Source organism: Gastrolobium bilobum, unplaced genomic scaffold (genome assembly GCF_033153095.1).
Source record: "Gastrolobium bilobum isolate Gb01-03AN ecotype WA unplaced genomic scaffold, APGP_CSIRO_Gbil_v1 utg14708, whole genome shotgun sequence".
Classification (NCBI taxonomy): domain Eukaryota; kingdom Viridiplantae; phylum Streptophyta; class Magnoliopsida; order Fabales; family Fabaceae; genus Gastrolobium; species Gastrolobium bilobum.
Window position 1 is genome coordinate 357,662 of NW_026898255.1, and position 72,089 is coordinate 429,750.

General features: G+C 34.0%; 3 protein-coding genes across 3 annotated transcripts; 2 read left to right on the forward strand and 1 right to left on the reverse strand.

Annotated features, from left to right (window-relative positions):
- The first annotated feature begins 3,120 nt into the window (after window positions 1-3,120).
- LOC133314251 (protein RRP6-like 2) lies at window positions 3,121-16,148 on the forward strand. Its single transcript, XM_061515688.1, has 15 exons — window positions 3,121-4,004; window positions 5,630-5,785; window positions 7,110-7,268; window positions 7,347-7,430; window positions 8,884-8,963; window positions 9,114-9,164; window positions 11,534-11,642; window positions 12,419-12,501; window positions 12,698-12,743; window positions 13,550-13,637; window positions 13,741-13,910; window positions 14,733-14,798; window positions 14,890-15,027; window positions 15,101-15,199; window positions 15,369-16,148. Exons 1-15 carry the CDS (start codon window positions 3,318-3,320, stop codon window positions 16,011-16,013), a joined length of 2,661 nt encoding a protein of 886 aa, XP_061371672.1. The 5' UTR covers window positions 3,121-3,317; the 3' UTR covers window positions 16,014-16,148.
- Window positions 16,149-42,489: 26,341 nt separating this feature from the next.
- LOC133314265 (plant cysteine oxidase 2-like) lies at window positions 42,490-45,542 on the forward strand. Its single transcript, XM_061515713.1, has 5 exons — window positions 42,490-42,792; window positions 43,764-43,885; window positions 43,988-44,147; window positions 44,243-44,446; window positions 45,286-45,542. Exons 1-5 carry the CDS (start codon window positions 42,540-42,542, stop codon window positions 45,414-45,416), a joined length of 870 nt encoding a protein of 289 aa, XP_061371697.1. The 5' UTR covers window positions 42,490-42,539; the 3' UTR covers window positions 45,417-45,542.
- A 6,062-nt stretch (window positions 45,543-51,604) lies between these two features.
- LOC133314249 (zinc finger BED domain-containing protein RICESLEEPER 2-like) lies at window positions 51,605-66,449 on the reverse strand. The gene is made up of 6 exons (XM_061515685.1): window positions 66,306-66,449; window positions 55,822-55,885; window positions 53,924-54,041; window positions 52,224-53,835; window positions 51,778-52,102; window positions 51,605-51,681 (listed from the first exon to the last, which is right to left on the reverse strand). Exons 1-6 carry the CDS (start codon window positions 66,447-66,449, stop codon window positions 51,605-51,607), a joined length of 2,340 nt encoding a protein of 779 aa, XP_061371669.1.
- Between the last annotated feature and the right edge of the window lie 5,640 nt (window positions 66,450-72,089).

Consider the following 72,089-nt stretch of genomic DNA (forward strand, 5'->3'; position numbering starts at 1 on the left):
CAAATATTTATACGACCATTTAATATAAATTGATGATGTATCATGCATTTATTGACTTAGTTTACAAAGAATTTTTCTTAGTCAAGCAGATCACACAAAAAGTAATAAAAAAAATTTATTTTTAATATTATAAGAGAAAATATTTGTCATTTTAAAATACATTTTATGTCTTATATATATATATATATATATATATATATATGTATATATTAATACTTGGGAAAACTTCAAAAAATCCCTTGAAAGTTTCGTCAGAATTACTTACCCCCTCCCCGAAATTTTTAATCATTTATACCCCTACTTAAATTTTTTTTGTTACTTACCCCCTAACTTGATTTTCCATCCAAAATTAAGGTTAACAGAGTTAATTTTTAAAAAAATACCAAAACTATCCTTAAAAAAAAGAGAATTAACCCTTACATTACCCCCACTATTTGGTGTTTACTGCATATACGAGGAATCTTAAGATTAAATGCTTCACTGATTAAATATTTCAATTCCCTTTCTTGTTTGCTATTCCAAAATGATGATCCATATATTCATTTGCTTATTTATAGAGCCATGCAAGAATGTGCTTTTTTTTTCTTATCCAAGGATTAATTTTTCTTTTTTTCTTTTAAGGATAGTTTTAGTATTTTTTTAAGAAATTAACTCTGTTAACCTTAATTTTGGATGAAAAATCAAGTTATGGGATAAGTAATAATTTTTTTTTAAGTAGGGGTGTAAATGATTAAAAATTTCGGAGAGGGAATAAGTGATTCTGACGAAACTTTCAGGAGTTTTTTGAAGTTTTCCCTTAATACTTTACATTATTTCTTCTCCAAAAAATTAAAGGAGAGAAAGAGAAAATAATATTGTAGATGAGAAATAATATAAAAATTTAACAAATATGCATAAAAACAAAACTATTTCACTTAAAATGACAAAAAATTGTATTTTTAAAATACTAAATATTTTTATGGAAAAATAAATATTTCCCCCTTATTATACTTATAATTTAAAACATATTAATACTTTATTTATGTATTTCATCTATTTTCCGCTTTGAAAATGTTATTTGTTCAATTTATCTTTTGCTTTATAAAGTTTAAAAAGTATTAATTATTTTTTCAATTTTTTTTTTGTTTCTTAAATATTTTTATTAAATAATTGTTAAAATACGAATAAAATAATTTAGTTGTTGTTTTCCCCTAAAGAATCTATCTAGTTGTTTTCTTAAGCATTGTGGTGTGGGAGTAACTAAAAAGCAATCTATTATACGAGTATCTATAAATATTAAAAAAATGTTAAAAAATTATTTTACTAGCAGTAAAAAATATTAGAGTATTAAAAAAATACAGAAAAATTGAAACTTTAAAATAGTTAAAAATCTCAAACATTAGTAGTTTAAGGGAAATAGTTTTATCATTTTATATGAGAAAATTTTCTCATCTTACACTCACAATTAAAAAGTGAAACCCATGATTTTTTTGTGAACCCCACTCATATATTGTGTGTGTAACATGAGAAAATTTATCCCCTTAATTTAATTGATAGAACATTATTTCACTATTAATATGTAAACATATCATCATATTTAACATTAATTGAAGAAATTTAAAAAAAAGTTATACTTACAACCACTGGCGGACCTATTCACACGCACATGTCCGCAAGTGCGTGCATGAACTTTTGAAAAAAGAATAAAAAATTATTTTCATAGGAAGACATAGAGTTAGCGCGAGACGTGACAGTGGGAAGAGTCTTCTGTGGACATGCCTTCTCCGAACAAGGCTTTTATTAGTCTCAAACCCAATACATAAAAAAGACCTCTGTCTCTGTATCTTTACTCTGCCGCTGCCCAAGTAAAATGGAATAGTTCCCCTCCCCTATCTTTCCTAAAAAAACAAACATATAAAAGTAGAGGAGAGTTATATTTACAAATTTTTTGTTTACAAACTATACTGTGTTCTCTCGGAAGAGGTTACATTATGTTCTCCCGGGAGTACATAGTGTAATTTGCAAAAATTTATATTTTCTTTTTTGTAAACAGAGTGTTCCCCATAAAAGTATATTAAACTTAAATTTTATTTTTCTTTCATCTTTTCACATAATCTTATACGGGCCTCATATATTTTCATATGTATAAAAGATAATTGTTCTATTATAATAATTTAGTTACTCTTGATTACTATTTTTTTATGTTAAATTGAAGTTTTTTTTATATATTCTTTTGTTTTTTAATGTATTTCTTTCAAGGACGAACTCCGTCACTGAGTGTGCGGACAGAAATAAAATTTTCTGGGTCCGCCACTGCTTACAACCTATTTTCATTTACAACCTCTTATAATTATTTCTTAACCTTTAATTTTTGTGAATCAAAGATTATTATTTTGACAAATTAAACTAATTAATTAATTATTAATTTATAAAAAATTATAACCGTTGATCGACGAAAATCAACAGTTAAAATACGATCATAAGAAATCATAAATAACAATAAATTATAAGGGTAAAGATTTCTCCGGTCAACAGGGGTGTGCATAACAACCCGAAATTAATTTTTTTTTAATTTCTGTTCCCGGAAACAGAAATGGATAGGAAACTCGTTTGGTAGAATCGGTTTATTTTTTTGTTAGAACTAACCGGTTTAATTTTTGTGCTGGGGAACATAAAAAAGAATTAGAAAATTTCTAAGAAACAGTGCTATCAAACATATTATCAAACACAATTTTTTTCTCATAAACTATTCCAAGGTATAGACATAGAAAAGAATTGTTTCTTTTCAGAAACAGTGCTAGGGAATAGAATGGTTGTCATGCACACCCGAGAGATAAGTTATCTCCAGTGAACCCAAAACAACGTCATTTTGAGGCGAAAGTCAAGGTATTTTTGTAATTACAATATATTGCAGGATTATATTAGTTTTTATCATTTAAATTTTTTAATTTTATAGCTTCAAAACTACGTCGTTTTAAACTTACTGGAGATAATTTTATTTTCGGTGACCGGAGAAATATTTTTTCCAAATTATAAATATAACATTCCTAAAAAAATAAAAAAAGAGTGAATCCTCGGATTTGTAATTTGTAATTTTAAATCAAAATTTCAGATACACTCTGTTGCCAAGTGCAGTATCGCCATAAAGCGTGACATAAACGTATATAAATAGAACAGCTACGGTTCTGCACTTTCTCACTTTCTTTTTTCAGTTAAAAACAAAACGCAGGGTCCTCAACAATGGTGGCGACGCTTCTAAAATCCTAAAACCCTAACCCTAAAACCCCTTTATCCCCAATCTTCAACACAATCGATCGATCTCTACGAGCCACGACGCCATGAACATCGATCACGATCAACCTCACACAACAACGAAGGCCCAGGCGCTTCAGACCCTAACTGCGGGACCTCTCTCCTCGTCGGTGGCAAAGCTCGCCGCGTCTTCGCGGTGCATCCCTTCCGATAAGGACTTCCATTTCTACCGCAACTTCGAGGAATTCAAGGTCCCTCTCGATGAAATCGCGCGTGAATCTCAGTCGATGCTGGAAGCCATCGGCGCCTCCGCGCATGTCTGGGGCGGAAGGGAATCGGCGGCGGGGGAAGCATTCCCTTCCGATGTTGATGATGCGTATGACTGGCTGGTGAACGTGAACGACGACGTTTTGGAGCGGTTCGACTCGTCTGTGGACGAGTTCCGGAGGGTTCGGGCGGAGGAAGAGGAAACGGGTCGTCCGGCGAAGTCTTCAATGGAGGAAGATGGGTTTCAGTTGGTTTGTGGGAGGAAGAAGAAAGGGGGAAGAGGGAAAGTGACAATGGATTCGGAGACAAGTTCACCGGCACCTGGAGTTAAGGTGGCAATGAAGGATAAGAAGACGATGGGGCCGAAGCCGAAGGTGCCGTTTCATATACCAACGATTAGGAGGCCGCAGGATGAGTATAACATACTTGTTAATAATGCGAACCTACCTTTTGAGCATGTTTGGTTGCAGAGGAGTGATGATGGTCTGAGATTTATTCATCCACTGGTTAGTTCACTCTCTGGCTTTGTTAATATAAATTGATAGTATATATATTTTTTAAGCTTAAATTTGAATTATGTATTGACTCATCACTAAAATATTTAGACTCGAAGGGTAATGGTTGTGATACATTGACAGTACATGATTAGAATAAGCATCAAAATTCAACATTTGTTTTTTTTTCTCCCTTTTGTTTTGTGTTTTTGACAAATTTACGTAAAAGGAAAAAATTTCAACTTTGCGTAGAAAAAGATGGTGATTACAGTAAGTCATCGTTTATTATGATTATTATTTGTAACTCATATTTTGCTAATGCGAAAAGCGCTAGTTTTCAGAGATGGGTAGGCTTTTTTATTTTTATTTTTGAATCTAATTCATGGCTTAGGCTGAGTATGTATCAATCTCATCAGGCAAGTAACTTGCATGCTGTTGCTCTGTGGTCTTATTGTTGTTTTATCTCGGGATGTATGTTATTGTTATGTAATATTTGTTTCTCTCCCCCGACTCTCCCTTAAACAGCTATACTAAATCAGAATGTTAGAAATTTTGGAGCAATAACAAGTCTATTGCCTTTACATGGAGTACTCTAAATCTGTGTGCATGCACACACAAAACATGTGTACGCACATGCACATGCATGACAGTAATATTTGTTATCCAATATCCTCAATGTTGTAAGAACCTAAGAATTTTTTGAAATATTTGTTTCTTATATAATATTCAAGAGGTGTTAAGACTTATGTTGCATTTATGTGTACACTATACCTGCTTGAATATACTTATCTAATCTGCATGTGTGGCCTTATATCAATTGGGCTATGGTCATGTGGTTTTGTTATTTATTTGGTTCTTCACGCGGCATAACATTTGGCTAAAGTTGTTCCACGAGTTAAGAAGCTCTTCTTTCATCTAAAAAATTGGAATTCACATTTGAGAATGGCATTAGTTAAACTTGAATGCTCCTTCCCCCTTGATTCTAAATTTCTAATATCTAGCGTGGCCTCTTCAACCAAGAGGAGATAACAATGCAAGTTTCATGCGGGTGTTTTTTAGTGTCCTCTAGAGCAATTATGCAGACTGTATTTATATGTTGGTATAGTATTACTTGATAAGATGAAAGCAATAGCCTAGGTGAAATGATGTTTTCTTTATTACTTCATACCCTTTCATCCTCGTAATATTGCATGAACCTAGGATTCAGGATATAGTTACTAGGAATGTGGTACGGGTACACGGTTCTTTACATTTTACATTATTATCACAAGACTTTTTTTTAAATTGGTCCTGGTATGTGGGTACGCGGGATGGTAAATTAGTTATGTGGTACGCAGGGTTGTTGAGTGAAGCCGGTAAATATGGTTATGGATTTAATGAGCCTGATTGAAAGTCTTTTGATGCAAGAAAGAATAAATCCTTTTTAAAGAGTAATGCTTATTTGGCATTTAAATCTTGGTGGAAATAAATTTTGGTTGTCCAATCTTGTTTTGCCTTAGCAATCTTCATCACCTCTGTGTATGCTTATGGAAACCTTTCATCATTTTGATTATCTTTTGTTCTGTGTTAAGTTGGGTTGTCTTTATTTTGTCATCTCTGTTTGTTTGTGTTAATCAATTGATAATTTATTTTTTCAGGAAAAGCTCTCTGTTATGGATTTTGTTGATAGAGGCCTTGAAGATGTTGTGCCAGTGAAGCCTTCCTCAACAGAAAGCAGCACTTTTAAGCTTGTGGAGGAAGTCAAAGATTTGAAGGAGTTGGCTGCTAAGCTGCGTTCTGTTGATGAATTTGCGGTAAAATATGATCACTGTTCATAAAGTTTTACTCATAAATTTCCTTCATGATTAGTTATGCAACTAATCCTTGTCTCTGATATGTGCAACTACAATGATACATGATAAATAAAAATTCCCTCAGTCACTTGTAATTTTAATCTTCAGTAGCACAAATCCTGGTGCAATTTTAGAAGTCAGATATCTACATCCATTTTATTCCCTTTTCAGATTAGAGAAAGAAAATTTTACTAGTAGAATTTCAAATCTTTTGCCTTTTGAACAGTTTTTGACGACAAACTCTCAGATCTCCCTTGAAACTTCATGTTTTGAAGATCAAGTAATGATACATGATAAATAAATGTTCCCTCAGTCACTTGTAATTTTAATCTTCATTAGCACAAACCTGGTGCATTTTTAGCAGTCAGATATCTACCTTCATTTTATTCCCTTTAGAGATTAGGGAAAGAAAATTTTACTAGTAGAATTTCAAATCTTTTGCCTTTTGAACAGTTCTTGACTGCAAACTCTCAGATCTCACTTGAAACTTCATGTTTTGAAGATCAAGTGTAAATTGGATGATGGGCTGTGCTAGACTTAATATTAAATTTAATTATTTATTTACTTTGTGCATCATCCCTTGACATTTACAGGGGTCTGCTTGCATATAAATGTAGGAAGCTGATTAAGGATGAGATTTCAACATAGATTGTCTTGGACTGCTTGATTCTTGTTCAGTGCTGGGCATTGTTTAATATGGGCTTGATAAAGTGCATGTATTAGTTATATTGTCAAATATCTCATTTCATTTTCAGAAAGTGCACATATTCTATGCTGCGTATCTTAAGCTCTAGCCTTTCAAGCTTAGTGGTGTGTGTATACATGAAAGTTGTTAGGTATATAAAACAGCCATTCACGAGCCTTCACCTAATAGCTATAACTTTTAGAATAGTTGGTCATTAACAAAAGTGACCTGTCATCGTGCCTCTTTTTTGCTTTATTCTTGACCAGTGAGATATTCAGGTTAGAGTTACGCTTAACTTGGAGTATAAAAACTATGATTGCTACATCTTTTGTTCGGATTTGTGTTTCTCTTGTTGTGATAATAATCTGTGTTGGTTAGGGCGTTTTTCTGCTGATTGTAAGGATACTATTTATTATATCGTATAAATCTTACTTTTGTACTCTGAAGAATTTAGTTCTTCAACTTTTTTATTTGCCTTTGGTTGCTGTTTGTTTTATTGCATTTGATTGTTGGACTAATATTCTCCCTTGTTACATTCTCTCCCCCTTCCTTTCATCACATCCTTGTGATTTTTTTCTCTCTTGACTTGAAATAACTTAGGTTGATTTGGAACATAATCAATATCGGTCATTCCAAGGTTTAACTTGCCTGATGCAAATCTCAACACGGACTGAAGATTTTGTTGTTGACACTTTGAAGCTTCGCATTCATATTGGTCCCTATCTGAGGGAAGTGTTCAAGGACCCTGTGAAGAGGAAGGTTAGTTGCAAATGATTGTTTTTTCTTTTAATTCAACATGTTTGGATCATTCTGTTGACCCTAATTATGGTTAATTAGGTCATGCATGGTGCAGATCGAGATATTGTGTGGCTTCAACGAGACTTTGGCATTTACATTTGTAATTTGTTTGACACTGGCCAGGTTTGTTTGTAAGGATATTTCAATATTGATATTATTTCCCTTGTTACTTATCAAGGAAACAAAATTGCATAGTTGTCAATAGCAGTTAGCGGCCGGTAGCGGCCGACCCCGAAAATGGTATAGCGGTGTAGCGGGTAGCGGTATTGCCGCTACGGTGAAGTATTAATTCCACATATATTATACTAACAGTCAAGAAACGAGGCAATACCGCTTTTAGTATTAATGCTCAAACATAAGAAGTCACACAAAATCAAACACATAATTCCATAATCAATGTCAAATACAAGGAACATAAAGGAAGGATCCAAAATTAAACACAAATGAACAATAAAATTGTCAAATAGTCAAGTACAAGAAGTGAACTAATGAAGAAAATCATCATCATCTCCGGATTCTCCATCAAATTCCAACATGGGAGTGGTGTAGCGGTTTAGCGGGTAGCGGTATTGACGCTATGCTACACCGCTACCTTCCGCTACGGCCAAAGTCGAGTAGCGTCGCGGTTTGTAGCGGCCGACCGCCGCTACCCGCTACGGTAGCGGTTTAGCGGCGCTACGGGCCGCTACTGACAACCTAGCAAAATTGTATAATCAGTTTGTTGGAAATATTCCTCCTTAATTACATAGGCGGCTACACATTCTAATGTAAATAAATGCAAGTCTCCAAGCTTAGAAAATCCCTGTAATAAATTTAGAATTAGAATGGTCCATTGACCATCTATAAATATAAGTAAGGGAGAAATCAGAGTTCTGATATCAAGTTCTAGTTAGAAATCTAGAAATCCTCTTCCTAAGAAGAAAGAGTATTGCTTGTGAGAGATAAACAATTTTAATCCATTCTTAAAGTGGATGAGAAATTGAGAGTAAACCTCTAGCTCTTGTACTAGAGAAGAACAACATTTTTCAATCCTACTTTACATAGTGGACGATTTTTTGGACTAGGTCCCATAGTTTTTACTCCTCATATTGAGGGGGTTTTCCATGTTAAAAACCTTTGTGCGCGTTTTGTTAGTCTGTTCCCACTTCCGAGTTCCGAGTTCGCTTGCTCACTCTGACAGCTTTGAATAATTTCTATCATTGCTTTAGCGCTCAGACTTCCTGGATCTGACTTCGTGTGCTCAGTCCATTGATTTCAAATATATTTTCTTGCTTCCGCACTAACTAACCAAACGCTCCTTACCCATCCAGTTATATGGTTGGTATGTAAAACGTTGTCTTTGATTGGTTGATGCTGGTTCTGAATGTAGAATTTAGTCTTTAGCTTTTCATGTATTCATAATGTATTGATTTGTTCTGCAACATGAAAACATGGTGATACAATGCTTGCAAAATTCTTCTGCCTTTGGTTCTCCTTGCCATAATCTATTTTACTTGATCACGTCTTAGCTGTTTTGTTGCATCAGTCCTCTATTCTTTATCACCCAAGACTAATCTATTTTGATTGCATTGCTTAGGCTTCAAAGGTGTTAAAATTGGAAAGAAATAGTTTGGAACATCTTCTGCATCATTTTTGTGAGGTCACTGCAAACAAAGAGTATGTTGTATTTTTTCTATAATTTCAAATTTTGGAATTTGCTCTTCCTTTCATTGTCTGAATGCAGATGTATTACTATAGCGTCTGGCATGATTTTTCTTTTTTATTCTCACTTACATTCTGGAAGGTTTACAAGTAAACTCACTGCAGATACCAGAATGCAGATTGGAGACTACGTCCTCTTCCTGATGAGATGCTAAGGTACAATTGTAATTTAAACTTATCACATTTGATCTTTCCTTGTTTCTTCCTGTTGTTTTTTTCCTTTTCCATTGGATTTCAAATGTGTCTTGGTTTCCAAAAATAAACTGGAGGTAAGTAATGAGTAATCCAGCTTTGTGGGGACTGTACAGCAAACGAAGAATCTGGTAGTAATAGGTTAGATTGTTCGCTATCTCCCTTGTATTTGGGTGCAATTGACCTGAGACTAGAGAATTTGGTATATATTTTTAGAACCAGCCCTTTCTTGCTCATACAGGCATAAGTTTCACAATTCATAATGAACCTTCTATTCTGCAGTTAGCACCTTCAAAACTCTGGATGTTCAGGCTAGCTCATTATTTGAACTTGAGCATACCTGACCTGACTAGATATATTATTCCTAAGGGATTCATCAGACAAGTTATGACAAGGTTGCCTGAATTATATTAATGTTTAGGTAATTTGTTTCTGGAAATGGTATCTTACTCACTAATCACTATACATATTCTTTACAACTGCATGCTAATAATGAAAGCATCATGGTGGAGTATCGAATAGGAATAATGGGATTTGGCAATGCAACATATTTGTATTCAGAATAGTTAATAGTGTTCTATAGCGCCATTACTGTGATGCATTCCATCACTGTGTTGTCATGCCTTTCCACGATGGAAGTGGTGTCGTGCTGAGTTTTTGTGGAGAGGCGATAATGGCCTGTATTGCGGGTAGATAGTGGACAAATAATGGCCATAGTTGCCACTTAGGTTAGCACTTACCAGACCATTAAATCCTGTTTTGTTCCCATTCTTAAGGTGAATTTTGAAATTTGATACGTTTTCTCCCATTGGAACCAAAATAGGGTTCAAAGCCGCCTTCATTCTTTGAAGTATGACACACTAGGTTTCTGCAATGTTTGTTTGCACCACCCATCTCCAGCAGGCGACACATTTTTCAGTGATGCCCTTGCTTTTCCGCAGACCAATACTTTTTCTGGCAGTCCTAACATGTTTTCTGGCAGCCGCTTAACCACTCTTTAGTCTGCTGCTCCTTCTTCCACACTGTTTATAGCTCATACTTCCAGGTCTGTCCTTTATTTTATTTTTTTCCTTTAACTTCTTCCATGATTCCATCCTCTGTTCTGTCTCTTTTTTGTTGTTGATTATTAATTCCAGTCCCTCTTTGGTTCAGCCATGGCACCATATAAGTCACAATCAGCTGACCAGAGCACCCCAGCCTCTTTTTGTTATTGACTTGTTAATTATGCCTTAGATTGATGGTGATTGTGTGTATAGACTATGATATGCCTTTAATTTTGTATATTTTTATTTTTGAGCATTTATAGTGTTTTATTATAAACTGCATTTTCCCTCATGTCTTTGGTAGAGCGGTGTTACGATCCCATTTGCAAGGTATGGGACTTGGAGTCCCACATTGGTTGTATAGGCAACTAATGTGGGGTTTATAAGGTCTTGGGCACTCCCACCCTTTGAGCTAGCTTTTGGGGTGGTGCATCTCAAGGTTCTTATCAAATGGTATCAGAGCCTTCCACTATGTCTCCCGGTTGCAATCGAGCAGCACGGGTGGTGACATCGGCATTGCAGTGTTTGCCCGGGGCTAGTAAAAGACTAGCGCAAAGCCAGCCCGCGTGGGGGCCGGGGCTGCGGAGCGTGGTGAAATGTTACGATCCCATTTGCAAGGTATGGGACTTGGAGTCCCACATTGGTTGTATGGGCAACTAATGTGGGGTTTATAAGGCCTTGGACACTCCCACCCTTTGAGTTAGCTTTTGGGGTAGTGCATCTCAAGGTTCTTATCAAGCGGCCATCCCGCTGTCTATTATCCTACTATAGCATTTTTAGGGTAAGTGACTGGTGTCGTTATCAGGGACTGACAACTACGTATGGATATCAGTTGTGATTAAGGGTATTAATTTGCTGGCTTGGTGGTTATTTGGAGTTCTCCAGTAATTTGCAATTTCTATTAAATGAAATTTTCTATCTGAAATCACGATTACTTGACCATTATCAAGAGTATTGTTAGAACTAGAACGCTTTCGCTATTTTAAGGATTTGCTATTTACTTTGATTCTCACCATTTGTTTTGGAATTGAGATTACTGGCTAGTAGCTTTCGTTTTCCCTCTACTATTTCTATTTGACCCATAGCACATCTTTCAGAGAATACTTTGCAGAATTCTACCTTCAGTATAAACAAATTGAAATTGTGACAAGCATTGCTAATTTCTACTGTTATGACAAATCTTATGTGTTTAGTTCCCCCCTGTTTGGAAAAAATAAATAAGTAGGTCAAATCTTTAGTTCATGGGCAAACTAACGAATGCAATCTACTGAACTGTTTCTCTGATGACAGATATGCCAGAGAAGATACACACTATCTGCTGTATATATATGATTTAATGAGGATTAAGTTATTTTCCTTGCCTAAGGATTCTGAAAGTTCTGATACTCCTCTGGTGGAGGTAACTATTTACTAACCCAAAACATTTCTGCCCGTGGATGCTATTTCCTAGTGCATTAATAATAAAATTGATTTTGTTGATCATCAGACTTGCATGCTTTTTATAAGTTCAGAAATTTATTCTGATTGATTTAAATTCATTGGTATTTCTGTTTCCATGATAAGAGATATAATAAAGGCAATCATATGCCTTCACCCAACAATTTAACCTTTTGGGAGAGTTGGTTGCTTGACACATGGTTTTATAGAGTTCAAAAATTTATTCGGATTGGTTTAAATTTATTGGTATTTCTGTTTCTGTGATCTGGAACGATTTTTTTTCCCAAGGTTTAGTAATTTAAGATTGCTGCAAGTTCTGTACAATAGTACATTTACTAATTTAGCAAAACAGAAGCCTCTGCTACTTTTTCCTTTATGCTTATTCATTGTGGTACAGTGGTAGTTTTTAGTTGAGTCAATCTTCTTTTATTTTCTAGATGCCTAGTTGAGATCAAACTAACTAGATGAGGATATACTCTATCGAACCTTTCTGTAAGCCAATGGATGCTCCTTGGTTCCCTTAGAATGTTTTGTCTCAATCGTTTGAACCTATATGCATGTTGCAATCTTGCAATGGTTGATTAGACTTTTTGACCTTTCCTTTCTATACATATTAAGATTTTTTGGGAAGTATATTGATTCTAAATCTTTGATCAAATAGCGAAACAACATAGCTGAATGATTGGTTTAATAAACTTATATTTTGGTCTTTTAATTGGATTTTTCTCTCACTTGCAGGTCTACAAACGCAGTTATGATGTCTGCATGCAGCTATATGAGAAAGAACTTCTGACAGAGAACTCCTACCTTCATATATACGGGTTTGTTACCTTTTCAATTGCCATTCTTTCATTAATGTAGCATTCTATATAAGTAGTTAGTGGACCAAGCTTGATGTAATTTTTTTATTATTGTTCGGTTTGTTCTATGTTAAGAGAGCTTGTGTTTTAAAGTTCTGCTTTGTATATAATGCTTGCGAGAGGTGTAAAGCAAAGCTCAATTACTGTTTCTGTACAGGTTGCAAGGGGCCGGTTTTAATGCTCAGCAGCTTGCCATTGTTTCAGTAAGTTGCTCTTTAGTTTGTTATTTGTAGCATCAATCTTCAATTACTTAAATAGGGAACAAAAGCTTGCCTTGTTTTTTTTTCTCCAACACCATTTTTGTGGTGAATATGGAAAATGGTTTCCACTAAGCAATCCTTTGCAATAAATTTTGGTACTACTACATGGAATTGTAGATTACTCTCTTTTGGTAATTCTCTTTATTTTATAAAAATTCAGGTTCGCTGCTATAGCATTACTCTGACCACACCAAATTCTCAATTGTAACTATTGCAGCCATTTTTCACCACCTTCATTCCTGTCATTATTACCTTCACTCCAGTTACTTTAATAATAGTGCTGCAGTTTTCTAACTTCTAAGTACTCTGCTATCATCTCAATCACTAATAGGAACTTTTAGAATTGATGTCTTGCTGAATCATATTGATTTCTGTCATGAAACAGTTTGGGTTGGACACCAAGAAACCCAGATTTCCTTCTAAGCCTACTTATCCTGTCTACCATCCGATTTTATTCTTTGATAAAAGTGTTTTATGTTTTTCTTACACAATCGAAATTAACATCCAACACAGAAAGAACCAGATACAATGGATGTTAATAAAGCATATTTACATATACGATATTTGTATTTACATGGTTTTTACAATCCAAATTAATATAGTATACTTCTTATTCAGGATTTTATAATAAAGCAATTTCCATCTTCTAAATGTAATGAACAATGGCATATTATATATTGCATTCAGTTTGGATTTCCTTACCCTCAACATCTATTGTAGGTCATATACTATATTTACATGGCTTGCAGGGGCTTTGTGAATGGCGGGACATTGTTGCTCGTGCCGAGGATGAAAGTACTGGATATGTATTGCCCAATAAATCTGTTCTTGAAATTGGTAAGTGAAACTTGTGCAAACTTCCGTTTCATCTTTTGTCTAAATGTTAGCAGTTTATCTGTATGGTACTTGTCAACTTAATTTGTATTTACTTGTTTAAAAGCTAAGCAGATGCCTCTCACTACAAACAAGCTGCGGCGGTTGGTGAAGTCAAAGCACCCTTATGTTGAACACAATCTTGACACTGTTGTCAGCATCATTAGGCATTCAATTCAGAATGCTGCTGCCTTTGAAGAAGCTGCTCAACAATTGAAAGGAGGGCATGCCGCTACTGTAAGTAATTCGTTTAACAATTGCCATACCCTGGATTGATTGGGCGGTAGTTGGTCTCCTTTTAATGTTGCACTTTATTGTTCTTATAACTAGGCATCCTTTTTATGCTTGCACTTATTGCAGTATATCTATTATGAGCCTATCCAAATAAGACTACTGATATAACAAGACTTCTTGCACGTGTATAACCCTATTTTGTAATACTCTTAACATATAAGGCATAGTTGGAGGTTTAGTACAGGAATACACTATTCCAAGATACTGAGTTGCTTCCACTAAGAACATGGGATCATGGAGTATAACATCTGTATGAAGGAGATTTCGCCCAATCAGCTTTTGTAATGCAAATTACCTTAGTATGGCCTTCGTCTTTGTCCGAAAATCCTTGACTGACTACTCTTTTAATATACCTGAGCATCTGAGTCAGTGTCCCAATGATTGTTACATGGAGCTTGTTGACACTGTCTTACCACACTTTGAGCAAAACGGATATATGGTCCGGTGATGGTGAGATGATTTAGTTTCCTATCAAGTCTCCTATTCTGTCTCTGAACTAGGGTATGATAAATGGCTCCCCTTGTCATTTGGATTCATCAGTCTGCTATGAGTGTTCTCTTAGTAAAAGAGTAAGGTTAAAAATGATAATTGATCTAGCTTGAGAAGTCTAATTAACTGCTTTTAGAATCTTTTAAAAAATTTATTCTCCCGATTTTCTGGGAATTAATGCTGCTCAACTGGCTTAGGGGGTTGATATATATATATTTTTTGTTTTAATTTCTGATTTTTGTTTGTTGATTAAATTGTTTGATTATCTGTATCCAGGCATCAGATGTAGTACCTGTTACAGATGGAATTGAAGATCCCCTACACCATGCACAAAATTCAAAGGTTGGAAATGCAATTAGAGGAAGTATTAGAATAAAAAAAAGCCACATGTATTAATATCTCAGAAATGACCAATTTTTTGGACCTTAAACAGGAATCTTTTCAGCATCAAGATACAAATGTACTATTAAATATTAAGTCCAATAGTCTCACATCTGAGTTTCCAAGGGACATTCTCACAATTCCAGAGCAGAACAAGGATGCAAATGTTGGTGCACTCTCTACAGAAAAGGTTGTAAAGTGATTTCAATGTTTTGATCTCCTAGTGAGGAGCATCAATCTGATTATTACTCATTTGTTAATAGGGAAATGGAGCAACTGTTCAAGTTCTAAAAAAGCCTACTGGTGCTTTTGGGGCCCTACTGGGGAATTCGGCTTCAAAAAGGAAGCTTGGTTCTGGTAAGGTGAGTTTTCCTCATGAACATCTCGAAGGATGTCTGTCACATACGGGATGTAAACCTGTAATTTGCCTTTTCTTTTTGGCTGTTATTTGCTTTTCGCTATTTGTATGTTCTGACCCTTATTTTTCTGTCTCTACTTATTTCTATGCTGCAATTTTCGGATTTCTTTAAGGCCAAGGAAGAGATCAAGTTAGAGCAGATTAAATCTTCAGTCAGTCTTCCTTTCCATTATTTTTCGGGTAGCAGTGAAAAATCAAAACCTGTAGCAGAAACTCCTAGTGTAGCATCTGAAATGTCAGACCCACAGAAACCTGTTTCTCATCCAGTTTCCACCTCCACTCTAGAGGAGATTATTATGCTAGAGCCTGATACAGGTGCAGAGGATATGGAGCAGAATGACCCAGAAAACTCCAATGAGCGAAGGGACAAAAATTCTGTTGTGTCTACTTCGGGAAAAGATGATGAAAATGAGCCAATGTCTCTCTCGCAATTGTCATCAAACTTTCAGAAGTGCTTTCAGGCAAACAATCAAAGTAACAAAACCAGAGAGCCCAAGAAAACTGAACAACCCAGTGGCTTATTGCAGCTGAAACCATTTGATTATGAAGCAGCAAGGAAACACGTTAAGTTTGGAGAAAATACAAAGCATGCATCTTTGGAGAGTAATGATGGGGATGTGGAGAAAGATGGCTCAGGTAGCAAGAAGCGTTCAACAAAAGGACAGGATCAAACTAGTGATCTGACTATACAATTGCCGCAAGGTAGAAGACGTCAAGCATTTCCAGCTTCTGGGAATCGTAGTGCAACATTCCGCTGAAAATAGATGCGAAGTAGATTAAGTTTACAAAATGATTGCATTGAAAATTCTCATCAAGTAGATCAAGTTTATAAAATTTTGTAAAATTTAAAAATTAATTCATATTTCATTCTCAATTCAATTTTAACATATATATTTTGGTAAGTTATAAGTAAATATCGATTACAAGATTACATATTTATGAATATTCAGTTTACATTAAGATAATGTCATACGATTTAAAAATTATTATTAAATATTAATAAAGTATTAATTATATTTTGTAACTTTTTTTATCTTTTAATATTTCTACTAATTTAAAAGAAAGTAAGTATTGTTAAAGTCTTGGAGCCTGTTTGAATTCAGTTTTTAAAGAATAATTTTTTAATTTTCAAAAAAATAAATAAATAAATCTACTTGATAATTCTTGTTTTGTAAAATTAATTTTAAAAATTATAATTTTTTTTAGTTTTAAAAATTAAATTTAGAGAATATAATTCAGTTATTTGTGTTTTTAGATTTACTTTTAACTTTCAAAGTAAAAAATTCCTATTTCATTGACTATTATATAACTCTGTTTAAAAATAAAAAAAAAATAGAATACGATCAAATAGATTCTTAAATTCCTATTTCATTCCCACAAAAAGAGTTTTTTTTAGTGTGTGAGTACTATTGTTGAATAAAATCCTTATAATAAATTGTTCCTACCTAAAAATTTATCCATGTAGAAAGATTTGAGGATAATATTAACATAAATAAGAAATAGTAAGATTTGAATTTATAATGTTATGTAAATTATCAAACTTGTTATAATGGTTTACAACTTTACATGGCTTTTGATTAGCACGAAGAAGCTGCTTTAAACTGTTTTTTTTTTATTTATTTATTGAAATCAAAAAATTGGTACCATTGTTAGTATACAATTATAACGGGGTGATTGAGTATTGTGTCCCCATTTTTTAAACAATTTATCACTTTGCTCACTTTTTTTTATTTTTTTATACCAATCCTAATTATCTTTTATAGGCGAATCAATTCCAGTATTCCGATAAATTTCATTTCTTTGAGCTTGCTATATGATTAATCCTGAATTGGGACTTAGTCACACTTAAAATTTCTTACCCTTCTCAAAGATATATTTAAGGAGAATCGAACACAGATTCTCTCCCACACCTTAGCCAGTTTTTTCAAAATTATGTATTAATATTATTTTTCTAAAAAATCTATGATAATTATTGTCTTATATTACATAAGATAAAAATAACTTTCATACACTCACATATAAAGAAACGAGACCCGTTTATGAATTTTCTATCTTTTATATTCTCTCTTTTCTATATGTGTGTGCAAGAAACTTATTTTTTGTTATGTAACGTAAGAAAACAATTTCCCATAATTTATGCTCATTTGGTCGAGTAACACGCATAAAAGCACAACGTGCTATCTAAGGTTGAGCGTAAATGATATTCCATTAGGTTTTGAACTTCTCAATCTATAACCAAATCGAATTTACATTATCAAACACGTTGATAACTGGTAGTTTTTTTTTTTTTTTTTTTCGTTCTCGAGTATGCAAATTGCAATTCATTTCTTCCTTTTTCTTTTATATTAATTATGTCGGTGCTTGAGCTCCCTTTTAAGGTCAAACTTCCGAGCAAGAGATCCGTATGAGATCGGGGAAGTTGATATATATATATATATATATATATATATATATATATATGGAAAATATTTTCTCATGTCGTACGAGAGTTGTTTTCTCCTACTAGTGATCTTTCGATTTTCATGTAATATTTTTATTTTTATTTTTATTTTTTTACTAGATGTGACCTCACATAAGATGTGTCTACAACATGAGAAATTTTTTTCCTACCGCATAAGAAAATCGATATATATATATATATATATATATATATATATATATATATATATATATATATATATAAGGTTCGCTTTTTGTCATGTGATATGACTAAAGCACTTTCCTGCACACACAAATCAAGTGTGGGTCCCACGCAAAAAAAAAAGTCAAACCAAATTAGGATACGACGCCGTATCCTCAAGATACGGACGCCGTATCCTTGTTGCAGGAATGAACAGTGCCATTCCTGCAACATGATTCTTATATTTCCCATATATATATATATATATATATATATATATATATATATATATATATATATATATATATATATATATAACGATCTGTTTATAAATTTTTTTTTACAAATTTTTACAAATTACACTGTATTTCTATAAATAATACTATGTACTTTCAGAAGTACATAGTGTTAAGAACCTTGAGGTCACCACCCCAAAAGCTAGCTCAAGGAGTGAGAGTGCCCAAGGCCTTACAAATTACACATAGTTTGCTTCCAGGAGTACACTATATATATATATATATATATATATATATATATATATATATATATATATATATATGATATTGTAACAATCAATTTCACCGTTAGATCGATTATGTTGATGCAACGATTATATTTATTTTCATCTTTATATTGTTATGATTTCCCATATTGTAACTCTGATTTGTAAGCATGTGACAACATTGATCTTTTTTGATCTAACGGCTATCAGATAAGGTGTCAAACTTCAAATTTGACATTGGTATCAAAGGATCTTAGACACTGTACATGTGAACAATTGAAACTATGATAAAAAACAAAAGCAGCGAGAACATTAGGATCTATGAATTAATTAACAACTAATTCCAATAAACCGATCCGGCGACGAGGCGGTAGAGTGCGGCGGCGCAACGAAGGCTATGGGCAGCGGCGGCGGCGTGACAGAGGCTATAAGCGGCGGCGGCGACTGCGTTAGAGAGTATAGTGAGAGAGAAGGGGGGAGAGGGGGAGAGAGAGAAGCGAAGAAATGGGCTATTTAGGGATTAAACGAGGACCGTCGGATCGTTACTACCAATTTAACGGTGAGATTAATTGGTAGTAACATTGGTAGTAACTTGACTTGATTGTTACAATATCCTTCCCCTATGTACATATATATAATTTGGGCTCCTTTGTTCTCTCATATAGAATTTCTATTTCAATTAAAAAAAAGAATTAAAGTGTGATTTCTTCGTGTTCTGCACATGTGCATGTCGGAGTATGCATAGTTGGTTTCTTTATCTAAATTATTGATTTAGGGAACCTAGTATAAGTATGCCTCTTGAATTCGATTTATAGTTGTCAAAAGATTTGATTGGGGGACTGTGAGTAATTTGAAGACCTGTAAGTGTTATAGAATACATATTTTTCTATTCATTTTTTCTCTAGGTGTTTCTTAGCATACTCATGTAAAGAAGTCATTCGCCCGACATAATTGAGTAATATCAGTTTACTTAGATTTTCTTTGATGTCAGTTGAGTTGATCTGCTGTTACAGAACTCCCTTTATACCAAGCACTCACAATTATCTTTGGAGCCTTACTTTGTAGCAGAGACTACAAGGCTTGGGAATAGTGGGTTTGATACTTTGATATCAACTGTGCTTCTCAGTCTTTTAATGTCCTAGCTGAGTAGATATTTTTCTATTTTAAGAGAAGAGAGAAGTTATTGATGTGGGCTTTTGTCTTTGATGGTAGAATGCAATGAAGGAGAATCCTATTTTTACAAGTAAGAATCAATCTGATGGGGTTAAAATGGCTACATTAGTTTGTGGCTAAATAGTCAAAGCTAAAAGCCCTGTACACATAATATTCTCTTAAATATTCTTTCATTAAGGGAAGCTAATATGTGATTTCAAGCTCTAAATGTCAGAGGATTGTTTGTAATTTGCATAAGTTGATACTTTTCTTCACTTTCTCTTTTCAAAGTATGGTGCTAACTTGCCACAGCCTACAGATTCTTCAGTGAGGATTAAAGAGATTACAGGTCTGTTTCATTCTATTATGTTTTTTTTGTTCTTTAAACTATTCTGAAGAATGGTTAACAAAATAGATATTTTTTGTGATTTTAATAAGAGTTAAAACACAAAACAAAAATCACTTAGATATATTTTCTAAGTTTAATTCTAAAAACTAAAAAATAATTATAATTTTAAAATTATTTTTACAAAATCAGCCTTATCGAATGATGTATTTTTGTTTTTGTGTTCTGTAAATCAACAAAATTATTTTTGAAAACAGATTTCAAACAGACCATTGCGGTAGTTTCCTTTGCAGATAATTTGTCCACAAATTTCATTTTGTTGATGAGAAAGTCATTACTACGGAAAATATTTAACTATTGGAGGAAACATAAATATTACACAATTTGGTTTAATACGAAATGTATATTTATATGAGTTCATCTAAATATATTCCAATTTTTTATTTTTGGTGCATGGATGAGTTTCATGTCTCTTTCAATACAATGTTAGTATATTGATACAATACGTAGAACCTCTACTCGCGTACGTGGAGCACCAGCCTGGGCACGTGACTTCACATGAAGTCACAATGTGGCAACTTGAGCAACGTGGCAACTAAAGTTGTTCCTTGGTGTTAGTTGGTTGTTAGTTAGTTAGGATACTCATTAGTATAGATAATGAGATGTATAAATACACATAAACTGAGATGTAATCCATATAAAGAAATGAAATAAACGATTCCTCTTCTTTTTCTTTGATAAGAGTTCTCTCTGTGATTTTTCTTTGCAACCCTAGGTTGTAACATTGGTGCTTTCATTCTTATTCTTAAGCCTAACACAATGCGGGTCCAAGAGGTAGTTGATGAATTGACATCCACAAAGGCGGAGTGGAACCAGCGAAATATGGAATTGAGTCAGAGAATTGATCAAATCTCTGAGTCTTTGGAGCTTCGTTTGACGAATTACTTTGAAAATCGGTTCAATACTTTGGAAGCTACGATGCATGAGTTTGTGCACCATGATAGAACACACCATGTGTCTCCAACAAGTTCTCACAGCCATGCGCGTACCGATTCCTAAATTGGGGGAAATGCCGTTTATGACCAGGGTCAAGCGTTGAAGTTTATCAAGATGGAAATTCCATTATTTGATGGCCAAAATCCTCATGTTTGGCTTTTCAAATCTGAACTATTCTTCAACATGCAAGTCATTCCTGAAGAATTTAAGATTCGTTTGGCAGGGCTCAAAATGAAGGGTGCTGCAGCGTCTTGGTTCCAGTGGGTGCATTCTAGTGGAACAGTGCGCTCTTGGGAGGAATTTGCCCAAGCTGTTCGTTGGAGATTTGGGGGTACTGCTTATAGGGATCTTCGCGGTGTCCTTTCTAAGCTTTCCCAATCCGGTTCCCTACATGATTATGTGAAGGAGTTTGAGGCACTCATGAATCAGGTACCTGGTTTAGATGATAGCATGCTTTTGAGTTTCTTTGTGTCTGGGTTAACTATGGAGCTTCGTAGTGTGATTCAAGTTCAGTGGCCAGCCACACTTCACCAGGCCATGCAGTTGGCTTTTGCTTATGATGCTCATCATCAAGAGCTTCGTTCATCTTTTTCTGGCCCATATAAGAAACAAGGTTGGAAGAATACTACCCAACCAACTACTACAACCTCTACCATGTCACAGCACACTGTCAATCCAAGTGTGCCTTTGTTACCAACTCCTCCTCCTTTACCAATTAAACGGCTATCCCAAGAGGAACTTAAGAAGAAACGTGAGCTAGGCATATGTTACACATGTGAAGAAAAGTGGAACATTGGTCATAGGTGTAAATCAAGGATGTTACTGCTGATTACTGAACCAGATGATGAGGATGGGGAAGGGGAAGAACAAATTGTTTGGTGTCCCGAACCAACTAATGTCATCCCATAGGAGGGTCTTTTGAAATCCATGTCTATGTCCAGCAATAACCAGATCATGCAGTTTGAAACAATGATCAGGAGCTAGGGGGTAGGTGTTCTGGTCGATTCTGGCAGTTCCCATAACTTCGTACAAAAGGACTTGGCATTGGAGCTTGGTATTCCTTTAGTGCAGACCAAATGCATGAATGTGGTGTTAGGTAATGGTCAATTCTTGTTGTGTAATACAAAATGCTATAGTGTATCCTTAATCATTCAAGGTCACGAATTTGTGGTTGATCTGTGGACACTGGACCTGAAACACCTTCAAGTCATTTTAGGCATGCCATGGTTGGAGTCATTAGGGAGAGTCACCCATGACTACAGAAGTATGACTATGGAATTTGTTCTGAACAAGGAACGCATGATGTTACATAGTTGCCAGGCACTAGCAATTAAGCCAACCTCTTGTTTCTTGCTACAGCAAGATACCATTCCACCTCAATCACTCAATGCTGAATTGTGCACACTGAAAGCTAAGGTTCCTATAGAATTATGGGAGATTTTATTGCGATATCAGAGGATGTTCGAAGTTCCCAGGAGTCTGCCATCCTCAAGGGAAATTTATCATTCCATTCACCTCATCGAAGGGTCCAATCCAGTCAATGTGAGACCTTATCGTTACCCACACTTCCAGAAGGCAGAAATAGAGAAGCAAGTCAAGGAATTGATGTCAACCGGATTCATCCAAGAGAGTAAGAGTCCATACTCTTCTCCTGTTCTGTTAGTGAAGAAGCATGACAATTCCTGGCGTATGTGCATTGACTATAGAGCATTAAATGCAATCACGGCAAGAGATTGCTTTCATATTCCCACTATAGATGAACTCTTAGATGAACTCTGTCATGCATCTGTCTTTTCTAAATTGGATTTGCGTGTTGGCTATCATCAAATTCGATTGAACACAACTGATATCCCAAAGACGGCGTTTAGAACACATGATGGTCATTATGAATACATTGTAATGCCATTTGGATTAACAAATGCCCCATCTACCTTCCAGTCAACTATGAATGATATTTTCAGGTCAATTTTAAGGAAATTTATCATTGTTTTTTTCGATGATATTCTCATTTACAGTAACTCCTTACCCAAACATTTACATCATTTAGAAATTGCTTTAGAATGTTTACATAGCCATGATTTTTTTGTAAAACTAAGCAAATGTTCTTTTGCTGTTGATGAAATTGACTATTTGGGTCATTTGGTATCCGGTTTGGGAGTGAAAGCTGATCCTACTAAAGTGGCTGCAATGGTTCAATGGCCACGTCCTCAAACAGTGAAGCAGCTTCGTGCCTTCCTTGGCCTGACAGGCTACTACAGGCATTTTGTGAAAGGTTATGCCTCTATAGCTATTTCTCTCACCAATTTGCTGTCACAAGACGCATGGCGGTGGTCACCCGAAGCAGAGGTTGCTTTTGTCACTCTCAAGCAGGCTATGGTTTCAACACCGGTGCTAGCCTTACCTGATTTTTCATTGCCATTTTTTGTGGAGACTAATGCATCGAATTCTGGAATTGGAGCAGTTTTGATTCAAAAAGGGAAGCCAGTCTCTTTTTTCAACAAAAAGCTTGGTCCTCGGTTAGTAGCTGCTTCCACTTACATTAAAGAATTCACAGCTATTGTTGAAGCAGTAAAAAAATGGAGACCATACCTTTTAGGGTCTCATTTTATTTTGCGTACAGATCACAAGAGCATCAAAGAAATTTTGTCACAGGTCATCAACACTCCAGAGCAGCAAAAATTTGTCTCCAAATTGATGGGCTACTCATTTTCCATTGAGTATAAACCTGGCAATTTAAACTCAGTAGCGGATGGGCTGTCTAGACAGCATGAAGGTGAGGCCACTTGCAATGTGTGTTTGTCTGAAATCTCATGCAACTTGGTCGATCAAATAAAGAAAGAAAATGAGACAGCATTGGATTTGGTGGCAATACATGCAAAATTGGTTAAGGGTGACTTAGTGGATACTAATATTTCTCAAAAGAATGGCATTTTATTTCATAAACAGCGATACCTTTTGAGCTCAACTTCATCTTTAAAGCAACCCTTAATGGAAGAGGCTCATTCTTCTTTAGTGGGAGGTCATGCTGGTTTCTTGCGCACATTCTTAAGGCTCTCAGCTTCTTTTTACTGGCCTAAAATTCGACTGGATGTTAAGACTTTTGTCCAACAATGTGCTATATGTCAATCAGTGAAGGCTACCACATCCCCACCAGCTGGTCTTCTTCAACCATTGCCTATACCTGAAGCTTATTTTGATGATTTAATCCTTGACTTCATCATAGGTTTGCCATTGTCAAAAAAAATTTCTGCCGTTCTAGTGGTGGTAGATAGACTAACCAAGTATGCACACTTTGGAGCTTTGCCATCCTCCTTCACAGCAGCTATGGTTGCTCAATTGTTTGTTGAGATCATTGTTAAATCTCATGGCTTTCCCAGGTCCTTGGTTTCTGACCGTGACAACATCTTCTTGAGTCAATTTTGGCAAAGCCTTTTCGTTTCAGTGGCACAAAGTTGCACATGAGTACAACTTATCATCCCCAATCCGATGACCAAACTGAGGTCACCAATCGCTATTTGGAGCAATATCTTCGTGCTTACTGTTCTGAGCAACATGCTTCGTGGTCTTCTATTCTTCCATGGGCTGAGTTTCATTATAACTCCGTAGTACATTCCTCCATTGGAATGTCCCCATTCCAAGCATTATATGGTCGTCTTCCTCCGTCCATTCCTCATTACCCACGTGGTCTACTGAAGTTGGAAGCTTTTGATACTATACTTTCGGATCGTTCCACCTTGTTGATTCGTCTCAAGCAAAATTTGATGAGGGCCCAGAACAGAATGAAGACCTTGCAGATAGACATCGCCAGGATCGGTCATTCAGTATAGGTGACTATGTGTTAGTGAAGTTGCAGCCTTATCGTCAAATATCAGTGGCCAAACGTTCCAGCCACAAATTGGCAAAACATTTTTTTGGCCCATTTCCAATCATAGCAATTGTGGGTCCTGTAGCTTACAAGGTTCAATTGCCCGAAGGATCTCGTATCCATCCTGTTTTTCATATTTCGGTGCTGAAGAAATTCTGTGGTGACCCCTTAGCCTCTACTCTTTCGTTGCCTTTGGAGTTCATAGACAATCGTCCTGTTCAACAGCCCAAAGTTGTCCTTGACAGCAGAGTGGATCAAGGCAAACACAAGAATCAACGTAAATTTTTGGTTCAATGGTCGCAATCTGTCCCTGAGGATGCAACGTGGGAATTTGAAGGTGATCTGCGCAGGACTTATCCTCATATAGACCTTGAGGACAAGGTCTCTGTCGTTGGGGAAGGCAATGATACAATACGTAGAACCTCTACTCGCGTACATGGAGCACCAGCCTGGGCACGTGACTTCACATGAAGTCACAATGTGGCAACTTGAGCAACGTGGCAACTAAAGCTGTTCCTTGGTGTTAGTCGGTTGTTAGTTAGTTAGGATACTCATTAGTATAGATAATGAGATGTATAAATACACATAAACTGAGATGTAATCCATATAAAGAAATGAAATAAACAATTCCTCTTCTTTTTCTTTGATCAGAGTTCTCTCTGTGATTCTTCTTTTGCAACCCTAGGTTGTAACATATATCATCTGTAGATAATGTTAGTATGTTTGAGCAGAAATCTTGGTTGACTTACTGTAAAGTTATAATTGAGTAAATCACACTCCTTTAAACATTTGTATGCAGCATAAATGTATAAAACATTTGTTCGAATTTCATTTGAGATCCTCTATCAAATATAAAATTTGTCTTATGAAAAGAACTTTGGATGCACCGTCTAAAAGGTAGCTCTGAGAGTGTTGAAAGCCTTATAAACCGTATATTAGTTGCACATACAATTAATATGTACCTTTAAGTCCCATACGTAAAAATGAGATCGTAATATTTCACCATGCTCCATAGCCCCGGTGCTTACACAAGTTGGCTCTGCGTTAGTCTTTTACTAACCACGAGCAAACACTGCAATAATGATGTCATCACCTGCGCCACTTGATTACAACCGGGAGATATAGTGAAAGACTTTAATACCATTTGATAAGAACTTTGAGATGCACCACCCTAAAAATTAATTTCAAGGTATGAAATTTGAAGACTCACATTACTTGTATGGATAACTAATACAGGGTTTATAAAATTTTGAACATTTCTATTTTTTTAGCTAACTTTTGGGGTGAACGTTTTTATCACCTTCCTTTGTATGGAATCGGGTTTTATGAATGATGAAGTTAAGCAGTGCGAACTGAAACTACGAGAACCTTTGAAAAGTGACGGACAATTTAAAATTAAGGAGGGAGCTTTAATAGAAGTTGCACAGGTGAGATTTCTTAATGCAATCTTAGGGTTAAGGTCGCTGAGGCTTACCCGTCACAAGAGAAACGCCACAAGAGAAAGTGGGGGGCAGCGAGGCTCTGATACCATGTAAAGAACTTTGGGATACACCACCCCAAAAGCTAGCTCAAAGGGTGAGAGTGCCCAAGACCTTATAAACTCCACATTAGTTGCACATACAACCAATGTGGGACTATATATCTCAACAGTTTACTCGACTAAATGAAGATAAACGACGGGTCAAACAAAGACATTAATATAAGGAGTTTGCATTCATCATGTAACATGATACAAACAGGTTTTCTATGCACACAATATTTTATAGGACCCGCATTTTTTGAAGCAAAAAAAAAATTTAAGGCACGGAAAATGAATCTCTACAACGTTTTCCTACAACATAACTCTTATAAAACCCTTAATATAAAAGAGATTTGAATTTTCTCTTGTATATTTCCTATACAATAATAAATTATATAGAGTTATAAAGAAAAAATGGAGAGAAAAAATATGCACTAATTTATACATTTTTATATGGGATAAGTTATTCTACTTATCATTTTTTCTACCTATCTTTGTCTACCATTTTCTAACATCATTAGATCATAATCTCAAGAAGAGAGAGAAAGATAAATGTTAGTTAAAATTATGATATAATAGTGTTTTAGAGTGGTAGACAAAGGTAAGCCGAAAAAATGATAGGTAAAATAACTTATCCCTTTTTATATATGTGTAAAAGATAATTTTATCTCTTATAACATGAGAAATATTAAATCCTTTTAAAAAACAGCAAAATAGTAATCTTTTATAAAAATAAGGCACAATCGTCAATCACCCATTATAACGTGTTGCTTAGTCCAAATCGTGAGTTTATTCTTATTTAACAATTTTTTTTTTTTTGGTAAACTATTTAAGAAGCTTTTATTACTAGCATAATATGTTTGGTAAATTTTTATTTGTAACATTTTTTTACGGTGATTTTTTCCCCCCAAAATCAAGATTTGCACCAAAGCAATTATTTTTTGCTCTTACGTTGATCTAGTGCGATTTTGCTTTTGTGTTCAACTATTTCTTGCTTTTATAACAGAATGAATCATCTAGTACTTTATTCTCTCATTTTATTTTATTTTTTACCTTTTTTGTTAACTTCAAAAGCAGCTTGTATATTAAATTATATATTTAAAAGTCTTTTAATTAAAATTATGTAAATAACATTAATTATGTCAAAAATCACTTTTTGAATAAAAGAATCTAAACATAAATTATTTTTACTTCAAATTTGCTTTCAAATGAAATGTATTTTGGAAAATTAAGATAATCTAATATTAAATTTATAAAGACATATTCAAACACAAACTTACCTTTTTCCGGATTTATGACTGCGGAATACACATTTTAAAATAGAATAAAATAATATTATTATATAGCTTAGCCATTATTTAAAAATATAATCAAATATTAATATTCATTCAATTATTATAATATATTATTTAAATTAATATAATCTTTTTATTATCAAGAATGTCTAACAATATCTTGCTGAAGTATTCGTTCAAACTCCTAATTTGGACCCTTTTTTTGTTGGAATTCTTTGAAATTAAGTGGTGGTGAAAATTCTTAGTTAATCTTTTGAAGCAACCGCGAAAAAACTTAATGAACACGCGCCGGGCCGTGGCTTCATGCTGTGGTCCTATGGCTAAACTGGGGCCCCCACGTGTCTACCACGTGAAAGATGTCTTCCAATTAAATTAATTAATTCCTAGAGCTATGAAGCGAGAGTTCAAGCGCATGTTTTATTGTATTCTTCTTCTTAATTTTTTAAACTGTTTAGTAAAATAGTAATGAAAATAAGTATTTTTTAAGTTTTTGTTTGTTTCGAAAGTTAAAAAAAAAAAAACTAAGAAACGTTTTTTAAATTTGATTCTAAAAATAAAAAAATAGTTATAGTTTTTAATTTTTTTTTTACAAAATAGACCTTACTAAACATGTTTGGCTTTTTGACCCCTTTATCCTTCATTAATTAATTAATAATTATTTTGTCCTTGATCCAAAACGATATACTAATCTGCACCTCTTTAATTGATTAACTTGAAAATTTAATCGATTAATGGTCAAAACTGGCAAAAATGGTTGACTTGAAGATTTAATCGATTAAATATCCCTTTTAATCGATTAAATATCCCAAATGAGTGTGAAAGCATTGATTGAATGACACAAACACGATATTGGAGGTTATTTGAATTTTAAATTTTGAATTTAATGTAATAGGAGTTGATTGCGATTTGTATTTAATAGAGTTGATTGCATTTTGTATTTAATAGGAGCTGATTGCGTTTTGTATTTGAATTTAATCAGCTCCTATTAAATACAAATCGCAATCAACTCCTATTACATTAAATTCAAATTCAAAAAACCTCCAATACATAGAAAATTGATTGAAGATTCTGCTAAGTATTTTTATGATGAATATGCAAGACGGGAAGGGTTCGTTGTTCGCTTTGATCGTTGTCATCGTTCCGAGGTTGACAATAGGATCACTTCGCGCCGTTTTTCATGTAATAAGCAAGGTTTTCATGTGAGAGGTAGAAATGGAGTCAGACCTGTTCATGTAAATTAATCCAGTTTTCAAGAATCGTTTTTCTTTTCGTGCTTATCTATGCAAAAAAGAAAGAAAAAAACAATACATTGGAACTCAAATTCTCTCAAAGAACTGAACCTATTTTATATTAAAAAAAAATAATTCTCAATTTCCAATAATGGTTTTTCTTTTGTTGGTTTCTTTGTTTGTTTGGTTATCTATGTTTAGTGATTTGCTTCATATGCATGGAATCTGCTTTTGTTTATGGACGAGATTTGACCTTTGTTGCCTGTTGGAAGACTTAATTGATTAACTTGAAGATTTAATTGATTAAATCTTCAAGTCAACTATTTTTGCCAGTTTTGACCATTTAATCGATTAAATCTTCAAGTTAATCGATTAAAGAGGGACAAATTGATAGATAGTTTTGAATAAGGGGCAAAATAGTTATTAATTAATAAATGAAGGGTAAAATGGCCAAAAAGCCAACCTTCGTCGATACATTTGTGTTTGTCTCGTTAAAATAAATATATGGCTGATTTGGGTCACATTTTTTTTTCAAAAAAATTATTTATTATTTATTTATAATATTTTTACAATATTATTTAATTGTGTTGTTATATGTTAACAAAAAAAATTGGATTATTATACCGTAAATAATTTACTATATTAATAAAACAAGAAAATCCAAATTATCTAAATAATATACTAATGTATAATTAATGACAAAGTGTCTCCCAAAAAAAATGACAAAGCAAATTTTTTGAATTTTTTTGGGCTCGATGGAAATCGCCTCTCCTTTGATGGGGAATTATTCTTATTTAGGAGTGTAAATGAGTAAGGTCAAGCAAAGCTTTAGCCTTTGATTCCCGCTGAATGCATTCTTGGGGAGGGGGCTGAACCTTTAGCCATCACTGTTCCCCTGCACTCCGGATTAGTCCCATAGCCGGCTCAAAGAGTCGAAGCTCGTGGGGATACCGGAGGGAGCCAACTCGTCTCAAAGAGATAATTAGGGTTGGGTAACTCCAAAAAAAAAAAAAAAAAAAGCAAAGCTTTAGCCTAAATGAGCTAGACTTGTATAGATTATTTTAAGACTGGCTTGGCTTATTAGTCTTGTACAAGCCAAATTATAATCTTGGCCTAACTTATTTTTCAAAAATACAAGGCTTGGTCTTGCTTGTCAAGCCTACCAAGCCATTCAGAAATGGCATATTGCACTTCGTAAAATATAGGTTATGATTATTCAATACTTCATTTAATCAAAAATCCAAATAAAGCCCCATTGATTCATTCAATGCTTGATTTCTCAACTCTTGTCCACTTCACTCAATCCTATTAATCAAATGAACACATTCACCATCAGTAACCCATCACACCTTACTTGAAACACAAGTAATTCAACCCTCTACGTAGAGCCATCAAAACGGGCCAACCCAGTCCCTTAGGCCCTAGCTCGTGCGGGCTAGGGCCAAAAAGCCCGCACGAGCCAAAATAATCATATAATCCCTCAGGTTGGGGCTAGTTCGCGGGCCAATTTTTTTTTCTAGATTATAGTTGCTGTAAATTAACATATACCTGTCAATTAAGTATTCCATAACATAATATAATTTATATATTCCACTTAGATTATTTCCAAAATCGCTTAATAACTAATATAAACTTTTTACTCTGCTCAAATGGTATGCACCCCACAAACATTTTATAAATGTAGAAAATACCATGAAATTGCTAAGAGACAAATCAAAGTTTTTATGAGAATAATAAACCCCAAAAGTAGGAACTGCGTGCCACAGTAAAGGGTAAAATCAAAATAGACCATCACCCTAATTGTAACAGCTCGTTGTACACCGGTATTGTTAACATTGATTATGATATTAAGCGCAGTTACAATCACAACAATTTATTTATAAAAATACGAGTAAACGTTTTCCTTTTCAATACGCGAGCATTTAAAACAATAATAAAACGTAATAAATAAACGTTGTGACTGTAACTGAAACTAATTGCGAAATAATTAAAACAAATGTCTAAATATCTTATACTACTTCTCTCAAGTCACTAAGGGGTTCCCATAATTTTACCTATCCGAACATGATTCAGTATTTTAATTATTGCAGAAAATATGCGTGTCGCAAACCTCCCATATTTTAGTATGCTATTATAGACTTAATTATATTTCCAACAAGCTATCACACGCTCCATAAAGTTCTCGTTCGCTCCAGATATCACCGTTTGAAGTTGGACAAGCAAATCTGCCTGCCAACCTCAAACAGGGCTCAAAACAGCCCTCACTCTTTGCAAGGTTCCAGACAAATCACTCCACTAATTGCTCTCAAATTTTTATACAAAAAATTAGACACCTCAAGCTTCAATTTGACATATCATGCCCCTAATTTGACCAAGAATTGCAGTGGAAATAATTTTCCCAAAAACAGACAGTGACAGCCCCCAAGTGCAGGGGATTTTGGACAGTCTGTGTTCCACGGCTTCTACAGGGAAGCGTGCTACTCTTATGGTTCTCAAATTTTGACAAGAGGTAGTTGACATCTCAAGCTTTACAATGGTGTATGGCACGTCCCATTGGACTTTTGTGGAGGGAGATATTCTCTCCCAAAGTTCACTCAAAATCTGCCATTTTATGGAAATTTTACCAGAGTCTCATTTGTTTTTTCAACATATCCCACTTTTAAAAATGTGTTATCTATCCTCAAATGGTACCTAATAAACATGGGTGGCACTCAAGGACCAGCAATGCCTTGATGCTCTTACAATCCTTCACAATTTATATCAAGTAGCTTACTTTACAACTCATCGAGTAAATTATCAAATCTTAAACCATTTCAATCATATTAATTCCTTTGCATGCATTCTTTTGACATAAAATATAAATCATATCCTAGAATAGGCCTAGTGCCCTTTCATTATATAGCATGCTTCAATATTACACAAGGTCTCAATATTATAATTTACAATACTTCATTACAAACATTACAATAACCTCAAATAAAGCATAACCAATATACAACATAATAACCTCCAAAATAAATATGGTAATTCATCAACTAAACTTAGACAAAATGCAACATAAACAAAGATGGCAATATGAATCCTAGATCACATACAATATTCATGTCCTAAGTCTAGCCTAGGCCCAATGGCCACAAAATGAAAAATAGACTCAAGCTCTCATGCTCATCCCATGGGCCTCTTGCCCGCCGCTCCAGCGCCACTGCCACTACCTGAAATAAAGTCCCCAAAACGGGGTGAGGTATACGGATATATCTCAGTAACCTAGAGGTTCTGGAGATTATTCCGCCCAATAGCTCACTTCGATGCATATCAATAATATAATACAACATTCAAAACGAGATAAAGCAATGGGTTTAGTAAAGTAGGGAAGTATAGTGAGTAAAAATACGATGAAGCTGGAATGGTCGATGCCAAAGCCACGCAACATCCGGCCTATTGGCCTCGGCATATAGCCTACGGGTTCCAATCCAAGAAAGTGTTCCCAGAACATCAACCAAGGCACCCTCCATCCATATACACCCGAGACTTTCTTAGTGTGCTCCTCAACGGATAACACACCATGACCCCAGGTCAATTGGAACTCCCTCATGGAGACCTATCTAGTGGAAGTCCGTAACTCCCGAAGGGAACAGTCTACTGACTAGAGACACGGTACATCCTATGTACCACTAAACATACAATAATGCATGAACATGTTATACTATATTATCCACATACACCTTCAACCACTACCCTCAAGGGGCATGGTGGAGCACACACGGGGATTAAACCCCAGTACCAAGGGATTATTTGATTAATCTCCTTCACTTACTAGCTCCAAATCACAGTACCACTGAGCTTGGTTCACAAGAAATGCCTACACATAGGTCATTCTCAATCCAATTATAGTCAACCAAAAGCATACACATGATTATTCAAGTACTCATGCATATTTTCATAACAACTTACCAAAATCCCTTTGGTCAAGAACCAAAGGCAACCCACCAAGCTCAAAGCTCCAAGTTTACGTCCGTGGGAGGCAACCTACAATGATCACACAAGGATCATCAATACAAGGTGCAATTAAACAAGGTTACAAGCACCAAAAACATCCCCCCCCCACATTGCACAGGTTCGGCCAATATGGCCCAAATTACCAAACATTTTCTTAATTATTTTTCAAGGTTCCCATTGTTTCCTAAGTTCACCACAACACCACTTTAAGTTCTTAATTCCATAGGAAACCATCATAGCACCAATTTTCCTTAGTTTTTCTCTAATGGCCAAATCATACCCACACACATCACTTAATTATTTTTCTTCCAATTCAATGCTTCAACTCAACACACCACCCATCTAAATACCATTTCCAATTAAACAATTTTTGCATCATCAAGCCCTACATACCCTACATTGGCCGAATTCTAGGGGCATGCATACCAAGGGTTTTCCATTCCAATTCAACACTTCCACACACCATACAATCCTATAATTAACTCATACAAACACTCCACAACTCAATTACACCATCATCCAACATATCAATTTCACAAAGTGATGACATTCCAACTCAAATTTTCCTAAGTTATCAACCAAATTCATCAATAATTTTTATGCTTTCTATCACTATAAAACATCATTCTAAGCCACTTTTATCTAATACATAATTTCAATTTGAGCTTTCTAACTACATCCCTCAAGCAATTTAGCTCTAGGGTTCATAAATTTTGATCCATCAATCCAACCAATCAAAAGTGTGGAAACTTACCCACAAGCTTGGCCTAAGACTCCTCCAAGTGATATCCAAGCAATGACTTGAACACACAACTCAAGAACACCAAATCTCCTTCAATGGCCGCGGTGAATATGGGGAATTTAATTTAGAGAGTTTCAAGGCTAACCAATGGGTGGGTTGTGTTTGGATGATGATTTCCTTCAACTTTGGTGACAAACTTTGTTGGATTTGAATGAGTTTGGAGGGATTGAAGTTTTGAAACAAAACTTGGTCTTCAATGGTGGGGGGTGCAGGTTTTGGAGAGAGAAAAGGGAAAAGGATGAGTGAATAGTGCCATGGAGGTGTTGTCATATTGTCACTTAAGTGGGGTGGGTCCCACCGCCACCTCAAGCGATTCGAATTAATTCAAATCTCCCGCTTATTCCGCTAAACGTCCATAATTTCATAAACTATTTAGAAACTCTAATTTTTAACAATAACCATTGTCCTTGATCAGATGGATCCAGAGTTTTCCAGTCGTTCGGAGAAATCGCAGTTTTAAGCTATTATGCGCGTTGTGGGCACGCTTCCCGAAACTCTCTAATTTTCATCAATTTTGACCAGAAATCATATTTCCTAGTCTTATATATCATTTATAACTTATATATCATTTATAACTTATATCCAAACCTAAAGCTCAAAATTCATTCGACGCGCTTTACGGTGCAACTGTACTGCGGTATTTTTACCTGGTGCAACTACTCGTGTAAATCGCGAAGGCTTACTTGAGTAAATTGTTCATCAACATTTACTCGAGTAAATCACTAACTATAACACAAACAAAACATTTACTCATGTAATGTCCTGTTTTACTTGGTTAAGTTACATAACTGAACCACTAATTAATGCAATGCTTGATCCAATTCAATTCTAAATGGTTCAAAGAATGTTCTAACATATGAATGAATATGTCTAGCCTCTGTATAACAAATTTTCATGTGTGTGTAATAATGTATGCATGATTGGACTATGCTAGTTCATATAATGCATGTGTTTGTGAACTAAGTAAGCATATTTTGACTTCTAAGATGATCTTGATATTTTGAGTTTCTTCAAGCTTTTTTAATGTTGCTTTAGTCTTTTTTTATCAATTAGGACATCTTGAACTGTCTTCCATAATATGCTTGCATGTTGAGCTTCCTTGTGTTTTATTATCGTCAAAACTTAAGTTTTTACACTTTGTAACCTTTAGGGTTCAACATAGTCCACTATAAATAGAGAGCACGGTAAATAAAGTCTACATCTCATTTAATAACTCTCGAAGAGTGTCAATATATTTTTGAGAGGTTGAATTTTATTTATTGAAAAATAAACATTGCAATAAAATTTAATGATAAATATTATTAAAATGAAACACGATTACCTCCATTGTAAATTAAGAGCATAATAAATAAAGTTTACCTCTCATTTAATAATTCTTAAAATAGTGTGACATATATTTCAGGAAGTTGAATATTATTTATTAAAAAAGAACTTGATAATAAAATCAATGACAAATATTATTTAAAACTAGCACTGTTAATTCCACTGTAAATTAAAAAATAAATAAGATCTACCTCTCATTTGATAAATCTCAATGAATGTGAAGTATATTCCGAAATGTTGAATTCTATTTATTGAATATAGAACCTGGGTATAAAATTTAATAACAAAAATTATTAAAAGGAAACATGGTTACCTCTATAGTAAAATAAGAGCGAAGCAAATAAGGTCTACCTCTCATTTAATAATTCTGAAAGAGTGTGATATATATTTCGGGAGGTTGAATTTTATTTACAAAAAAAACTTAATAATAAAAGTCAATGACAAATATCATTTAAAAATTAGCTCAGTTACATCCATAGTAAATTAAAAACACAGTAAATTAGGTCTACCTCTCATTTAATAATTCTCAGAGTGTGACGTTTATTCCAGAATTAGGGGTGACAATACAGGTATTGACCTGTGGGTTGACCCGTGACACGATCCGTCAAAACGCGTGTCGTGTCAACCCACGGGTCACTAACGGGTCGTGTACGGGTTATAAAAATGTGACACATTTTTTTGTGACGGGTCACGGGTTAACACACGAGTTTGTGTGTCAACTCGTACAAGGTTATTTTTGTAATTTCCCATGAGTGATATAAAAGCTTTCTTTAGGATAGGATTATCCGTCTTTGTCTCTCTCTTGCCCACAGAGCCACACACGGTTCAATCTCATTCTTGTACGGGTGAAGAGAATAATGGGCATAACAAATGCCGTAAGGACACGGAGTCAAAAATTCGATAGCTTAGAGATATGTCATTATATTATTATTTTTATTCCTTTTTATTTTTCCATCTGCATTGTTGTGCTCATGTTCTAAATTTGATTGTTCAGGATGGTTTGAAAGAGGTTGACACTTCAATTCCAAAAGTGAGGGAAAGTATTAAATATGTGAGGGGTTCACAAGGTAGGCAAGAAAAATTTTTGACTGTGTCACTCAAAGTTCAATTGTTTCTAAGAAGGGTTTGAGGCAAGATGTTCCTACTAGGTGGAATTCAACATTTATCATGCTTAATAGTGCTTTGTCTTATAGACGTGCTTTTATGCATCTTAGATTGACTGATTCTAACTATAAGCCTTATCCATCTATAAAAGAATGGGAAAGGATTGAAAAGATCAACAAGTTTCTTCAGGTTTTTAATGATATTACTTGTATATTCTCTGGCACTAAGTATGCAACAATGAATCTGTATTTTCCCTTGGTATTTAAAGCAAACTTGACATTACACATTGCTTTGCAAAGTGATGATGATTATATTAGGGAGATGGCTTCAAAGATGTTCAATAAATTCAACAAGTATTGGTCCCAATATAGTACGATTTTGGCCATAGCATGCGTTTTGGACCCTAGGTATAAGATGAATTTTATTGAATTCTGTTATGGAAAGTTGTTTGATGAAATTTCTGCAATCCAAGAAACTGGAAAGGTGAATAGGCAGTTGTTTAACTTGTTTAATGAGTATGCAAGACATGGACCTGACCATTCTTCAATATCTTCCTCAACACAACACACACGAGGTTCAAGTGCAACCACTGATCCTAGCTTAGCTTCATTCTCAGAGGTTGCTGATGATGTCTTGAGTGTAAGTTGACATATTGTTATATCACCTTATATTTATTTGTTGCTTTATTTCTTTTTTTACTTTAACCTAGCTTCATTTGTGTTTTGTTTTTTTTTGTTTAATTTTATTAGGAATTTATGTCTTTTAATGATGTTACTGGGCCCCTAAAGTCACAACTTGAGCTATACCTAGTGGAGTCAAAGGTTGATGCAAAGCTCAAATTAGATGTATTAGCATATTGGAAGAGTAATCAATTCAGGTATCCACAAGTTGCTTCAATTGCCAGAGATATCTTTGGCATACCCATCTCTAGTGTTGTTTATGAAAGTGCTTTCAGTGTTAGGGGAAGAGTTTTAGACCAATATAGAAGTTCTCTCTCACATGATGAAGTGGATGCTTTAATTTGCACTAGAGATTCGCTTTATGGAGCCATTGGTAATATTTTTATCTTATTTATGGTTGTGATGATATTTTTGGCTATATAATTTTTTGCTCTAATTATTTTTATTACTTGTTTATAATAGATGGTGAAATTGTACCTGTGGAAGATTTTACTGAAGACTTGATGAAGGACTTGATGGTGGAGGAGCCTTAAAATGAACTTGATTCATAAACTAGTGTTTAATGGAGTTTGTGTTTAATTTAGAATATTTATTATATAATTTTATTTTGATGAGTTTGTACATTGCACTAGCTATGAGATATTTAGATTGATGATGGTAGGATGAAATTGTGAGGTTGATGATATTTGTTATATTCTCATTTGGATTATTTAAGGTTGTTGATTTGTTTTAGGTAGATGACAATTCATGAAATAGAACCCATCATGTTTTTTCTTTTCTTTTTATTTGTTTTAGTTTATTCTGTATGTTATTATTATTATTATTTACTTTAGGTGCATATTTGTGTCACAATAAATAGATAATAAGAGAATATGGTTATTGAGAAATTTGTTGACTTCATTTACATAGAAGGAACAAAAAATCTAAAAAAAACGGAAGCTAGTCTATTTTTGATTTTTTTAATTTTCAAAAAATCTCAATTTTTTTTAAAATTTCAAATTTTGCCGGTCTGGTCATGTTGACCCGTGACCCGCAGCGGGCCGTGTCCAGGTTCGTGTTTTTTGTTCCTTTTACAAAACGTGTCGTGTACGGGTCATGTCGAGTTGTGTACGTGTGGAGCGCGTGTCGTGTCGGGTTGACCCGTAATGCCACCCCTATCCAGGATGTTCAACTCTATTTATTGAATATAGAACACAATAAAAGTTAGTAATAGATATTATTAAGTTGGGTGTAGCTCAGTTGACAACACAAGTAAGCTGAGTACAGTCAAAATGAATTTAGGTTCAATTTTCATCACATATATTTTTGGGAAGAGACAAGGAGCTTTAACTATGACTAAGCCCCGACTCAGGATTAGTCGGGGCCGACTCATCTCAAATAGATAATTAGGGTTGATAATTTTTTTTAATAAATATTATTAAAGAGAAACACCATTACTCCATAGTAAAATAAGAGCATAGTAAATAAGGTTTATCTCTCGTGTAATAATTTTCAAAGAGTATGATGTATATTCCGAGAGGTTGATTATTATTTATTAAAGAAGGAATCTCACAATAAAAGTCAATGACAAATATTATTAAAAAGAATCACGCTTACCTCCATAGTAAAATAAAAACACAGTAAATAAGGTATGTCTGGTTGGGTATGGCTCATACTTCGCATGCTGATGAAGGTCTTAGTTGTCGGGGTCAGCAGAAAGGCAACTGGGGTCCGGGGGGCAGCGCCCCCAGGCCCGTAGAGGTTAGGTACTGTTGCGGGCCTCTGTTTTATTGTAATTTTCTTAACAGTTTGGGCTTGGGCTCATGAATAGCTGTTGTTAGGGTTTTGTAATTCTATTTATATTTGCCTTGTAAATCGAGAGACTTGTAACGAGTGGCGGTGGGGTAAATATAGTACAGACAAGTTGAACGTAGTCTATATTAGATGAATCAGGGTAAATCGCTGTGTCAATTTCTCTACTCTTATCTCTTTTTCTGTTTTCTCGATTTTGTGTGATTGTCGATGTCCAACATGCCTCTCATTTAATAAATCTCAAAGAATGTGACATTTATTCCGGGATTTTGAATTTTATTTATTAAATAAAGAATTTGACAATAAAAGTCAATGACAAATGTTTTTTTTTTAAAGTTAGCATAGTTACGTCCATAGTAAATTAAAAACACAATAAATAAGGTCTACCTATGATTTAATAATTCTCAAAGAGTGTGACACAGGAATGTTGAATTCTATTTATTGAATATAGAAGCTGATAACAAAAGTTAATAATAAATATTAGGGGTAGGTTTTGTTTACAAACTTTTTTTGTTTACAAACTCTTACAAATTACACTAAGTATGACCGGTCATACTTTAATCATGCAGTGTACGACCGATCGCACTTAGTGTAATTTGTAAAAAAAGTTTGTAAACAGATCCTATCCCTAAATATTATTAGAAAGAAGGTGAAGGATATACTTACCACAAAAAATTTATAACTTTTACAACTAACCTAATGATCACCATTGATTTCCGTCAATCTAACGGTTATCATTTATTGAAATTAATGATTAATTAATAAATGCGACCCAATAATTTTCAATAAATGATAACCGTTAGATTGACGAAAATCACGGTGATTACGTTGGTTATAAAAGTGATAAAAATTTTTTGATTGTAAATATACCCTCCTTATAGAAAGAATCGCAATTACCTCCATAGTAAAATAAAAGCATAGTAAATAAGGTCTGCCTCTCATCTAATAATTATGAAAGAGTGTGACATTTATTCCGAGAGTTTGATTTTTATTTATTAAATAAAGAATTTGACAATAAAATTTAATGACAAATATTTTAAAAAAAACACAGTTACGTCCACAGTAAATTAAAACACAATAAATAAGGGCTACCTATGATTTAATAATTCTCTCAGTGTGACATATATTCCGGAATGTTGAATTCTATTTATTGACTATAAAAGCTGATAATAAAAGCTAATAATAAATATTATTATAAAGAATCACGGTTACCTCCATAAGCACAGTAAATAAGGCCCGCCTATCATTTAATAATTCTGAAAGAGTGTGATATTTATTCTGAGAGTTTGAATTTTATTTATTAAATAAAGAATTTGACAATAAAATTTAATGACAAATATTTACAAAAAAACACAGTTACGTCCACAGTAAATTAAAACACAATAAATAAGGGCTACCTATGATTTAATAATTCTCAAAGAGTGTGACATATATTCCGGAATGTTGAATTCTATTTATTGACTATAGAAGCTTATAATAATAATTTAATAATAAATATTATTAGAAAGACTCACGATTACCTCCACAGTAAAATAAAACACAATAAATAAGGTATGCCTCTCATTTGATAATTTTCAAAGAGTGTGACATATATTCTGGGAGTTTAAATCTTTTTTATTAAATAATGAATTTGACAATAAAAGTCAATGACAAATATTTTTTTTTAAATAGCACGTTATGCCCACAATAAATTAAAAACACAAAAAATAAGGTCTATCTCTCATTTAATAATTCTCAAGGAGTGTGATGTATATTCCAGAATATTGAATTCTGTTTATTGAATATAGAATATAACAACAAAAGTTAATAACAAATATTATTGAAAAGAAACATGGTTAGTGAAATAAGAGCATTTTAAATAAAATCCACCTCTCATTTAATAATTCTGAAAGACTGTGACATGTATTACGGAGATTGAATTTTAATTAATAAAAAAGGTTGATAATAAAATTCAAAGACAAATATTATTTAAAAAATAGATTGTTACCTCATATTAATTAATAAAAAAAATTTCATTGATTGACACATTAAATAAAAAGAGAGAATTGTAAATATATTCTTTTGATTTCTGCTTTTAGTAACCAACGGTAATTATATCTGCAATAATGTTTATAAACACATCTGAATAAGAAAATATTGCATAAAAGTTACGGTGAAAGATATTCATATTATGCGTTCCATGTCAACGGTCAATGGATAAAGATTTAGGAATAACGTGTCTCCATGAAGATGAAATCTTAACCTAGAAAGTAATCACAAATATGACATATAGAACCTTTACATCTATTGAAATTTTACAATCACAATAGTTAAAATCTTAAAAATAAATAAATAATAAATTGTATGTCTCAAAATCGTCACAATTTTCCATGTAAATAGTGAAACCAAAGAACAAGCTCGCATAGCTACTCTCGATCTGAAGAGAGAGCACCTCGCTCTTTTGGTCTCCAAAATGTGAACAACTTGTGACACCTGTAAATTTTATGGAACGGCTCTTTAAGACTATTTTTTTATTTTCAAATTTAAATTCAAAATTTCTGATTAAAAAAAAAAGAAAAATATTTGTTTTAAAAAAAATATATAATGGTGTCATTTTAAGTCAGAAAAATATAACTTAAATTTTTTATTTAAAATTTAAATTTAAAAAAATTATTTATTTTCTTTTCTACAATTTTTATTACTTATTTTTTTCTCACTTAAAATAACATAAATCTATGTCATTTAAAAACACAAATACTAAATCCAAACACTAGAAAATACATTTTTTTTATCAATTAAATCAATAATTAATAGAACATGTAAGTCAACTTTAATTACAAATAGATCAATCTCCAAATATTTTTTTATTCATTAATCTCCTTATATGTTCTAAGGATTTTATTAATCTCATGCAACACAAGAAAATCTCTCTCATGTTATAGAGACAATTATGTGTGGAACTCATTCACTTATAAAAAAGAAAAATAAATAAAAAAGTAACTCAAAAATTAATATATGTGTAAGAGAGAAAAACACTCTCCTAAAATATTTTTTTTCATATTCATTAAAAATGACATAACTTTGTGTCATTTAAAATGACAAACATTTTTTCTATTTAGGGTCTAGTGTTTGTAATTTTAAATGACATAACTTTGTGTCATTTTTAATGAAACTACGTCGTTTTGGTGTGTTTTGTCATTTTTTCTAGTTTATAAAATTAGAAATAAAAAGAAAATAGAGGAGAGAGAATGTTAAAACACACCAAAACGACATAGTTTCATTAAAAAAAGACACAAAATTATGTCATTTAAAATTACAAACACTAGACTCTAAATAGAAAAAATGTTTGTCATATTTTAGATGACACAAAAGTTACAAACATTTTTTCTATTTACTTATTGATTTTCTCATTCTCCGTGTAGAAACAAGCAACAGTGAATAGATAAACCATAAGGCCTGTTTGGTAAATTCACAATATTGGTTCGCCGTCTTAACTCAAAACAAGGTTCGCTCTAACCGCCAGTTTCCAAACAATCTATGGGGGCGGGAAGTGGATCCAAATACTGCTTTTCTTTTTCTTTTTCTTACTTTTTTTTCTCTCTCTCTCTATTTTCTCTCTCTTCTTTGCTTAGGATTTCCAATAACGTTGTGCTTGTCAAAGCATTATCCCATGCTATGTAGCCCATGGTTTTTTCTTTCTCTCTCTCTCTCTCTCCAAATATATAGAATCCAATCTCAAACTTTTTCCCAACCTTTTTTATCATCCCCATAAACCTCATCCTCTAACATATACTTTTTTTTTTCTTGGGTCACTTTTGCACTGTTACTACAAATATCAAAGATCTTCTTCTTCTTCTTATAGTCAACCATACCTATTTCATTTTTGGACTCATACCCAGTTCAGGAAACCTTTAAAAGTTTCCTTTTTTACAATTTTTGAATCCTGATATTTAGTTTTTTCCCTGTATGTGTTGTTGTCAATTAAAACAGATGAACCAGGATTAAACTTGGTTGTTCAACTCCAAGGACTTTGAAAGTACTTGATTTTGTGAAAGGACAAAAGGGTTATTATTCAGTGATCACATATGAAGGAAGATAGTGGTGGTGTCTCATTGGAAATGGAGGGTGGAAGAGAAAGAGTAATTGCACATGTTAACAAGGTTGGTTATGTGAAGAGGGTCATTGCAAAAAAGACGAAGCCTTATCGAAGGGTTAAGAAGATAGAGCCTAAGGTTCCAAAGGCACTTAAGGAGCTGTTTGTCTCATGCAAGGAAACATTCAAAGGCCCTGGCACTGTTCCTTCACCACAAGATGTTCAGAAACTGTCTCATATTCTTGGTATGATTTCTTTGATTTTTTTTTTGAGTCTGAAATTGATGTGCTTGGTTAAGAAAATTGTAATTTGATCTATTGTTGTTATTTCTATATAATCACATTTTGATGTTAAAAAAGTTTTGAATCATGAATTTGAAATATGTTTGGAATTTGAGATATTTGCTTTTTGTGGCTGTGAATTCTGATGTATTTTTCCCAGAATTACTAAGAAATCTTCCAACCAAATTGTTTTCTTAATGTTATTTGGGTGTGCCAATTCATATCGCTGGGTGGTGCTTTCATTTTGGCTTTTGCACCAAATTAGAGGTTCAATTCATTTTCTTTTTTCTTTGATAATTTCAATTCATTTTCTTTACGTCACATTGTCTTTTTATATTTATTTTTAAAATTTTATTTATGTACATTTTGCTTCATTCGAAATTGATAATATAATAGTGTATTGGGAAAAGTATTTCTACGGTCGTTTTAGATAAGGTTATTTACAACTACTTTAAAGCTGTTCTTTTTTCGGTCATACTTAGTGAAAAAGATATAGCTATAAGATAATCTTATCTAAATTGGCCGTAGAAATATTTTTGCCAAATGATATTTACATCATTCTAGCATCTCTTAGAATGACTTATTGACTTACCGATACTTTCATTTTTCTCTTTCCGTTTTAAAAATTAAACTGAATTCCAAGTTTCAACTTTCAACGCAAGATAGAGAAAAGAAACATCTCAATGAGCATTTATTGTTCATGAAAATATGAACGTTTGAGAACAATTTTCCTGGGTAAATAAATGCATACCAATTGACTCTTGTCTAGAAGTGCATTCTACATACAAATTGATATGCATTTTATGCGCAAACTAATATATACAAGTTATATTCTATTAGCATATATGTAATGTATATATATTGATATATTATTTTCTTTCTAAATTCATAATTTTAATTAATCTGAGTTGTTGTTCTAATGTTTTAATAACCAGATAATATGAAGCCAGAAGATGTTGGGCTAAGTAAAGATATACAGTTCTTCAAGCCTGAAAATGTTGTCAAAGAGAACCAAAGGGTCACATACACAACCATGTACAAGAGTGATAATTTCTCTGTAAGTTTTGCAATATCTAATTTTAGTCATTGTTCTTCACCAATGCAATTGCTAGCTAGATGTACTTAATTTTAAGGGTGCTTTTTCTTTTACAAAATGCAGCTCTGCATCTTTTTCCTACCTGCAAAGGGTGTCATTCCCCTTCATAACCATCCAGAAATGACTGTTTTCAGTAAGCTTCTATTGGGAAAAATGCACATTAAGTCTTATGATTGGGTTGATCCTGAGATCTCTCACAATTTGTTGCAGCAACCATCTCAATGTGTGTATTTAAATCTCTATTAGTATCACCAAATTAAATGAACCTTAATATATTAGTTTTTGGAATTTGACCCCTTACACTTGATGTTTTTGCAGTGAGATTGGCTAAGTTAAAAGCTAACAATGTTTTCACAGCACCTTGTGATACTTCAGTGCTTTATCCAAAGACTGGTGGTAACATCCATGAATTCACAGCCATAACTCCATGTGCTGTGCTTGATGTCATTGGACCTCCTTATTCCAAAAAAGATGGCAGGGATTGCTCCTACTACAGAGATCACCCTTATACTGCTTTTCCAAGTAAGCTTTACTTTAATTGTCCACAACAGTTATTTAAGGAATTATCACTAAGATACCATATACATTGGTGTAAGACGTGAAGTCCTATATTCATTAGTACTAACTGAGAACCATATAATTAAAAGCATCCATAACTTTAATGCGTTAAGTTTTTGGGTTGAGACTTGATGTCGAGTGAGGTGTGGCAATATGGGCGGCCCACCATATTTAATCTGTTCCGCCCCGCTTTTGAAAGTGAGTTAGAAAATTTCAACTCACCCCGTTTTATGATGGGTTGACAGATCAACCTGACTAAGATGAAAAGTTAAGAAAAATAGCCAAAGAGGGATATTGAGTGAGACGTTTTAGAAGAAATGTCTATTTTACCCAAATTATCCCATTGAGCTTTAAAAATAAAATAAAAATAACCTTCTAAATTATGTGGTTTGACAAACCCACTTCTTGTAATAGATTGTTGCTTAGTCCATTAATGATGACCATCAATATATTTATATAGTTTATGCAACTTGCAAGTCTATTTTTCTTGTTTTCCCCAACAGGAAGCTTTTACTTCTAAAAACATAAACAGGGCCTTCAAATGTTTCTATTGTGAGTGAATGAGGCAACCATAAAGCTGTGATCTCACTTGGCTCAGTAATTTTGTAGTATTGAATTTGGAAAACAAATGAGCCTAGTTAATATTTAGGTTTAATTGGTCATATTTAATTCTTTTTTCTATCATCTAATTTTGTGTCACATGAGGTGGCAGCTCTTGATTGGATCCAATTGGTCTAAATTAGTAAATAAGAATTTACATTATTCTTGAGTCTCAGACCATTAATGATTTTTTAATCCTGCAGATGGAGATTTTGCTAAGGTGAAAGAAGAAAATGATAGTTATGGATGGTTGGAAGAGATTGAGATGCCAGAAAATTCTCAAATGGATGGGATTGAGTACCGTGGTCCTCCAATTATAGAGAGTGCCCTATAGATAAGATCAACATTCAACATGTATTCAATAGGACACCCTCTTAGCTGTTCTTACTGTGCATACCAAAGGCATATACAAATCCACCATCCCTCTACCTTTTTCTCCACATTCATGAATATTGGCATGTAATGGTTTTTGTTCTCTAGTGCTTAAATTTTACTATTTTGGAACTAAAGCTCTAATATGATCTTTTTTTTTTTTTTTTGCCAGTTGGTATATTGTAGCTTTTATAAAATAATATAACGTTAAATATGAGGCTGATTCTAAAGAAAAGAAAAACTATGGGCTTAAGTTTGCTGAAATGTCAAGCAGTTTTGATTCTTCATTTGGCTTAGTTCCAGGTTGTGTGATCTAAGTTGTGTAAACTTGACCAAGAATTTGGAAACTAGTGGTGAATAATGTTGACTTGTTTAAGGAAACCATTATTGTTGGAAACATTTCCAAAGAAAGGGTCAATGGTTTACATTTCTCGGGATATTTGTGGTTAAAGTTTTCTATCCGAGCTTTTTTTTTAGTCAGAAGTTACTTTTTTTTCTCAAAAAAAGCACTTTTATTTTAAAATGTGTTTGGATGCTGCTTCTAAAAAAAGCAGAAGTTATAAAAAAAGTCAAAAACTTACTTTTTTTAGAAGTTAAAAATTTTAGTTCTCAAAAAAACAAAAGTCAAAAGCTAATTTTTTTTTTCAAAAAATAAATATTTTTAACTTTAATAAAAAGTACTTTAAAGATAAGTAGGGCATAAAAGTAACTTTTTTTTAAAGGCAATTCAAATGCACTCTTAATTTCAAAATTAAATAGTATTCAAAGAAAAGCTTCAGGGAAAACTTAGTTAAATTAATTTCATGTACATACAGCTTGAGAGTTTAAAGTTTTTTTTGTGTGATATTATTCATGCATTATATTTTTATACCTATCCTTTATATTTATTTTTATTTGAGAAAAGGGAAATCAAGAGAAGGAATGCTCTCTTTTTAAAGAAAGTGTAAAATAACACGCTTAAATAATATTATCGGATAAGTTATTTTACCTTTTTTTTTTATGTTTACCTTCGCCTATCACTCTCTAATACTTTTAAACAGTGTTTTAAAACCCGACTCGGATTGGCCGAGTCGACCCGGGACTCGGTGACCCGATTGGTTCCCCGGTCCGAGCGGGTAGTTGGACCGCTTCTGCAGTCAACCTGAATTGGACCGGTTGACCCGGCCGAAACCTGGCGACTCGGTGACCCGGGTTAGACCGGTTATTCCTTTTTTTTTTTTGGTAATTTTTTTTTTGTTGACAAGAACTCTTGAATTAAATCATATTCATATTTTATGATGAATATGATTAAAAGTAAGGTGAAAATAATAAGGTATTTTAGATTAGTGCAGTTCGTTTATGTAATTTAGTTGCATCTTATAATGATCTCATGAAGTTAAGTGGTGATAAACACTGATAGTCTCATGATCTCATCTCAATGGTGAACACTTTTTTTTAGTGTATATTTCATGCATACTATTTGTTATCTTGATAACGGTGACACTTTTTTCTTAGTGTATATTTCATGTATACTATTTGTTATCATGATTTAATTTATCCGTATCATGTCAAACACAAAATGTGCATTTAACTTATATTGTAATTTTAATCCAATATTAGGATATTGTCTAGAGCTAGAAGCTTAGAAGTATATAATATTTGCTATCATTGAAAATTAATTTATTTTTTGAAGCTCATTGATAGTTTTCTTTTGTGAATTTTTATTAATATAAGTAATATTTTTATATTTTTAATATGTGAACAGTAAATCCGGTTCAACCCGGTTGAACCAGTGACCCAGTACCTTGACCGGTCCGAGTTTTAAAACACTGCTTTTAAATTAGAATCTCAACTACCTTTATCATTTCTCTCTCATATTAAGATTCTGATCTAACAGTGTTGGAGAGTGAAAGACAAATGTAGGCAGAAAAAGAGGTAGGGAGAATAACATATACCTATAAATATAATTGTCCAACTAGTTTTATAACCCATTGCTGTTGGAAATCGACACACATAAATCTCAAAACAAAAAAGAGAAAGAGAAGAGAAATTAGACACAGCGATTTACCCTGGTTCATTCAACGTAGACTACGTCCAGCTTATCTATGCTATATTCACCTCACCGCACTCGTTACAAGTCATTCAATTTACAAGGAAATATAAAAGAATTTAGAAAATCCTACGTCCAGTTGACTTTCTGCTGGCCCCACCAACAAAGACTATTATCAGTATGTGAAGTATGAGTCATACCCAACAGTTGCAGAGATTGTTAAATGATTAGCTTATAAATTTATCAAATGATTAATACAAAATAATATAAAATATAAATTTGAGTAATTGCATGTTAGATTTAGTTAATTTTACATTATCAATATTGATATTCTAAGATTGAGAGTTTTAGAAAAATAATCAAACGTAGTATTTCTTAAAATATAAAAGGAAATTTCTTTAAATCAAAATAATATCCAATTTATGGTTTTTGAAAAAAGAAAGGACAGTTATATTTACTACCACTTATCTTTACTATCAATTTAATTATATCAAGATATCTTTGATCAAAATTACATTAAAAAATATGATGCAATATCTAATAAAAAAAGCAGTTTTAACATTAGTAGTGAATTTGCAAAGACTCTACTTGCTACCGGAAAGCATATTCAAGTGGTCCATACGATAGGTGCGGTTTTGGTTTTCTTTGCACTAGTGCAGATATATGATGGGAAATTTTGTTGGAGCAACTTCGCATGAGCTTTTGAAAAAAAAAAGACTTTTTATGAATTATTTTTTTTTTAAAAGAATTTTTTTAAAAGGTAAAGTTGTTTTATGTTTGGATGCAATATTTAAAAAATGTATTTGAGTAAAAATGTTATTTAGATGTTAAAATAAAAAATATTTTTAAGTGTAAAATTATTGTTGTGTCCTTTCCTCCTTGTGTATTATGTTTCTGTTGTGTGTTCTGAAGCAAAGGAAATTATTCCAACACAAAAAGGAGATCGAAAACTATGTTCTATGAAGTACCGACACTTCAAAAACCCTGACGTGTCGTGTCCGATACTTCCCAACACTCTCCGACACTCCAACATGCGTTATAGAAATTTTAAAAAAAGTTCAAAGGTTGCGTTGCGTTGAATTTTTAATTTAAACTATTAGATTCGTAGGATTATGATTATCATTTTATTGAATTTAATATAAATATTTAGGATATATTATGTTTTTTTGCAAAATTTATGAATATTATAAATTTAGCGTCATTTTTTTGTTAAATTATTGAATATTAAATATAATATACACTACATAATTAAAAATATTATTTAATATCAAAACGTGTCCTAACGTGTCAAAATCTAATATATTTTAAAATTAACGTATCGGGATGTCGTGTCATATCATGTCACGTGTCCCGTATCAGTATAGGTGCTACCTAAATTATGTCACGGTGAATGAATTATTCGAAGCCCTGTTTTTAACTTCCATAATCCCGCGAGGTAAATGACGATGACGGTGCCCAGTTGGTGGTACTCCTACCGTACACTACTATCCATCCATCACCATCACTATCTTCCTAAAACGACATCACATCCATCACGTCCTTCCTCATATTCAAAGCCACAGTTGTAGCTTCCTAAAGAAAGGTAATTTACTCTCCCATCTTTTTTCTTCTCTTACTCTCTTTCCATTATTTTCCGTTATCAACCCAATTTTCCCTTTGGATTGTAATATGCTTGTTCCATTTTATGATTATTTGTTGAGAATTTTATATTTTGTGCCTGATTTTGAAATTTTATGTTGTTATGATCTTTTTTTTTAGAGTTTTGTGTTTGATGTCTGATTTTGTATTTATGTTTCGGGGGTCCATTCCATGAGGCACTTTGTGTTAAAGGTGGTCTGAACTTGAAGATGAAAACGAAGATGTAAACAAAAGAAAATAAAGAACGAAAGATGTCTAATGAACTGAGAGGTAAACCAGGATCATTCATCTGCTTTAATCTTCTCCTTCTCCTAAAAGCCAAAAATTCTAACTTTTGAATAAAAGTCAAATTTTAGCTTTTTATTGACTTTTGTTTTTTCAAAAGCAATTATCCAAACAATCAAAAAATTCCAAAAGCATTTTTTTTTATAAAAAAAATAGCTTTTGAAAAAGTAGAAACCCATCCAAACACCCTCTTAGAGGCACATCTCTATGTTTTATTTCCCCTTGTTTGTCACAGCCACCAAGTTAGGATTTCATCAGCTGGACAATAGAATGCTAATCAAATAAAGAATAAAAAAATTTATGATATAAATTTAAGTAACTAATGTGAGAGTTAGGATACCAAAAAAATTGTCAAAATGGATCGGCATGTATCATTAGGCTTAGCCCATGTGGGCTAGGATAAAAAGACCCATAATAATAAAGATTTTCCGGGCCCAAAAGTCCAATGGGCTAGAATTGATCCGCGAGCTATTTAAATTTCAAAAAGAATTATTTTTTTATCAATTCAATATATTTGAAATTATTTTAATAAATAAATATTTAAATGTAAGCAAAATATTAATTGTTGGTAATTTGATTTTTTTTAATGAAATAATATTTGCACATAAATGTACAAGAAAATATATAAGCAAAATTTTAATTATTTTTTCAATAATCCTTGAACAATTGGTTTTATATTAAAAAAATTAAAGTCACTACTTATTATATCACGGAATAATGATATTTATTATTAAGTAATACTTAAAGTAATTTTTTTTTATTATTTAGTAAATTTTTCAGTAAGGTGAAAATTTTAATGGTTTGATTTTTTAGTAAAAATTAGTTAAACAAGACTTTGTATAGCCCTCTCAACTTTTTTGCTGTACCAACGATCAACTTTTTATTTTATAGATTTTGTTAATAAAATTTTGACTATTGATTTGTTATTGAATGGATGTGATTCATCACAAGACATGATATAGTAAATTAGATATGAGACTATCCATTTTCATAAGACTTATTCCTACATGCAATATTAATTATTAATTATATATATATATATATATATATATATATATATATATATATATATTTTAACATTTCAGTGTTGGATTCAAATTTGGACAACTCAAACAATGTAATCTATATTTTAATACAAGTTTATCTCTTTTATATTATTTAAATTTTGATATAAGTGTATTTTTTTAATTATTAAATTTATATATATTAACTTTATTGTTAACTTTATTGCCAATATCATATAATAATGAATAAAATATAACTATAAATAGAGAAGGAAATAACTTTCACTTGAAATAATTTAAAACAATAACTAAATTAAATAAATAAAATTCTTATTGAATTATTAATATATATATATATATATATATATTCTATAAATTATATATATCAAGTATATTTTTATTATTATATTATGTTTATGATTTATTTTATATTTATAAATACTTAAACTATATATATTAAAATAATAGAATTTTTGATTAATTTTTTTTTGACCTATGTATAAGTCCCAACCCAACCTGCTAAATCATTTGAATTTTTGGGGTTAAGGTTAAAGGGTTTAGTGAATCAATAATTTTCAAAATTTAGGAAAGGATACTTTTTAATAAGTTTTTGTTATCATGGTGATACTTGAATCGGTTGTGATTAGGGTTGGCAAAACGGGCCAACCCGGCTCGACCCGGCCCAACCCGCATTCAGCCCGAAAAAAACGGGTCGAGTCGGGTTGGCTCGAAAAAAAAAACGAGCCAGAAAACCCAACCCGGCTCGACCCGAGCCGGGTTAGGGTTGGCTCGCGGGTTGACTCGATAATCAGCTCGCGGGTTGGCTCGGAAAAAAGCTCACGGGTTGGCTAAAAAAAAGCTCACGAGTTAGCTCGAAATGGTGCCAGTGAGTTGGCTCGTGGGTTGGTTAGCTCGAAATATTGGCTCGCGGGTTGGCTCAAAAATTTTAATTTTTGTGGTTTGTTCTCCTGTATATAATTATCAAATTATCAACACTGCCAAATCTATTGATTGCCTAATGGATAATGGTGTAAAGACAGTAACTAATAAAACATAACCAATAAATTAAGAAATCCCAACATAGCAGCAGACAAACACATTACAAAATAAAAATTGTCCTATGAGTTCCCATGGCCAATACAGTACAATAACAAAATATAAACATCCAAAAGTACACCATCATCATTAGATCATCTATAAAGTTTCATGACTATTAGATCCCCGTGAAGAAGCTAATATATGAGAAATACCATCTTCATCATCATCATCATCTACAAAACACAAACCATAAAATGTAAATAATCAATTAAGGTTACAATGACAAATGAAAAATGAAATTTTAATTGCATTGAAAATAAATAAATTACCATTGGCAACAAAACCAGCCAACCAATTGCGGGTACATACCAAAGCTTCAACATTCTTTGACAACAACTTATTTCTATATTTGTTAAGCACACGTGATCCAATGCTAAAAGCAGATTCAGATGCCACAGTGGTAATAGGAATGCTTAACAAGTCACGAGCCATTAATGATAGACTCGGAAAACGACAACTATTATCCTTCCACCATTGCAATGCATCTAAACTATTCCACCTGTCAATAACCATTACAGGCGGCTCCTCTAAATAAACATCAAGTTCAGATTTTCCAGTATTTATTGCTTGGTGTTGAGTGTGCAAGGTCAATTCCTATCATATTTGAGAAGTGCAAAAACATAATAATCGAAGTAAGTAAGTACATGCATAAATAAAGGCGTGAAAATGAATACGATATAACATAATTAAAGCTTTTTGCTAAACATGAACTTACATCCAATATCTCATCATCCCATCCTCTCAATTCCATTGACCCTTGACTTGAAGAGTGGGTGTTATCTTGACTTTGATCAATGTTAGTTGATGAATTAATTTTTACATAATTCTCAAAGAGCTTATACACGTTTGCCTTTATATTTTCCATCTTGTCATCATGTGTGTAAGCATCAATCTTTCTATGACAAAAAGATAATGTAGTAAACTTAATGCGAGGATCAAGAATAGCTCCTAATGAAAGCACATCACTATAATCTTCCCAATATTTTTGAAACTTATCCATCATCTTATTAGCCATGCTACTTACAACCACATCTTCATCATTACTCATACGAATGAGAACCCGTTGAATTTTCCAAACTTGTAGAAAATACAAGTTAGAAGTAGGATAAGAAGTGCCAGACATCAAATTAGTGATCTCACAAAATGGATGCAAGAACCGACAAAGAATTTCCAACCTATTCCACTCTTCTTCTGAAGGATAATACTTGTAATTTCTATCACTCAATTGGAGAATTGCTAACTCACGCTTGAATTTGAGAGCACGATTAAGCATTTCATAAGTGGAATTCCATCTAGTGGGTACATCTGCTATCAATGCAGTTACAGTTTTCTCTCCACCAACTTGTTCAATGCACTCCTTAAATTTGATCATTCTTGATTCTGTGCCTTTTATATATTTAACACTCTCTCTAATCCGAGTCAAGGCATCATTTGCAACTTTTACTCCATCTTGAACAATCAAATTCAATATGTGTGCAGAACAACGCGCATGAAAAAACTTCCCATCACATAACAACAATTTTTGCATATTCAATTGGTTTCTCAAACCACTAACCATAGAGTCATTTGCAGACGCATTGTCCAAAGTAATGGTAAAAATCTTCTTCTCTATGCCCCATTCCTTTAACAAACCAAGTATCTTATGAGTCAATTCAAATCCAGTATGAGGAGGAGGCATATGACGGAAGGCAATAATTTTACTATTCAGCTTCCAATTGACATCAATGAAATGGGCAGTTAAGCAAACATAACCCTCAGTATTACAAGATGTCCACAAATCTGAAGTTAAGCATATCCTACTTTGAATGCTACCAAACATCTTTTTCAACTTCATCTTGTCTCTCATTTGCAAATTTAAAACATCTTGTTTAAGAGTATTTCTAGAAATGCCAGTCCAATCTGGATTCAAGTAATTATGGAAACGCTTGAACTTTCTATACTCAGCAAAGTTAAAAGGTTGGTCATGTTCAATAACAGCTTCAGCATACATCTCACGTGCTACCTTCATATCTATTTTTATAGCCTTCATTTTACCTTGCATGTCCAATATGACTTGACCAATATCTTCATGTTTAATTTGTGTGCATTTATCAATGTGACGGTTTAAAGTAGACGTACCACAAGTCTTACTGTCAATCTTGTACTCTGTCTTGCAACCATTGCATCTTGCCTTTTCATTCCCTTTTTCTCCTATTATTGTGAAATGTTTCCAGCAACGAGCTTGCCTTTTCCTAGGCTTTTTAAAAGCAGGTCCTTCTTCAACTTCTTCCAATTCATCACTTCCTGCATCAGCATCATTGCCTTCTTCAAGCATCACCAAGCTTTCCCTACATCAAAGTTAAATATAAAATTACTATAGCGTGGAAAAGATAATTTAAACTAAAACAGATTTTAAAAAAATTGAAGAATATTAACCTATTCGAATCAGCCATTTCAGAGACTTCAAGTCGAAGATAAGTAAAGGGCAGGATCAATAATGATCTGTCTTCCTCTTTGGTTCCTGACCATATAAACAACTCATCAGCTATATCAGCTACAAGCATTAGACAATCCTAATCCAAGCTACAAGCATATAGTAAGCTACTTTATCCATACAGTCCCTCAGCAAGAAGGTGGCTTAGAAAGTTCGCCTAATATCCTAAGCTACTTTATTTTAAGGCATCCAACTAACTCTATTCTTTTTCTTTTTTTATCAAAGAAGAAATTCACTAAGAATAACTTCTACAAACTGTAAAGAAAAATAAGGGGTATTAAGTGAGGCAACAAAACAATAAGGGGTCTCAGATTAAGGGGTATTATTTTTCCTGATGTATTCATTGGTGCTATAATTTATCTGTATAGTTGAACTTGTTCTGATACATCAATGTATATATTCCAGATATATTGTTTGTCATGCAACATAGGATATTTTATAATATGTTGAATTGCCATGATATAGCAGCTACAGAGCCCTTATAATTTTAAGCCTATCTAGTAAAAATTTACTTTTAACAGAACACTGGCCTGTTCCAGATAATTTTGATTTTTATCTTCAGGTAATGGCAGGATGCCATGTAACATTCACCAAACCAAGTTTGTTGTTTTGGTGCCATTTAGAGGTTTGCAGGGGACCACCAGCATTTGGTGGTCAATTAATGAGTTTACAACAACCCATAATTAGTTGGAGAATCATTGTTTCTGGTTGAGTAGAAGATGTTATTAAGTTTTCAACCTGTGATGCATGGAAATAGTATATCATTATTTCATGGTATTTTCTCTTCTTAGTGGTGCTTTGAACTCTTTCTGTAACGAGCTTCACAAAAAAGGACCAAATGGTTCACTTGAATTTTATAAAGAGAACATGAAAAATATTATTCCTCTAATACTTGAATATGTACTTTGCAGTCTATTGCTGCGTTTCAATATGATTACATCATAATCATGTTGAATTGGAGACTCTGTGATTTCAGAGCTTAAAGTGTGTAAAGAGAAATATTAGTAATTGAACTAAGGAAAAATAGTGACACACATTTATACAACTTTAAAAGACCTACATGTAAAAGTCAATATCCTTCATCACTATCCAAAGATGTACTGAGGCAACAAAATTAAGGGGTATTAAGTGACTTCAACATGTTCACGAGGATAATAAGTCAATCTCTTTGTACTGCCATGTCTTTCTTAAAAGAAGAATTCATTTCAATCTTTTCAAAACAATCAAAACTGATAGGATACAGAAAGTAGGAGAGAGGAAACCAAACAAAACAATAATATGAAATGTAAGTAGCTGATCTAAATTATTAAACTGTTGCGCCGAATCCAGAAATGCAAGGAAGTTTGGTGATGGATGGTGGTTGATTTACAATAAAGTATTGTCAAAACTAATGCATAGGGGTCTCAGATTTTTCTATTAGGTAAATTATGGATTAGTTCAGTGCAATTTTAATCACAAAAGAATTTAGAATCTAATTGTGTACACATGAAACTAAAACACTAAACGTAAACAACATAGACTAAAACACTAAATATAAGCAGCTTAGCTACTTTGATTTCTGTAGCAAATTAAGGACATTTTCAGAGCAACAAAACAGAGATCGAACACTTTTGCATAACAGAGATCGAACACTTTTGCATAATACAATTTTGAGAGAGGTTGAACAGCAGTGTTTGACATGCAAGGTCGACTCCCCTTAAGATCGAGTTGCGGGATGAAGAAGAACATCATTTTTATTTTTATTTTATTTTATTCTTTTGATTTTAAGATTTTATCACCCCCAAAAGAAAAAAAAGGGGAAGATTTGAAGATTAAGACTAAGAAGAAAAAAAAAAGAAACCTGAAAACACAGAGGTGACGGTCGGTGGAGAGGAGGAGCACGGTGGCTGACTGGCTGCCAAGATCTGGAATAAAAATGGAAAAAAAAAATTAACAAAATGCAAGATCAGTAAGACAAGAAGAAAGGGAAAAAAAAACCTTAAAGTTGCGGAAGAGAGGATGTCGTCGCCCGCCGTCGCCCGTCGGTGTGGGTGGGGTGGGGGACCTGGGGTGGGGTGACTGTTGTCTGCTGGTAGTGAGCGGCGGTGAGTGAAAGTGAGAGTGAGAGTGTCTGAGTGTGACTTTTTTATTGTATTTTATTAATAAAAAAAAAGAGTAACCCGCGAGCTGGCTTGTTCAACCCGCGAGCTGGCTCGTTTGAGCTCGGGTTGGCTCGGGACGAGCTAAATCGAGCTGGCAGCTCATTTTTGCCAACCCAACCCGGCTCGTTTTATGCGGGTTACGAGCCAACCCGACGGGCTGGCTCATTTTTGCCACCGCTAGTTGTGATATCACTCATTAGGGCCCCTCTGTATATTTGGTGGATAATTGAGGAGTGCACCAACATCAAGTCAAAGAGTGATTAAAAGAGAGTACACAACTTCGTAGAAGGTACATAAAAGAAACCCGTGTTTATATATATAAAGCGATTGGAGATCGTGGGTTGCAAATCATTTGGAATAACCGCATATGGTTACATATCCTTTAACCCATATCGCGAGTCGACTATTCATGTCTAAAACATCTTTGAGGTTATTCTAATTAATTCTTGAATTTTAAATATTATTTCAATGAATGTTTTTGTTTTATTTTTCTTAAGTGATTAATAATAAATTTTCGTATGGTTGAGTCATGGGCTGGGAAGGGATGAGCGATTTCAATTTCAAGGTAGTTTGATGGCTATGTATTGTGAATTGCATTGGGAAATCAATGTTAATTTAGAGGATGTTTGGTAGAGGATAAATATTTTTGTACCAGGGAAATATAATTACTAGAAAAATAGTAGAAAAATGAGTTTGGTAGGAAAGTGAGAAAAAAGTTGTTTAGTAGGCCGAAAAATTATCGGGAAAATTGGTTTAAATTTTCTAAATCTATGTTTGGTTGAAGAAAAAATATTGATAGAAAAATAGAGTTAAATTACAACAGCAACCCTTAAGGGGCCGTTTGGTACGCATATTATGTTTGTGTACCTAGGAAAGCAACATCGGTAACAAGGAAATGCCATGTTTGGTACCAGAAAAATTGAAAGTTTCCTGAGCAACAAGTTGTCCCGTGTTTTGCTTTTTATGTGTGAAGCCATGTACGACTACCAAAAGAAATTGTCCATCGCAAATACGTCTTTCATCGTTGCCCGGGGAAGTGAAAACTGAACCGCGAAATAGATGACCGAAATAACCTTGTTTATTTACGATCTCTGAACTGATGGTACATAGTGGATTGACCTGCTAACTGGTGGAGTGAAAGACGTGTGAAAAAATGGCGCGAGTGAGTTGTGGTTGTGAAATTACTCCCTCCATTTTATGTGGTCGTAACTGAGGAGGAAGAAGCTTGTAGCTTACATGTGACTGAGGAAATCGGTATTTGTCTTGCCTTGTATGACATTTGCATGTGCATTTTGCATATTGTCGAAGATGGGTTTAGTTCTACTGAATTTTTGAATAAAATGTAATGAGGTTTCTGCTTTTCAGTGCGAGCCTACTGAGCATTCTGGGTAGCTCCTTGTTTGTTTGTTTTATTCTCTGAGCATTCTGCTAGCTGCTGGAAGTTGTTGAAGGAAGAAGTTATTTTGGTCAACCACAATCGACTTGCAAGTGAGATAAAAGAAACATCAGGTAACCAAAGTCACTTCCTATTTTTCCGAGGTTGTTTAATCCTCTGGTAATGAGTTGATTTCTCCATATTTGGGTTGTGGGTGAAAATTAATTTTTTTTTTGGATATTTGTGTTTTTTTATACTCCCATGTTCATGTGAAGGTTACATGCTCTGCTCATCAAATACCCACCACAACTTCGACTCATATGGGAAAAAATTAAAAATTGTGCTTCTCTGCTCATTATACTTGATGCTATTGAAAAAAAAAAACTATTAAACTACCCAAATAATGACACGTGATTAGTGTGTAGTTATTTGACCTTGTTGATCCTGGATGCATGTTAGAGGGTAGAAGTTAGTTATGCTCATATGTTAAGTCCTTGTGGTCCCTTGGACAACTATAGCATTAGTTGACTATGATTTAACTTTGCCTTAGGTATGAATGCATTTGTTTGATGCCTCTAATCTGCCCATGGTTTCAATGAACCATGTATTTAAGTTGTTGTAAATTAAGTTGTCTAGGTGGAGTTTCTGTGTCATTATTAAGCCTCCTAGAGTTGGCTAGTACCCTACAATCATGACGAGTACCTTGGTTAGGACCTCATCTTTGCCAACATGGTGAAGTTGTGGAGGAACAATAGAATTGGAATTTGACAGTACCATTAAAAAGATGGCTAATATTGGTGCAATTGCATTTACAAAAGATGTTTGATCTTGGTTCCGCAATATTTAGTTAAAATGACACATTATGGCTATACTTAATTGAGATTTTTGCATGAGGTGCAATTCATTTTGTGCTTTGGCAGATGCTTCATAAGGATTGCAAAAGTAGTTATGTTTTTTTTTTCTGATGCACATGACCATTCGAACCACATGCTTGTTGTAACCTGGAGTAGCATGTGAGTTATGTTTTATGCATTCAGCCATATGGATGTAAGATTACATTTAATTGCAAAAGAAATTTGTCTTATATGTGAAATCAGATGATGAATGGGATAAGTTCATTTTAAAAATGATGGCCCTATGCGCATGTTGAAATTAGTACATGATATGAGCCAACATATAACAACCTCATTATTTGCACCGAACCAATTAACAATCTGTTGCCCTCTATTTCTGGTAATTTTCATTGTGTTTATACTTTGAATCTCGTTGATCATCGTTGGATTAATGTTAATTACTTTGACCATGTTGTGTTAGATTGAGGAGATGAACACAACAATGTCGTTGAGTGTCATTATTGTTATCATTTGTCATTTGCAATATTTGAATCACCTCACTATGTTATTAGTGTGAATTTATGGTCTATTATTAGTTGATATCGAAAGAAGGAAAAGGTCAAGGAGGAGAGTTAAGTGGGATTTTTGTAGTAGGGCTTCGAACAGGGAAATTAATCTGCATAGATAATTTACCAAATTTCCATATTCATAATATCAGCAACATAGATATTCCCTGGGTCATCAATCGTTATCCCCTTTGGGTGGTTCATCCTAGCCTTCCTGAGCTTTCCATCAACATGTCCACAATATCCTTCACCAGATCCTGCCACCAGCTTCGGTCTGCTATATGCTAATGACATAAACTAACTCTTCGTAAGCTCATAAGAAAAGCTAGAGGGACATGTCATCATGCTTGGTACATAGCACATTAAAACTGATGCTAATGTCTTAAACTAACCAAGCAGGAAACACATAATGGAGTCCATATTTTTCCACAAAGAGACCAATAAACTTTGAATCCTGTTATATCCACCATATCTGTGTCAAATTCAAGCCTTTGCACCACTTAAATTTACAAAAGAATACATCATAATTCTGATTAACCACAGCAACGTAATTTGAAGAACATATTTTCACTACGTCAAACAAGCTATTATACAATATGCACACACAAACTTTATCTACAATAAGCCAAATGAAAGGTTTACCATCATAACAACGCATACCGTCAAACTACTCAACCTTTCTGGCTCCAGAAAGATAGTGAAGGTCTCCTGCCGCTTGTGGCAAGCATATTGGTGATGGCCATAGTACAGTGCAAACGCAGTAACACTGATTCAAAGTAAAATGGTCAACTTTGATCTTGTATTAGGTGATGCAATCCTACTAACTTCATACATGTGCCAAACTCATGAACGTCACTTTTCATGAGTTGGTGTAGGTCCTTTATCTTAATAAAACAACAATTATCGTTGTTGAAATGGTTACAGGAGCAGAACTGTGTAAACGAAAATTTAATCAATTGCAATCATCCGTGTGGACAAGGTTAGCTAGTGAATAAGATACAATTGCATCATGTGTGGTCATTATCCAGTCCACATTCATACTTCAAAATGAAAACCATGAAATGTCAGTTAAAAAAGATTCAAAATAAGTTAAAGTCTACATAACATGATGTCATTTTCTAATTTTACAAAAGGCACCATACCACATAATTATAATTGAAATACATAATTATAACTTACACACATATCTAGTTCTTATATAAGACAAACCCCAGTGCTAAACTTTGAGTAATACAAAAAACAACCAAAAGCTTCAACATCGTGTCCTTCTTAACGCAATTGACGCACGTGGGTTCATCAACCTGTTGGGCAAGTGGCTTCTTACACAGGACGCTTATGAAACACCTAGAGATGGGGGGTGAATAGGTGTTCTAAACTTTTTCAAAAACTTTTTGAATTCAGAAACAATTACAAAATTTTTCTTCAGTCCCTATATGCCCAAAATAATTTTTCACAATGCTAAGAATAATGTAGTAACAGAATGCGTACCTTAGCAATTTATAGAGTATAAACGCAGTAATGTAATTTTCTTAAACAAAATAGAAAATATTAATTTCCAAATACAAAAAAATAGTTCAACTGCTACAGCAATTATATCAGAACCTATAAGGTGCTACAACACTTTCAAACCAGAATCAGTGTAACTGTCAGTTTCTAAACAAAATATTCAGAAATTAAATCAGAGAGACAAGGGACACATGATATATCCTAGTTCACACCCACTAAGCCTAAGTAGGGTGCTACGTCCAGACTGAAGTAGCTGCAGATAATTTATTTATCACAAATGTACCTGTTTTACAAACACGCGTCAAACAAGCAATCAAACAAGATATCAGAAATCTTCCTAGTGCCTACACTGCTCCAAGCTCTGAGAATACTCTCAAGCCGAACCTATGAAGTTCACCAACTCCTCTCACACAAGACCTCTACTCTCCCTAGTGGATTCTTGAGGCTCCAAGCCTTCAGACACAATCTCAAGCCAAGCACAAGGTCGCCAACCCACACGGTTACACCCACACACTTAGGACAGATTTACAACACGCAACTACTCCACTTTAACAACCAATACAGAATTTTTCAGAACTGTAACAAGTGAAATAACCCAAAAATACAGTGTCCTATCATACTAAATATATCACAGTAATATCAAACTAAGCTCCACAAATTTATGCCATATGCAGAAAATTAAGCCAATGACATATGTATCAAAATCTCTAAAATTAATGCACTAAGGAGCTTGTATATTACACAATTAATTTTCTAATCCATGGACACCAAGAAATCTGATTTAAACAGAAAATTTCACAAATATAACTAGAAAAATCAGATTTGAAATTTATCTCAAAATTTCACATAAAATCAGAATTAATTCTAGATTAATCTTCTAACACAGAACCACAAGAAAATCTGAATTAAACACAATATGCCTCAATGAAACCAGAAATTCAGATTTAACATACTTAACCAAAATTCTTCAAGAGTTCATAATATAGGGTTCAAACAGAAATATTAACCAAGAATATGAACAGATTAGAGTTTACCAAAATGAAGCCCCAAAGATTTGTTTAATCTACTCCCTCAAGAAAGCCCAAATCAGCCACAAGATTGCAACCCTTACTTTTGGCTTTTCAAGATCTTTTCCTTACACACTCTCGGTAATTAAAAAAAATTAAGCGCTTTAATCCTTGAAAACTTTCTTCACAAAGACAATAGAAGAATTTTTGTGAACAGGTAGCTATATTCCTTTCTCTTCGTGTGTGCAGTAATAGAGTAAAGAGAGAAAGATTTCTCCAAATCGATTATCCAGAAAGATGGTGGTTTTGGTGGTTTTCGTATATATGAGAGAGAGAGACTTTTTTTGTTCAGATTTCTTTTTTTAAAAAAAGTAATGCACCTTTATTGTTTTCAAATCAACAACAACAAAAAAAAAACTGACCCACCCACTTGAAGCTTTGGAAAGCAATGTACTTTTTATTTAGTAAAGTAATTTTATATTAAAACCTAAAGTTACATATATATATATATATATATATATATATATATATATATATATATATATATATATATATACAACCATCATATAAGAACCGAGACTTAGTTTCTTTATATTACTTTTACTTTTATTTTTTTATTAAAACAAATTTTTAAAATGAAATTAAATGCATGAAATGCAATGATATGCATTGGAGCTTAGGTAGATACTATATGATATAATATTGTGTGTAACAAAATATCTAAAAATCCCTAACCACTTGTATCTTCAAACTCTATCTTCAATTTGAGACTTTTTGTAAACTCTTTGTCATCATCAAAATATATATTTCATGATGCATAAGAGGTCTTCAATCTCCCCCTTTTTGATGATGGCAATTTAAACTCAAATTGAGACAAGTAAGGGTTAGTAGCATAAGATATTAAAATCATGTAATCACATACTGCCCCTAAACATATGCATACTAAAAATTATTATGCTAATCAAAATAAGGTATACATATGTTCTCAAGACTTCTCAAAACTCCCACTTACAATATGCATAAACTCATAAGTTCAATTTGATGATATTCATATTTTCTCCCCCTTTGACATCATCAAAATCAATTATAGCATATAATAAGGATTAAAGATGGATAAGGCATATAACAAGTATATCATATATCCAAAGATTACCCATGTCTTGTACCAAGTTTTGATTCTTTGCAATTTTTGGGCTTATCTAAGAGATTCTTCAATTTGCTAACATCTTTGATGTGATCTTTATCTTTTCATTCATTTCCAATTTTCTCGAACACCTACAACATAATCTTCCACACTTGCCTTTCTAGTCACATTAGCAAGATCAAACATTTATCATGTAAAACATGTAATCTAGTTTACACAACAATTTTATATTTCATCAAAATTGCTAATTGACATTTTATAAAGGAAGATGTTGCAAATGAGCTTGTTGTCCTATTTGGACAGAATTGAATATAAGAGTAAAATAGCGAATTTTTCAAGTATATAGGCATGTAGTGCATGAAGTAAGCTTTCTATCCACATATAGAACATTTATATTGAACATGTATAACATAAGATGTGTTAAAAACTGTAACACCCTGTGTATACTCAGTTTGTTAACATGTCATCGTATTAAGCCATGCTTAATTTGAAATGCGGAATAACTTTTTACTTTCAATTATGACGTCATTAATATTACCAAGTTGAATTACTTAATTCATTTAAAAAACATTGTCTGTATGTAATTGCAAAAGACAGCTAACTGAAATACCTCAATATATAATTAACAGTGAGTATCTAAATCACGGAGCTACAACACGTAGTCCAGACAATATCCTGATACATTATCACAACTCGAATCTAAAATATGACATAGTCAATCTATGTGGCATGGACAATCCTCATGCTCACCAAATAAGGCAACAATGGTCTCAAATCAATAACATAACATGAAGCTAATAGCATAAAAGCAACCAACATAATTCAGCATCCAAACATAATCAACATAAGCAGAAATATCAGCTAAGCTCTGGCCTCCTGCCGCCAGAGGTCTCAACCCCCGCATTACCTGAACCAAAAAATGGTGCCCTAAACGTGTGGTGAGATCTCTGAACAGAAATCTCAGTAAGACAAGGGGTCCTTAAGGTTCTTCCACCCCAAGCTCACTTACATGTGCAATATAAGTTTAAAAGCAGTTTAACAATATAAGTTCCAAAACCAATGCAGTGCAACAGATAATCATGCCATGTGTGTTGTAACTATTCTACTGTCCAGAGAAATGCAGGACATGCGTCTACAACCCCACAATAGTACAAGGAACACCGCTTGCACCTCACCCACAGCCTCACCATCTTGTATGTCCCCACATACTCAGGCTTACCGTATAGGTGGAACACCACATGCATATCATAAAGGCACTCGCACATAAAAGCTTAATAGCATTTCAACTAAACAATACATGAAAACAACATCATGCATATAACCATCCCCCCATAAGACATGGTAGAACAAACAATGGCTAAACCGAGGACACGAAAGCTTACCTTGCAAGCTAACTATCCAAGCCAAGAGTCCACACTAGCTCAAAGCCCACAAACAGCTCAATCACAATCTGTTTATACAATAATTAATCATCAATAACCATTGTCTAAGGTTACATTAAGTGATTAAGGCTTTCCATCTCATTTTAAGTCATTTTAGGAAGTTTCTGCAGGAGGTATTCGAATACTTCCTGATGAGTATTCGAATACTCCCAGTCTCTAGAAAGTATTCGATTACTTTCCCAAAAGTATTCGAATACCACAAGGTATTCGAATACCAACACCCAAGTATTCGAATATTACCCAGTATTCGAATACTTCTTCAAGGTATCCGAATACTTTTCTTCCCAGAAAAGTATCCCAATACTCCAGCAAGGAGTATTCGATTACCAGAGGACAAGTATTCGAATACTACACGAAAAGTATTCGAATACTTCTCCAACAGAATGCAGAAATTCGAACATAACTCTGCATAATCCCATTTTTAAGGGTCCAAACGTGATTTGGAGTCCAATGACTCTATAAACAGATGTTCATTAACATGTTATGAACTCAGAAACACATTCCTTTATTCAAATGATCCAAGTTTTACTTTTTAACCGATTAAACAAGCTTAAATCATCAAAATGACAAAGAGGTGATCATGGCTCACCTCCAATGCTCAAAACTCAAAAAATGAGGCAGAATAGAAGTCTCCAACTACACACCAAGGTTCTGACTTTTCCAAGATACGAAAATACACCAAAGCTTGGTCCTTTCTACTCAAAGATGGCTCCTTGAAGCCTCCAAAGACAAGGGAGTGGCTCTCACCAAGGATGAACACCAACTCAGCTCACAAAACCCCTCACACAGTAGCCTAACTCAGAAAACAATAACCTTTCACCCACACAAGGCTTGTCCTCACAACACTCTACTATAATGATGAAGCAACAAAGAGCAAAGGAGGTCCCTTTGGTGGAGTTCAAGAAGAAAATGGCTATGGAGTGGTAGAGGAAAGGTGGCAGCTGAAGAATGTTCAGAATCCTTCACGTAGGCAGCCCCAACATGGCATAGGGTTAAGAGCCCGAAGGCTATATATAGGTCCATTAAATTAATCCACCAGTATTAGCACTAATAGCTACGCTTATCATTTTAATCTCAAACTTAGGATTATGAACCTACTCATTTTTCTAAGATTTTTCATATTTTTATTTTATTTTTCGCAGCACCTTTCCGGTACGCGCTTTTACATAGCCAGTATCAGTTCTGACACCAGTTCTCATTATTTTGATCTGAAACTTGACATACTAGTCCTATATATTATTTTAGGAATATTCCCACACTTATTATAATTTTTCGAAATACTTCATCAGTACGCACTTATACCGAGGAGCAAAACCGGTATCTGCACTTTTCATCAGAAAAGCAATTTTCAGCATTATTAATCACTTACCATATTTATTTAAGCCTTATCAAAATTATTAGGGTCAATTATGAAATTATTTCCTAATTCTCATATTCATTTAATTAATTTACTAAATTAACGGTGCAGGTTCTTACAAAAACAGTCTATGTATGTCATATTAAGCACCAAACAACAACTATACATCATATGCAAAATGATTTATCAAATAAAATAGTCCATGGCACATGATGCATACATGCTCACTAAGTTTTCTTAGGAACACATATCATGTTCTTAACCTTGGGGTTAAAGAACATGCTAGATGTGTTAGGTTGAGGTCCATAAGATGTTGAAGCAATGTTGCCCACATCTATAGACCTCTAAAGAACCCACTTAAGATTAGTTCCTTTTACGCCATATTTCTTAATATTGCATTGATATACAAGATGACCACTCATGCAACAATATGTACATTTCTTAAATGGTAGCTTAGACATGAACCTAGGGAGATATTGGTTTGTCTTTCTTGGTTGAGCAAGGGGAGGTTTTTGAAAACAAAGTCCATGTTTAGTAGTCTCAACCATTTGTCTACCAAGGAGGACATTCAAATTGTCTTTACCACTAGTCATTCTATCAACTATTACCTTCAAACTATCCACTTAATTAGATAATTCAACACATATAGTACATGAAATAGTGGAAGGGGGATTCACATCATCACATGATCCAACAAGACAATTCATGAAAATATTTTCATTTTTAAGATCTTCATTGTCTTTCATTAAATCATTTACAATGGTTGTCAAACTATCAACTTTGTTTTGCAAGCAATTTTTCTCATTTTTAATTTTCTTAACCTTAGAGGTTAATTTTTCATTTTCAACTTGCAAACACTTGTAAGCATACAACAAATCATCATATGTTGGACTAACCATAGAAGAGGTATAACAAGAGGAACTAGAACTACACTTTGAATTAGAATCACATACCGAATCAGAATCCCACATAGAACTAGAAGAGTGGCTAGAATATACCTCAATTTGATCTTTTTCAATTTGTGTCATTAAGCAAAGGTTAGCTTGTTCACTTGATGATGAGCTTGTAGTACTTGAAGTGTCATCCGAAAATGCCATGTAAGCTCTCTTCTTTTTGCTCTTATCTTTCTAGAACTTGCCGTTGTCATATTTATTCTTTTACCAAGGTAGTTCTGCCAGCAGAGGATAGTAACTTTCCTTTCCATCCAGCAAGTCTTTGTCTAACTTTGAGAATAACACTCTCAAATTTTCTTCTCCTGCCTCTTCCATGATAAAGTTGAGCTCCAAGATATTTTCCAAGTGATTCAGCATATCTAAACCCACTAGCTTTAGTGATCTCCTCCTTGATTGCCATACTAGTGTTTCTAGAAAAATATATGCTGGTTTTTTCTATGCTAACTGCTTGTCCAGACATTTCACAAAAACTATTCAGGCAGTCTACCATTATCTTCATCTGCTCAAGAGAGGCTTCTCCAAACATCACAAGGTCATCCGCAAACATTAGATGATATATTAAAGGCTCATTCCTTCCGGCCTTCATAGCTATCCAATTCTTCTTTCTTGTTTCCTCAGCTATCAAATGAGATAACTTATCCATACATAGCACAAATAAATAGGGGGAGACTGGATCCCCCTGCTTGATCCCCCTAGTTGTAGAAAAAGTATCCAACTTTGATCCATTCCACAGAATTTGAAAAGTAGGAGATGTTATACACTCCTTGATCACATTAACTAGATAAGTCGGGATACCTGCCTCTTCAAGCACAGCCTCCACAAAATTCCAGTTAATCCTGTCATAAGCCTTAATCAAATCTATCTTGATAGACATAAATGCTTTTTTACCTCTCATCTTGTTCATTGCATGAGTCATCTCCTACGCAATAATTATGTTGTCATGAATATTTCTTCATCACAGGCTTGGAACAAAGCTGGCTTGGAATGGAGATACCAATTTGTTCATCACAGGCTTCAATCTGTTCACTATCATCTTTGTGATTGCCTTGTAAAGAGCGTTACACAAAGAAATGGGCCTAAATTGCCCAATATGATCAGGGTTATCCACCTTGGGAATAAGAATAAGCAGCGTTTCATTAATATTCCTAATCAAACTCGGGTTTGCAAATATTCTCTCAGCATCATTACTTACTTTGTCAGTAATAAACTCCCAGTTCCACTGGTAAAATTCTGCTGGAAACCCATCAGGCCCTGGAGCTTTGTGAGCTCCAAGTTGGAAGACCGCCTTCTTAATCTCCTCTCTGGTAATAGGATTCCCAAGCCTCATTATTTCTACCTCTTCCAGAATCGGCCAGCCACTAGGGGAAGGCTCCCATTTATGATGCTGAATATTCTCATTAAATAAGTTTGTATAGAACTCTGAAACCAGCTCCTTCAACCCTGCCTCTTGTCTCACCTAAACCCCACTATCATTCCTTAAAGCCTCTACTTTGTTTCTCCTCCTCTTCGATATAGCAATAGTGTGGTAATATTTTGTATTGCGGTCCCCATCCCTAATCCACTTAGTTCTTGCTTTATGGTACCATTGTTTCTCTTCTAGCTCCAATGTTTCCTCTCCAAGAAGCTATTTGTACCCTTCTCCATGTTGCGTTGGATCCCTTCAATCCTTTTCAGAATTGTGTTCTTCCTTTTGAATATATCACCAAACGTCTCAGAATTCCAATTCCTCAACACAGGGACCAGAGAGCTCAGATTGCTTCGGGTATCTACTTGATCAAGCCAATTCTCCTGAATCACCTGCTTGAATTAAGGATGGTCCATCTAAAGGGGAATAAACGGAAAGGTCTCTCCTCCCATTCACCCTTTTCCTCCTTCATCAAGATCAGCAAAGGGTTGTGATCAAAATAGATTCTGGGCAACACCTTCACTTTACCGTCTTCAAATTTTGCTCTCCAGCTTGCATTTGCTAATGCACGGTCCAATCTCTTGAAAACCCGTTCTAGGTGAGCAAATTTTGGCCCTTTCCAGGTGAGGGCAGGGCCAGAGTACCCTAAATCGATCAGGTTACAATCCTCAATCACCTCTCCGAACTCCATACATCTATTAACATCTATAGGAGCGCCTCCCCTCTTCTCTCTTGAAAAGTGAATCTCATTGAAGTCTCCAGCCACCAACCACGGTTCCTGATTCTGGTCAGCAAAAATTCTGAGCTCCTCCCACAGCTCCTTCCTTTTCTCCCCATTAGGATTCTCATAAATAGCCGTAAACATAAAATTATCACCTTGATTCCTCTTGATTCTAACATGAATCAGCTGCTGCCTCTTGGCCACAACCTCCACTTCAAAACTAGGCTAGTTCCACAGGATCCAAATCCCCGCAGAGAACCCTCTAGCCTCTTACACACAGTAGTTGGTGAAACCCAGATGCCGGATGATTTTCTGAGCCTTTGGTCCACTCACTCTGGGTTCAAGAAGCACTACTAACTCAATCTTATTCTTCCTCATAAACATTGACAATATTCCTTTGAGCCGCTTCTTGACAGCCCCTCTGCAATTCCAAATCAGATAATTCATGATAAAATATTCGGTTGGTAGCAGGAGTTCGAGGGGCTGCCATCTCCCTTTTCTGTGTTTCTAACTATCTTGCTCTTCACTTCTCTATCATCCTTCATATTAGGATTCTAATTCTCATCTAATTTCATCTCTTCAACTGTACTGTTCTCCTTTTGGTTCTTCTCCGGACTCCCAATCCCTCCATGCATGGTGCATCTTATTTTTTTCTGGTCCTTATCAGTCCACTTCCTCTGTTTTAGCGTCATAACGTCTTCCAGCGCTTGCTCATCCGACATATCCCTCATAATGTGAAGGATCTCTATTTTTTTCTGCTTCTTCTTTTCACCCACTGAGACTGTAGCTTCCTCACCTTCGTTGACTAGCATCTGACTTAGGCCTTCGGTTTCCACCCCTAAAGCCTTCACATTCTCTTTCTTTTCACTTTTGGGCCTTTGGATATTAGGTGCTGCCACTTTGACTCTTTTATGGGCTATCTTTATGGGCTATCTTTATGGGCTTAGTTATCACCGGTACTCTCCCAACAACTTGACTTTTCTCTTTTTTTTCTTTATTCCTCTTCACTATAATATTGCTCTTCCTACTACTTTCCTCCTTCGTATCTTGTATTATAGCTTCTGCCCTTACCAACTCTTCCCGCCTAATACTGACCTCCCTATTAGTCGCTTCCGTACTCGCTTCTATAGTCTTTTCAACCTCTTTCATCTGCACCTCATTACTTTCCGCCGACCGATGAGCACTCAATCTTACCTCTTTTTCCCCTCCACTCAGACTGTCACTAGTCTTGTTAGCGCCTACCGTCATTTTCTTTCCCACATTTCGCGCCTCATTCACCTGAACATACACTGCCTTCGTCGGTGGCTTCTCCTCCATTTGATTTTCCTGAGGCACCGCTTTCATTCTCCTCCCCTTTGAGCTACGTTGAACCACCATCCATGCTCCGAATGCTTCATCATTTTCTTTCTCGAAACCATGGATAGGCTTGGTCTGTTGAACCTGTTGGCTTATCCTAACACCTTGGTTGCACGTTGCTGTGGGACTCAGTATACCTCCACTACACACCTCCTGCCTGTGTCCAAACCTTCCACATTTGAAGAAAATGAGATGGAGTCCTTCGTATGCTACAGGTAGAGTCTTATCAAAGACCTGAAATTTAGAAATGAAACTCTTTCTCAAGTCTACTTCTACACATATCCTTGCATACTTGCCTTTTTCAGTATACTCACCTTCACCTCCATCCGATTTCTTCAAAGAGTTCCTATCTATCTTCAATGTTTTGCCAAAAAGGTTACCAATCTTCCACAGATTACGCATTGTGTAAAATTCGAGCGGAAGACCTGGTATCCTCAGCCATACAGCTAGTCTTTTAATGTTTTTATCATAAGGGTCAAACATTGGCCTCCATCTCTAGACTGTTACATAGTGTTCCACAACAATCCAGGGTCCTTCATGAAGAACATGGGTATAATCCTTCTCATTGTGGAAATTAATCAGAATATTCCCATTCTCCAGATCAATAACATCGAATCTGCCTTGGGGGCACCACTGCTTCAGTAATCTGGATACTAAGTATCCGTTTCTTATCTTCCTGCCAAGCAGTTTAATGATCAATGCATTCCTCCATTTCTTGCAATCTTCCTTATATTCCGCAGGGGAGACTCTATACACTGGGCATAGCGGATCCTTTTGTTCCTCTGAATCCTCTTCAAACATCTCACCAAATTCCTTCTCTTCCTTTCTTTGGGTTGTCTTCCAGTCGTCTTCATCGCTTCCAAAATCCTCCACTTCTCCATTCAGTTGGAGTACAACATCCTTATAGGACACCACTTTTTTCTTCCCTTTATTCGCAATCTTCTCCAAATTCTTAGGACCACTTTCATCACACTTCCCGCTCTCATCGCTAGCTTTCATTTCCTCGTCTCTAGGTGTATCACCCACCCTGTATTCATCTTCCTTCGGTTTATCGTTGCTCCGTTCAAGCAGGTCTTTCTCGTCTACCTCCAGTTCTCTCCTTTCAGACATCTCTCCACTTTATGTTTTTCAAGAGAGGTTTTCGTTTATTTGAGCTTTTAGAAAAAGTTACTTTTATCTCTTCTTTATTTTAAAAGTGCTTTTTATAAAAGTTAAAGTTATTTATATTTTTATAAAAATATTTAGTTTTTGAAAAAAATATTTAACTTTTGACTTCTGCTTTTTTTAGAAGTTAAAATTTTTAGCTCATAAAAAAAAATAGGTTTTTGACTTTTTTTTTAACTTCTGTTTTTTTTAAAAAAAACAGACTTCCAAACAAACTTAAAGTGATAAGTGTTTTTTTCTGAAAAATAAGCAACTTTTGGAAAAAAAAAAGTGCATCCAAATGAGCCTTAGTGTTGCTAAAAAAATGGTGGGTGAAAAATAAACATATATGTTACATTCAATACATTCACACATGAAAGTTAATGAATTTTATTACTAAAAAACATTCACACATGAAGCCAGGATTAAAAAAATAATAAACAAAATCAATATTCAGTGCAGCCTCTCATACGAAATTGGATTAATCGGATATTCAGTCCACTTTTATCCTATTTTGTATTAGTTGACGATTTACCATTTAAATAATTTTTTCTTTCCTTCATATATTAAAATTAATAAATATTAAAACTAAATTAAGTGTTGAGATATCCTGCAATTTTTAATAAAATTACAGCAGATCATAATATGAAAATATGATCATTAGATCGACTTGTTTAATTTTTTTTCTTTGAATTTCTATAAAATTTAAGTTTGCTTTTGAGAAGCATCAATTTCTAAATAAAAGAACTAACAATTTTTACACAAAAGCTTATATGTAAAAATGATATATATTTGAGGAGTCTAAACATGTTAAAAAAAATTAGATGAGATTTTGTTATTTAAAAAAGAGAATAGTTAATACTTTTTTTAATCTTTAACAAATAGCATCTTCACAAACATTAATTAGAGGCTAATTTTGCATATAGGGTGGCCATTGGTTGTACATTTAATATTTCCCATATAAGGAAAAACTATGTATATTATGTGAGAGGAGATAAAATACAGGGATTTAGTGAGGGGGAGGGGAATACATGGCATGATGGAAAGTTTTCTCCTCTCTTGCAAGATGAAATTTCCTAAAATAAACTATTTTTCCCCTTCAAATGTCAAATCATTTTGGGTTACATAATATTTTTATCTTCTATGATAAGAGAAACAT

What these genes read in the sequence shown, in the direction of transcription:
- LOC133314251 (XM_061515688.1), top strand. Translation starts at nt 3,318, where the DNA reads ATGAACATCGATCACGATCAACCTCACACAACAACGAAGGCCCAGGCG. An exon ending in GTTCTGTTGATGAATTTGCG is followed by an intron (nt 5,786 to 7,109) that starts GTAAAATATGAT and finishes GAAATAACTTAG; the next exon opens with GTTGATTTGGAACATAATCA. An exon ending in GAGGTCACTGCAAACAAAGA is followed by an intron (nt 8,964 to 9,113) that starts GTATGTTGTATT and finishes AACTCACTGCAG; the next exon opens with ATACCAGAATGCAGATTGGA.
- LOC133314265 (XM_061515713.1), top strand. Translation starts at nt 42,540, where the DNA reads ATGAAGGAAGATAGTGGTGGTGTCTCATTGGAAATGGAGGGTGGAAGA. An exon ending in GAAACTGTCTCATATTCTTG is followed by an intron (nt 42,793 to 43,763) that starts GTATGATTTCTT and finishes TTTAATAACCAG; the next exon opens with ATAATATGAAGCCAGAAGAT. An exon ending in GTTGCAGCAACCATCTCAAT is followed by an intron (nt 44,148 to 44,242) that starts GTGTGTATTTAA and finishes ATGTTTTTGCAG; the next exon opens with TGAGATTGGCTAAGTTAAAA.
- LOC133314249 (XM_061515685.1), bottom strand. Translation starts at nt 66,449, where the DNA reads ATGGCATTTTCGGATGACACTTCAAGTACTACAAGCTCATCATCAAGT. An exon ending in CTATGTGGGATTCTGATTCG is followed by an intron (nt 55,886 to 66,305) that starts GTATGTGATTCT and finishes TTTTTATTCCAG; the next exon opens with ATCTTGGCAGCCAGTCAGCC. An exon ending in GGCTGGTTTTGTTGCCAATG is followed by an intron (nt 51,682 to 51,777) that starts GTAATTTATTTA and finishes TGTGTTTTGTAG; the next exon opens with ATGATGATGATGATGAAGAT.